The 72089-nt window shown below is 37.2% G+C and overlaps 1 pseudogene; it reads right to left on the bottom strand.

Moving 5' to 3' along the window:
• Positions 1-20006: 20006 nt before the first annotated feature.
• On the bottom strand, positions 20007-20133 carry LOC123461386 (annotated as a pseudogene).
• Between the last annotated feature and the right edge of the window lie 51956 nt (positions 20134-72089).

Genomic DNA, 72089 nt, shown 5'->3' on the forward strand with positions numbered 1-72089 from the left:
ACTTTCATCTGGCCAGAAAGAGTAATTGAGTTTTGCCTGAAGGACATATGTATCATAAAACTCATCATGTTTTTTTCATTGAATGGTGAAATGTAACAAATCTTAATGAGTTTTGTCTAAAAAATTCTCAAAAAGTCTGCCATAAAATAATCCAGAATTACCAATTTTCAAATAAATACTGTGTTGAGAGTTAGTTTTGACTAGGGTGTTTAGTAAGAGGCTAAGTCTGAGAGTGGCACTGCTTTATGAACTGACTAGTATGAGCTCTAAATGGGGACGTTAGAAGGAAATGCAGCTCTTTTCCAATAATAAAAATAGTTCATCATTTGTCAACTTTTCTCTTTTCCTGGATTGCAGAGTCAACACAATCTAATTTGTGCCATTTCTTTTTTTTTATTTGTGAAACAACTTCATTCACACATCACACAAGTCACTTCTTTACAGCATATGACCCAATAATCTCTAGCATGATAGCAGAGTGCTCAACCATTATCACAACCCTTTCTAGGGCATTGCCATCTCATAAAAAATAAACCATAGTTATTATCAGTTATTCCCCATCATTTTGCCCAGACACTGATTGGTCCTTTCCCTTGTTTACTGTGTTTGACGTATTTATTGCCTACAATTTTAACTTCTGTCACATAAGCCTATCCTGTTTTACATAAAGTCATTTCTCACATTAACTTGGCCATGATTGTAATAGTTGCTTTTCTAGTCATTGTGAAAAAAATGCCTAACTGAAGCAATCTAATGGGTGAAGGATTTATTCTGCTAAGTGACTCAGGAGATACAGTCTATTGTGGCAGGGAAGCCATGAAGGTGGAAAACAGCTTGCAGAATTTATTCATTGTATATTTTCTAATTAAAAGTGAGTATTATTTGACACTGAATGAATTTTAACAATTCCAAACATTTTCAATTGTTGGGCTGGAGAGGTGGCTTAGTGGTTAAAGTACTTGCCTATGAAGCCTAAGGACCCAAGTTCGATTCTCCATGTCCCACATAAGCCAGATACACAAGGTGGCTTATGCATCTGGAGGTTATTTGCAGTGGCTAGAGGCCCTGGTGTGTCCATTCTCTCTTTCCAACTCTCTCTCTCTGCCTCTCTCTCTTTCTTACACTCCCTCTTTCTCTCTGTCTCTATTAAATGAGTGAAAATAGAAAGATTTTCTCCAGGTGTGGTGCCACATACCTTTAATCCCAGCACTTGGGAAGCAGAGGTAGGAGGATTGCCATGAGTTCAAGTCCATCCTGAGACTCCATAGTAAATTCCAGGTCAGCCTGGCCTAGAGTGAGACCCTATCTCAAAAAAAAAAAAAAAATTCAATTGTTGAATATTGAAAAATATCCACATATAAGTATTAGACATTTCTTCCTGTAAATTAAAACAATAATGCTAATTATGGTTCTAACATTAGGAAAATAAGTCTCTTGGAAAAAACTAGATTTTGCTTCAATCCATTAAAATAATAGAAAATAATTTAAATTAAATATATTAATAAATGTTTTACTAAAGTAAACAAATTATGCCAAGGTAGAATTTCAATGTTTTACAAGTTGATATGCATGCAGACAAAAATGAACTGAATTTGAGCAAAAGTAAGTTTATTAGACTTAATGGTTTTCTTCCTGGAAAACAGATAAATTAAATTAGGTAACCTAAATATATTTAAAAAGTAACTCAAATAAGTAGTTAAATAACAGTATCATAAAAAATATGGAGCATGGGGGCTGGAGAGATGGCTTAGCGGTTAAGTGCTTGCCTGTGAAGCCTAAGGACCCCGGTTCAAGGCTTGATTCCCCAGAACCCACGTTAGCCAGATGCACAAGGGGGCGCATGTGTCTGGAGTTCGTTTGCAGTGGTTGGAGTCCCTGGCGCACCCATTCTCTCACTCTCTCTCTCTATCTGTCTTTCTCTCTTTCTCTATCTGCCTTTCTCTCTCTGTCTGTCACTCTCAAATAAACAAAAATGAACAACAACAAATTTTTTTAAAAAAAAATACAGAGCATGGAAATGGTCCAGCAACAGTTAACAACACAACAATGAACAATATACAATGGAATTATATTCAGCCATATAGAAAATTGAAGTTTTGAAATTTACAGGAAAATGGATAGATTTGGAATCATATTAAATGAAGTGACTCAAACTCAGAAAAATCAATATCTCATGTTCTTTCTGATTCATAGGTCTTCGCTTGTAATTATCTCTAAGTGTGCATATGTAGGGGAACAAATGTTGATCAAAGTATAAACAGAATAAAGACAAAAAGTGAAGATCAAGAAATGAGCTGGAAGGAGAGGTGGACAGGGAATAGAATACTTATGACATGCAAATAGAACAACAACAAAAAAGAAGAACAACAAAAATTCTGAGAAGAGGTACTTGGAGGAGTTGGGAAAGGGGAGTATGTAGGAAGAGATAGGAATCAGTAACAACAAATAGTTTCCCAAAAGCCATCAATTAAAAAAAAAATTAATTGAAACAGAACTAAGTTTTCACAAATAAAAAAAGAAAGAAAAAAAGAAAAGAAAGAAAGAAAGAAAGAAAGAAAGAAAGAAAGAAAGAAAGAAAGAAGAAAGGAGCAGGGATATTGGAGTTTAGCATGTGTTTCACATTAAATTTAATGTTAAATTTTCACGCTTCTGGATTTCAATTATTACAAAAGAGATGAATTTGTTAAAAGTGGAATTGAGGATATTATTCGTGAATGTAGGGAATATGGTGCCTTTTAGCTAGCAAGATATGTAAGCTATGATTTAGAGAAAACAGTGTGATATAGGTCATAAGTGGGGAACATTGTATGACTCTTTAAAAAGACACATAAATAATATATAATGATATATAAATACAGTATATAGTCAAGCATAAAAGTTAAATGAGAGATTTTGAAACCTTTTATATTCACATGTAAAATTCAAAAAATTATCATAAACCTTAGAGATAACAAATAATATCCAATTTCAATAATAAACACTATTGTGATTGCATATAGAGCTAACAGTTTATATCTCAGATTTGCAAACATGTGTGCATGTTCCTTTTTATTTTTTATTACAGGTATCAATCCAGAGCCAATTTCATGCATCATTTAAAGGCAAAGCCATCTGGGCTCCTCCTACCTCCCCAGTCTGGGTCCCCTGCACAGTGTACTGGCAGGCTCTGTGGCCTGGAGTGAGGAGGCCAGACCCCAGTTTCCTGGCTCCTCCTACCTCCATGGTCTGGGTTCCTTATGCCTGTGTGCCAGCAGGTTCTGTGGTATGGAGTGAGTAGGCCAGACCCCTCCTTCCTCGGTCCTCTTAGTTCCCTGGTCCAAGTTCCCTGAGCCCATCTGTATGCTGGAGGGTGCTGTGCAGAGTGAGTAGGACCGTTCTCTGTTCCCTGGCTTCTCCCAGTCCCCTGGTCCTGGTAGGTCACATTGTGCCTTGCTTGGGGTGCTCTGGTCCCTGTGTGAACTGTGGAATCAGAGCTTTTACTCTGATATCCTGCCTGGCCACTGGGTACCAACATCCCTTTTCACCTGAGTTAGAAAGTGCATGGGACAAAGGACAAAAACATGCTTCTTCCTCAATAAAATAAAATGTCTTCCTAAAATGGGCAGACAACAATGCATAAAAACCAACAAAAGTCAGAAAACTGAGAGAATTCTACCAAGCATGACTTGTCCTACAATGGAAACCTCCAGTGACATCATTGAGAAATCAACAGAAAATCATTCCCAAAATGAAAACAGAACAACCAAAGAGACTTAATCAAAAAAATCACTGAAATGGAAGCAAACCATCAAAGAACCGACAATTATATCAAGGAAATTGAACAGAATCATCTCCTAGAGTGTTCGTTCAGCTTTTGACAGTAGGTTTAAGTTGATTGAAGAAAATGTTAGAACCCTCCAAAGAGATATGAATAAATTGAAAGTAAGTCAAGAAATGGAAGGTCTTAACAACCAGTTGATTAAGCTTAATGAAGATTTGATCAAATTCAAGAATGAACTCCAGGAAGCATCAAGAAAATCAGAATCTGAATTGAAATCATACCTCAAAAAAGAAATGGACGCAATGCAAAAATAACACAACATAAAACAAAAATCAAATAGAAATTACAAAAACCTCTCTACAACTCCTCACCAACAGTGTTACTCATGTGGAAGACAGAAACTGTGACATGGAAGACAAAACAGAAGAAATGGATCAGGAGGCCAAAAATTTTGCTAAATTCAAAAAATCAAGTGAACAGACTATGAAGGAACTGTACGGCACCTTTAAATGACCAAACATCTGGAACATGGGTGTACCGGAAGGAGAGGTGATCCAGGCCAGAAGCACAGAGAATATATTCAGCAAAATTATTGAAGAAAATTTTCCGAATCTCTCAAAAGAGATATCCATCCAGATACAAGAAGCCCACAGAGCACCAAATAGACAGAACCAAACAAAAAACTCTCCAAGACACATCATAGTTAAAACTCTTAACACAGAAAACAAAGAGAGAGGGTTAAAAGCAGCAAGAGAGAAACAATTCACAACATGCAATGTATTCCCATCAGAATTACATTAGATTTCTCAATGGAAAACTGTAAAGACAGAAGGGCCTAGAATGGAACACTTCAAAGTCTGAAAAACTATGCCTTCCAACCCAAGCTACTCTATCTAGCAAAAGTATCCCTCATAATAGATGGTGAAAGAAAAACTTTCTATGAAAAAACTTAACTCTATGATCATATGAACACAAAGCCAAACCTTGAGGGAATACTCTACACAGAACAGTCAAACAACCAGTCTCAAGAGCCAACAACAAGAAGATCACAATAACCAAAATAGACCAGGCTCAAAATAGTACAAAACATCAGAAATCCTGAAACCCCATAAAACACCTCATCATGGCATAGATTAATTCAAACCTCAAAGTAATAACCTTAAATATTAATGGTCTTAACTTACCCATCAAAAGACACAGGTTATCAGGGTAGATCAAAATACTGGACTCTTATATGGCTTAGCGGTTAAGTGCTTGCCTGTGAAGCCTAAGGACCCCGGTTCGAGGCTCAGTTCCCCAGGTCCCACATTAGCCAGTTGCACAAGGGGGCGCACGCTTCTGGAGTTCGTTTACAGAGGCTGGAAGCCCTGGCACGCCCATTCTCTCTCTCTCTCCTTCTATCTGTCTTTCTCTCTGTGTCTGTCGCTCTCAAATAAATAAATAAATAAATAATTAAAAAAAAAAAACTGGACTCTTGTATCTGCTGTCTTCAAGAAACCCACCTCACCACTAAAGATAGACACATCCTCAGGGTGTAAGGTTGGAAAATGATATCCCAAGCAAGAGGAAATAAAAAAAGAAGTGGGTGTTGCTATTTTAATACCTGATAAAATAGACTTCAAACCAAAAATAATAAAAAAGAACAAAGAAGGCTACTTCTTACTCATTAAGGGAATAATTCAACATGAGAACATACAATCATATATATATATATATGCACCAAACACATGTGCATCACATGTTATAAAACAAAATCTACTCAACAATAAAACACCAACACCATCATAGTTTGAGACTTCCATGCTCCACTATCATCAATAGACAGATTATTCAAGCAGAAAATCAACAGGGAAATAATAGAGCTCAACAACATCATAGATCAACTGGACCTAACAGATATCTGTAGAACTTTCCACCCCAACTCTACAGAATGTACATTCTTCCCAGAAGCCCATGGAACCTTCTCCAATATTGACCATATATTAGGCCATAAAACGTGCCTTCATAAAGTCGGGAAAATTGAAGTTATTTCTTGCATCATGTTGGATCACAATGCTTTAAAGCCAGAAATTAACAAGAGATATATCAAGAACTCCACCAGATTCTAGAGACTAAACAGCACACTTTTAAACAATGAATGAGTCATGGAAGATATAAAAGTGAAATTGTAAAATTCCTAGAATTGAATGATAATGAAAACAAACCTACCAAAACTTATTGGACACAATGAAGGCAGTCATGAGGGGAAAATTCATAGCCCTAAATGCCTTCATTACAAAGACAGAGATATCCAAAATTAATAAGCTAACTGCCCACCAAAAGCCACTGGAAAAGCAAGAAGAAAACCACCCAAAGCACTACAGATGTAATGAAATAATCAAGATCAAAGCAGAAATTCATGAATTGGAAATTAAGAAAACAAAAGTAAAAATCAATGAAACAAAGAGCTGATTCTTTGAAAAAATAAGCAAGATTGACAAATTCTTGGCCAAACTTAGCAAGTAAAAAAGAGAGGTCTCAAATTAATAAAATCAGAAAATTAAAAAAGAGAGATCACAACAAACATGAATGAAATTGGAAGAATCATCATGGCATACTTCCAAAACCTCTACTCCACAAAATTAAATAATCTGCAAGAATTGGATGAATTCTTAGGCACATATCACTGACCAAAACTAAACTCAGAGTAGGTTAATCTCCTAACCAAACCTATTACATCCATGGAGATTGAAAAGTAATCAAAAACCACCCCATAAAGAAAATTCCAGGACCAGGTGGCTTCTCAGCTGAATTTTATCAAGCCTTCATTGAGGAACAAAACTCAATTTTTCTCAAACTGTTCCACATAACCAGAGACCAGGGAATCCTCCCCAACTCCTTTTATGAAGCTAGCATCACCATAATACCAAAACCAGACAAAGGTGCAACAAAACTACAGGCCTATATCCCATATTAATATAGGCACAAAGATTCTGAACGAAATCTTTGCAAGCCGAATTCAACAACACATCAAAAGCATTATCCACCTTGATTAAGTAGGCTTCATCCCAAGGATGCAGAGATGGTTTAACAAATGGAAATTGGTCAGCGTAATACATCACATAAATAAACAATCATAAGAACCACATGATAATTTCAATTGATGTGCAGAAGGCATTTGGCAAAATACAGCACTACTTCATGATCAAAATACTGGAACCAATAGCCAGGGAGGGTTTATATCCCAACCCAATAAAGGCTATATGTAAAGGTCCTAAAGCCCAAATAATATTTAATGGGAAAAGACAGAAGGAATTTCCACTAAGATTAGGAACAAGGCAGGAGCGCCCACCCTCACTACTTCTCTTCACCAGAGTACTAGAAGTACTAGCCCAAACAATAATACAGGAGAAAGAAAAAAAAAAAGGAATCAGATTGGAAAGGAAGAAGCTACGTTAGCCCCTATTTGCAGATGAGATAATCCTATATATAAGTGACCCAAAAATCTCCATCTCAAAACTTCTAAAAGTGATAAGTTTCTTCAGCAAAGTGGCAGCATACAAACATCAATGCACAAAAATCAATAGCTTTTATATATGCAAAGGACATATATACAGAAAAAGAAATCAGTGAGGCTGTCCCATTTTCAATACCAATAAAAAAAATTGAATACCTTGGAATAACACTAACCGAGGATATGAAAGACCTATATCATGAAAACATAAAAACACAGAAGAAATAAATAAATAGAGGAGGACATGAGAAGATGGAATGCCCTCCCATGCTCCTGGATCTGTAGATTTACTATTATGAAAATGGCAGTTCTAACAAATGTAATATATGGATTTAATGCAATACTATTAAAAGTGCCAGGATCATTCCTCACAGAGATTGAACAAATGATCTCAAAATTCAAATGTAAAGGCAGAAGGCTCAGATATTCAAATATATCCTCAGGAAAAACAAAAACAAAAAAAAAAACAAACAACAACAAAAAAGCCCACCTCTGGCAGTATCCCCATATCCTATCTAAAGCTATTATAAAGCAATAGTGACAAAAACAGGATAGTACTGGAATATAAACAGAAACATAAACCAATAGAACAGAACTGAAGACCCAGACCTTAGATCAAGTAACTACAGCTGTTTGATCTTTGACAAAGGTGCCAATATGTAGACTGGAGAAAAGATAGCATCTTCAACAGTGTTGGACAAATTGGATGACAATATGTACAAAAATGAAATTAGACACACTCATTTCTCTATACACAAAAATCAAGTCCAAATGGATTAAAGGCCTCAGTATAAGACCTGAAACTCTTAAACTACTGGAAAAAAAAAAAAAAAGATATGAGGCACTCTCCTTGATATAGCACTGGGGAAATACTTCCTGAACAAAACCCTAGTAGCCCAGGAAATTAAATAACCACTCAACCAATGGGATGTCATGAAGTTAAAAGCTTTTGCACAGACAAGCATACTCTAAGCAGAGCCAATAGATTACCCACTGAATGAGAGAAAATCTTTGCCAGCTATACCACTGACCGAAGCCTAATATCTAGAATCTACAAAGACCTAAAAAATCTAAACAATAAAGTAAAAAACAAACAACCCACTCCCAAGGTGGGACAGAGAACTAAATATGGAGTTCTCAAAGGAAGAATTACTAATTACTAATACTAATTACTAATGGCTAACATACACTTAAGAAAATGTTTAACATTACTAACCATTAAGGAAATGCAAATTTAATCAACTATGAGATTCCACCTTACCCCAGTAAGGATATCAAACATTAAAAAAGTCAAATGAAAACAATGTTGGTGAGGCTGTGGAGAAATAGGAACACTCATTCACTGTTGGTGGGAATGTAAGCTGGTACAACCACTGTGGAAATCAATATGGAGACTTATGAAAAAGATGAATATAGAGTTATAGCAGACCCTGTTATTACCTTACTGGGAACTTACCCTAAAAGCTCTACATCTCAGTTCAGAGATATTTGCTCATTCATGTTCACAGCTGCTCAATTCATAATAGCTAAAAACTCGAATCAACCCAGGTGCACATCATTGGATGAATGGATAACCAAGATGTGGTATATCTAGATGATGGAATTCTACTCAGCAGTAAGAAAAAAACATGACAGGATAAAATTTGAAGAAAAATGCTCAAATTTGGAACAGATAATTTTATGTGAATTCACACAGCCACAGAAAGACAATCATCACATGGTCTCACTCATCTGAGATTCCTAACCTGGATCAGCCTGAGTGGCTGACATACCTGAATAGCATGTCCAGGTTTGGACAACAGGGAGGGTAGGGCTTGTGGGAAGGGGAAGGGTGGGGAGGAGGCACAAACTGAACCCAAATTGAACTGGTATCATAGAATTCTATATCCTGGAAGTCAGACTAAATGGTGAAACCCTTAAGAGGACCTTAGGGAAGCACCTGAATTGAAAGGCCCTGGAGAGGGTAAGATGAAAATTAACCTTAAGTTTTTCCTAATTCTCTTTCTTCTCTGTCTTTTTCTTTTCTCTTTTCCCTTGGTGCTGGCCTGTAATTCCCTATACCAGGATGTGGTTTATATTCACAATGAGCTATTGATCAAAGACATCTAGTAGATCTCCCAAAACAAACAAGACAGACTTCTGTTAGAGCACTTGATTACCCACCAGAGGTTAATGGTAAGACCCTTATGCTGAATACACCACATGGAGAGAACTGCTGGGAATCTGGAAGAAACAAGTCCCCTTATATATATATATGAATGTGAGAAACAGAATCACATCCAGATAATGATCCTGCTTTTCATTGGCAAGCTCCCACTAACTTGGGCTATAAGGGGGTCTACACCCTTTAAATTCTCTCTAAATTAATAATGGTTAGCCCATTTAAATGGTGCTGACTCTCCATTGGAGAATCTGCTTTTCTTTTTCAGACTGGAGCTACACCTGAGGAGATAAATGACACAGTGCACTCTACCCATGCCCTAGCTGAAACCACAGAGGAATTGGGGAAATGATCAAAAGTGCTGCTTTCTTAGTGAATCTTATATCAGCACGAGGGTGATGGACAAAGATAATGAGAACACTCAACATCTACCAAACCAGAGATCCAGAGGCTCCTAAATGCCCATCATTGAAGTATACTTACAATGGTCCCAGCATGGGTCATGGAATTTTGCAGAAGAGGGGGTGGAAAGATTGTTAGAGGCACAAGTTGGGACATTCTGCACAGAGTCATTACCTCCCCTTCCATAATGCATGACCCACAAACCCCATGGGGTTGACATGCATCCCCACTGATGAAGGCCTCTTTAGAAAAGGGATAGTGAGGAGGGAAAGGATAGTACCAATGTGTGTTGTTTACAAACTAAATATGTCCATATCTAATAAAAATTTAAAAAAAAAACATATATGAATTGCCTTGATCCCAGTTTTTAAAAAAAGCAAAACCGAAACAAAGTCTTGCTTTCATAGCTTCTACTCTAGTAAGGTGAATGGGTGTGTGTACGTCTTGAACTACTGACAAGAGTTGGGATGACAAATGAACTTGAGGTATGAGGGTGCCATGACAGATTGATTTTCCCTTGGGATTGACATCTAAGTAGTGAACTTGAATAAAGAATAGGTTTGACAAATACCAGCATTAGGGTAGGTTCATTAGCATGAGAAAATCCCAATGGGAGGCCTCTGAGACAAGTGTGTGTTTCATGGAACATACATACATAAATAAATAAATAAATAAATAAATAAATAAATAAATAAATAAATAAATTGGCATGCAAGATTGAGTAGCTTGGGTGAGAAAAATATCTGATATAGGTTTGAGATAACACAGGACCTTAGAAATTGTGTCAAGAAGTTTGTCTTTCATTCAGCATATGGTGGGTAGCCTCTCAAATATTTTAAGAATGCTATGAGGTAATATAATTTATGTTTCAAAGTCATTGCTAAGCAGGCTGTTGGTGAATTGCATTGGTGAACAAGAAGAGAAGGATGAATTAAAAAAGAAGTACTTCAAACAAAGATAATGGAGGTTAGGACTGTTTTTAACTGAACACACATCCTTCAAGAACCAGAGCATATGATTCTGAAATAAGAAACTAAGAAAAAAGTATTTGTTGAATTTATAAGTGACCACATTACATAAGTTTTATGAAATATCACAGAAATTGATCAAATTAATATTAAAACTGTGATATTAAAGTCATTAAAAAAGAGGCAGCATGTAAATTAAACCAAATGAATATATACATACTGGGCAATGATCAAAAGGTAAATTGGAATATTCTTTCCAGCTGGTCACGGGAGAACATGGCAGGAATCTCAGATGGTGAAGGTAAGAGGATTATTGTGAGTTCAAGGATAGCCTGGGACTACAAAGTCAATTTCAGGACAGCCTGGGCTAGAGTGAGATCCTATCTTGCCACAAACAACCAAAGAAAAACAAAATAAAACAAAGAAAGAAAGGAATGAAAAGAGGGAAAGAATGAAAGATGCAATTCTTGTTATTCTTGTTCACATCCTGTCTTGGAATGATGTACAATTTTAATTCACTACAGTGGAAGAGTTATGATAGTTGAATGTGAAAAAAATATAACCCCATAGAATCATGTTTGAATGTTTGATATCCAGCTATTGATGATTTTGGTGAGTTGTAAAAATTTTAAGAAGTGATGCCAGGTTGGATAAGTGGGACACTAAGGGAAAGCCTTTGAAAGTTCTAGGCCAGGCTTAATGGCATCAAGGTTCTGCTTCTGAGTCAGTTTCTGAGTTGTGCCCAGATATTCTCTGGTGCTGCTTTCATGGATGCAAACTCCTGCTACCACCATGCCTTAACTATCATAATGGATTCTACCCTAAGAACTCTGAGGCAAAATACACTTCTAAGTGGCTTCTGTCCAGTATAGGGGGTTATAACCAGTTGGTGTAGCAAATATAGACTGACTCTCAAGTCACATGTCTATATCCCTGGGGAGGTTAACTAGAGGACAGAATTCTGTGCTTCCAGATTGATTCAGAACGCAAGCGGGAAATGATGAAAAGATTTCTGCACAAAGGGAAACTATTAGCCTGTATGGTAAGGGTATTTCAATTCCTTGGTCAATTCTCAAGTATCCTTGTGACTCAAGGTTCTCAGGTCAAGAACACCTGGCAAGTGGAACTAACCAAGAAAAGATGTAAACAAGTGTATTTCTTTGGAAACAGTGTTACAAATTTTAGTTTTACCAATTTAGAGCAGTTTGGTAATCTTAGAGAAACCACAAGAAAAGTCCCACTGAAGTAACAAAGGCAATTATAATGGGACCAAAGCCTTTGACCGCAGATGAAGGACTAAACCAGTGTGGATTTGTCCTAATATGATCTACATTATCAGTACTTTAAATGTTCATTGGAATATTTTTTTAATTCTTTTATTCATTCATATGGGAGCAGAGAGAGTGAGGTGGAGCTATGGGCATACCTCAGTCTCCAGCCACTGCAAACAAACTCTAGATATATGCACCACTTTATGCATCTTGCCTTATTTGGGTACTGGAGAGTTGAACTTGGGTCCTTAAGTTTTGTAGGCAAGAAACTTAACCACTAATTAAACTCTCCAGCCCTGAAATAAATTTATAAAACTCAGTACCTTTCAGAGTCACAATTCACTCTGAATTCATGTCAGTCACAATGTCCAGCATACCACATTAAATTACTATCCATGTGAAAAAAAGAAAGTCTGAAGTAATTAAAAAAAAATCTTACTGCATTTTGGTGATATCATTATGTAAAGATATACTAAAATATTTGTGAACTCTATGAGAAATGAATTTGTTTAACTCAATATTTCTCAAATTTATCTCATGATGGAAAATTTTGTCATGAAAATATAAGGCTCTTCAAATAAGATTATTCTTAGAACAATGCATTTACCCAATGTAATGTATAATAGTCATCCAAATTAGATATTTTGGATCTAATTAAAGGTGTACACTTGAAGGCTTTCCAAAAACATTTGAAAATACATCAAGTTTTCAGCCTAATATTTCCCAGAAATATCATGTATAATCATTGCTGACCTTAAGCCTTGTGCTTTGTATATATTTAAGTTTTCAATCATCAACTTCTGATCTGCTTATGCAACAAAAAATTAATCTAACACTACCAAAAGGTTAAACACCATCTAGCACTGCATGTAATAATATACCAGTAAATATGAATAAAATTCAAATCTAGATGAAGTGATGCTTAATTTCTAGTCACAAGATTCTTAAGAGTTCCTGATTGCTCTGTTTTGCATCTTTAGGTTTCATTTCATTATTATTTTTTCCAGCTCCAGTCTGTGGAAGATATTACATTCTTTAGAAACTTATAAACTTTTTTTTTGTAAATTTTTTGGAGCATTCAGATAAGATTATGACTATTAATTCTTCTGGGTACCTGTCTAATTTAACCTACAAAATTATAAACAAACACTAATAAGTAATCAAAGACAAAATATCACTCGTTGAAAGGCAGAAAGTTTGCTTTTCTCACTCCTTCTCATTGAGAAAGGAAGTATCAGAGAAGTCACGATTGACTCAAAATTTCCAAAGTTCCCTGTTACAGTAAGTTTCTTCTTGCTGGCAGAAAGCACTCAACCAAAAGCAACTGATGAGAGGAAAGGGCTTATGTTGGCTTACAAACTCAAGGGGAAGCTCCACGATGGCAGGGGAAAACGTGTGTGAGCAGAGGCTGGACATTGCCTTATGGCCATTTCAGGTAGACATTAGCAGCAGGAGAATGTGCCAAACACTGGCAAGGAGCTGGCTATGTATGACACCCATAAGCCCGTCCCCAACAATTCACTGCCATTTTTGCTATTTGTTTGGTCAGCAAATTTTTATGAATTCCTTTTTTGAAAGGAATATTTATAAATGTCCTGCTCTTTCTATCAGCTGAATATGCTTATCCTCAATCTACCTGCTTAGACTTAAAATAGAGGCCTTTGTATCACCATGATATGCAAACTTGGCTAGGAATATTAATTAGCCTTTTTATTCATGGCAGAAATCTTTTAATATGAAGATTCTAAAGATGAAGCTAGTCATAAATTATGTGGATTGATGGGCATGACTTGTGAAAATAAACAGCTTGAAAGGGAAGAACTCAAAGAAATGTGCAAATATTAACATATTCCTAATTCATATCCTAGAGAAAGTTTGAGGTACAACTTAATTAAATGAAAAAGAATACTGTCATGAAAAGTATTATGAAAAGAGAAGAAACAATTCTAAAATTGTTCATCTCTGAAAGTAGCACAATAGTCCCCTGTTAATACATGGAGCATTCATGCAAGACCAATAGATGCTAGAAAAAATGTAGTCTCCTTAACCTCCAATGTAGAGTGCTTCTCCTACACACCCACACACACTTATCACGCATTGTGGCTGTACCTTTTCTAAACTTGGGTGTGATGAAAAATTAATATACATTTCTTTGCCTTTCATAATTTCACAAATTGAAGTCCTTTTTATCATAGATATTACTAGGTTCATATGTGATTTTCTTTCCTTCCTTAAGTGATAACTTTTTCTTTTTCATGGTAAAGGAGACAGTATTTGATTCACTTTGTCATAATTAAATTGCCAACATCAACATTCTTTCACTTTGTCACCATTATGAGATAAACTAAAGGTTACTTAGCATAAATGAGATAATGTGATGGTAGATCAGATGATTCATATAAGTTTGAAGTAAGCACGAGACATTGTAACACACCTTTAATCCCAGCTCTGGGTGTAAGGGATGAGGATATTTGTGAGTTCAAGACCAGCCTGGGGCTACAGAGTGAGTTTCAGGTGAGCCTAGGCTAAAGTGAAGACCTACCTCAAAACAATAAAACAAAACAACAACAACAACAAAAACACTAACCAAGCAAACAGAAACAACAAGGGAAAAACAAACACCAAATCAAAAACCTTCTAAGTGACTAAGGTGTAGATAGTGTACACAGAATGAGTGTGATGTGCTTGTTAAAGAGATGGTTCATAGGACTGGGTGAATGGTCAGCAGTTGAGTGCTTGCTGCATAAGTATGAAGGCCTGAGAGGGCCAAATACTACCAGAATTCATTCCCCTAACCCTCATGCAAACAGCTGGATGTGGCCACAGGTGTCTGAACCCCAGCCCTGCTGGAGATGCTGAGGTAGAGATGGAAGGATCTCTAGGACTTGCTGACCAAAGAAAGAGCAAAAATGGCAGCTTTGGGTTGAGTGAAAGACTTTGTTTCAAGAAAACAGATAGGTGGAAAGAGGCCTCCAGTTGTGTACACACAGCATGTGCTTCTGCACACATGCATGCATATATTAGACATATAGCATATCAAACACACACACACACACACACACACACACTGTTATCTAACTTTTAATTCATAGGACACAAGGCCGACTGAAAAGCAATTAAAGACATCACAAGGAGGCAATGAAGCAAATCCTGAAAGTGCCTCTCTAGGAAGCAAATGATATCATCCCTCCACAAGTCAGAAACAAAATAAAGGAAATCAATGAAAATAAATTTAAAAGATGCTTTCTAAAATTTGATTCAGATAAAATATAAAATTTAACTTAATTATATCTGGGAAACATTGAAGAGTTTTATATTAGAATATATTTTTGTATGCTACTTTGGTGATGTGATAATAGTGAGTTGTTTACTGTTATGAGATGTTTACTAGGGTGGCATGAACCTTAGTATTCACCCCAGATAGGGAATCAATGACAGACCAAAGAAACGATCCCACCGAAGTCCAACTTGGTGAAATGAGAAGTTTGTTGAGGCTACTTATAAAACTATGGGTGAGGGGGTCCCTTAAAGGAGTGTGGATGACTCAAAGGACTCGCCCACTCCAGCATGGGTGATGACTCATGAAAGCTGCACCTTTGGAGCTCCCTCCATAAAGTGCAGGCAGTTCAACAGGCTAGAGAGAGTCCTTTTCTCAGTATTTGTTTACTGCTTTTGTTGGTATCCCTCTGGGGAGGAGCCTTGAGCACGCTGTAAGTTTTGCTTTCTTCCTGATTCAAAATGAGGATCCCTCCAGGACGGCATATTTCAACTTGGAGAAAATTACTCCAGCTAGGTATGAAAATGTACTAACACTTTCAGGGATGAATTAGAAGTATTTAGGACTAACATATAGTCAGGCTACTAAAATACTGATTAAAATATACAGACATTTCACAATAACAAAAACATAAGCAAACATAATGAAATTACAAGAGTAAAATCCTGACATTCGTTATTGCATGTTCATCATTGTTGCTGCTTTTTCAGTCTCTATTGTCAGGTCTTAGACACTGACCCAGGCGCCACTAAAGAAGAAAGGGTGTCACACAGAAACGTTTGGGACACCGTTGTGCGTGAACATACCCCAACCTCAGAGGCAGTAAGAGGTGCATAAATAAGTACACCAAAATCAAAGAGAGTTTATGCGTTTGGAATAGTTATAAAAAATGAGAAAAAGAAGAAGATTGAGTTTTTATTTAAATAAACACACATGTTATAACAGGTGAAATTGGAGCAGGATTTAAAAAAGCAAGTGACCCATTTAAAAAAATGGTGGGGGGACTTTATGAACATATGGCAAATGGTTGCATTCTCTTTTGTCCCCTCTTACTGGCCCCCCATTCCACTGAGAGGAGATAGTGGTAACCACAGTGGGATGCGGGTAACCAAGGCGGGGCATAATGTCAACAGTTGGCTCCTGTGTGGAGGACAGTTCTCCAGAGGGAAGCATTTGCCTTTTGGCTAAATGGAGAGGTTATGCCTATCAAAAAGTCTCCTAAATGTATATGTTTTCCCCTTTAATCACGGCTGTTCTTGGTCTTGGGGAGATAAACCAACTTTTGCAAGTGATTCCATCTGGGTAAAAAGGGGTAAGTGTGCTGCTTCCAAATGAGAAGCTATGCTTATGCATCTACTATTCCGGTGTGTGTTTACTTGTAGAATCAAGAGGATGCTTGTTGGCACTCATGGGAAATTGCAATGTCTGGAGGTCACATAGAAATTTCTATCCTGGTGAGAAAAAGTCTAGAGTTCCTGTATTTTGGATGAGAAAAATCTCCAAGATGAAAAGAAAGTTTCTCTGCAAGGATGAAATGAGGCAGTAAGGGAGGAAATTGACAAGATAACTCTAAACAGAACTGTGGTTTTCCTCTGAATATTTCTTTATTGTCTTTCTTTTTTTGTAGTTCTAAGAACGTTTCTTTTTTATAGGGTACCCTCAAAGAAAAAAAAAAAGAGTTTCAAGAAATCCACTTTCCACTCCATATGCAATCATTTAAGTAACATTGAAAAAATGTTTGTGTGTGTCTGTGTAATATTGGTAGGATTGTGGGTTCCTCCCTTGCCTGTAATCAGAGCTGTGACTAGAAGTATTTATATGTAACCCATCTAATGCAGTATTTCCACATCCTCTGCAACATCAGGGGAAGGTTTCCCACCTGGTTGGGACAGCTTTGCCTGGGTTTCACCCTTTTGTCCAAGATTGACAGCCACTTTTCCACCAAATTAGTATAACCCGTCCAACCAATTGAGGCTTGCTTGGATCTGCATGAACCCTTGGACACAGTCTTTTGAAGCCAAGAGTGTTCTGGATCCCAGTGCCCTAAAACACTCCTACCCTTGAACTACTAGACCGGCTCCTGCATCTAGACATACTCCTGCTAACCAAAGACATGTCCCTGCCTCTGAGACCCAGATATTCTCCTATTTCTTTCCTTTCCCCAGCTCTGTGTTATAGGTTTATGTAGTCATGCTTGTACTTTATTTGGTAATTTTGTGTGTGTGTGTGTGTTATGTGTGATGTGTTTGAGTATTCCTGTGTGTGAGTTCAGGCATTCACATACCACTGCATACCTGTGAACATCCCATTTTACTCCTTGCCTCCCACCTGGTCTGAGGCAGGGTCTCTTGATGCCCATCACTACATATATCACTGTAATTGGTCTGTGAAGTTCTAGAGATTCTCTTCTTTTAAATTTTTATTTATGTATTTGAGAGTGACAGAGAGAGAAAGAGGGAGACAGAGAGAGAATGGGCGCGCCAGGGCCTCCAGCCACTGCAAACGAACTCCAGACGCGTGTGCCCCCTTGTACATCTGGCTAACGTGGGTCCTGGGGAATCAAGCCTCAAACTGGGGTCCTTAGGCTTCACAGGCAAGCACTTAACCACTAAGCCATCTCTCTAGCCCCTGGAGAGATACTCTTATCTCCACCTCCCACCTCACTGTAGGTGCACGTGGATTACAGAAGTAATTTACCACATCCAGCTTTACATGGGTTCTGGGATCTGACATTAGGTCATTGCACTTTCACAGCAAATACTTCTTCATACAGCCATTTCCTCAGCCCCCTGCTTGTTATCTTTCATAGATGCTAGGAATCTAATTCAGGCTCTTATCCAATAAGCCATCTCCTAAGCCCAATAGAAAAGAATCCTGCTTTAAAATAATATTATGTTTTCTGCTAAAATGAGCTAGATAAGCCTGGAACTAAGAGAACAGAAAAGGAAGATGTGTGAGGCTCTTCACTAATGAGTGGGAATTGAGGGATTTGTGAATCAGAAAAACAAAACATGGGTGTTACACTGAGCTCTGCTTAGTTATAAGCTTTCTTCATACACACCTAGTATCTGGAGATAACCTGCATTTGAAAGTTCTACACTTGTCAGTCAAAAGGAAAGAAGCCTGGGTCCCTAACCTATTCAGATGAAAATTGTCTGAGTTGTAAAATCTACACATCAGTAAAGCCTCATTTGCAGCTTCTTTCCAAGAGATTTTGAGTTCAGGCTGGCCACATGCTTTGGTGGCTGATCTGATCCAGGAAAGCTTAATAGTGCTGGAACTGATCTATATATGCAAAGATTGCAAGGAATTTGGAATTGGAATATATCCATAGTCCTGTCCAATGTCTAGAATACCTAAACAAGAAGTAAATGGGATTATTCCTCAGATGTTTCCATTTGACAAGTACTACTGTGAAGAAAGAGGTACAAAGGAGTTGAAAGCAAAATGTTCAGGAAGAATTTTCTTAAGTCATTGAAATAAATGTTCCAAGAGGGGGAAAAAGACTAAGCATCTGACATTTCCGGAGATAACAACTCACTCCTCTTCCTTCTCCTTATCTTAGCTCTTATAAGAAAGCTGAACACCACACAGTGAGTAGAGATGTTGCAAACTTTCTGTCCTAAAGAGCAGTGGCTAAAATAAACCAAACAAAAAAATAAAATAAAATAAAAAAGGATAAAGAAGATTTAGCATACTAATGAATTTATTTAGGATTTAACAGAGCATTACTTCACATCTGAAACTGGGTATCAAAATCATGATTGCTGGGTGTTGCAGTCCGGTTCACATGGCTGGTAGAAATCATCCAACCAAGAGTAGTTTCTGGGAAAAAGAGGTTTATTTTGGCTTACAGGCTCGAGGGGAAGCTTCATGATGGCAGGGGAAAACAATGACATGAACAGAGGGTGGGCATCACCCCCTAGCCAACATAAGATGGACCATAGCAACAGGAGAGTGTGCCAAACACTGGCATGGGGAAACTGGCTATAAAGCCCATAATCCTGCCCCCAACAATACACTCCCTCCAGGAGGCATTATTTCCCAAATATCCATCAGCTGGGAACCTAGCATTTAGAACACCTAAGTTTATGGGGGACACCTGAATCAAACCACCACACTGGGGGATTTTAATCTATGAATAGCATCAAATTATCCCTATGGAATGAAATGGTAAAGACTAATAGTGAACAAATATAAGATTGTTTCATTTATCAAGAATGATTGCTTTTTTTTTTTTTTTGAGGATATATTGTTAAAAATAATTTCTGGTTTTCCCCAAAACTACTGTTCTCAGGACAAGAAAGGTTAAATGGGGACAATACAGCCACCCCAAGTGCACGCTAAGAGGAATAAGAGAATCTCCTACCCCACATGAATTTATGTTTTCAGATTGTACCTGCTGGCCCTCTGAAGTAAATTGAGATCTTGATGAAGCTAAGATCATAATTTTGCCTTGCAAACTTGCAACAAAGCTGCTGAATGAAGAAATTGAACTAATGTCCTGATAACCTTTTATGTCCCACCAACTCACAGGACTTTAGAAGTGAGGTGCACTAAGTACCAAGCATTAGATTAACACAACCAATGAGACCCTGAAGCTAGTGAGGCAGCCTACCACAGCTATTAACTGAATAATTGACTTCTTTTTCTATTATTTTTATTATTTTTTCATAATATTCTACCAAATCTTAAGACAAAGGACAATGGACAGTAAGAAAGAGATCCACCCCAGTATTTGTGATCTGGTGTTGTCCTCCTTACTGGGTGTACTCACAATGATCAGCTTTTCCTAGACCTCAAAAATCTTCTGAATGAGACAGAGTAGATCAAATTTGAACATGAACTGAACTGAAATCTGTTTAGTAATTCAATGCAGATGGGAAAATAATTTTATTATAGACCTTCCATTATTTTAGATTTTGATGCTTCTTATCTTTAACTCCAAAATAATTTTAAATTGGGGAGCTTTTTATCTTACATAGGAGTTTGATGTGAAATTAAAGTTCAAGCTATCTCTGCATAGTTTTTTTATATTGTAATCTTTTCTTGGAATTAAAAATATAATTGAAAAATTTACATCAATAAAGTATTTCTGCATGTACAGAATGAGGGAGGGAAAGATTCTGAGTGGACATGAATTGTTTTTGTTGGTCAGGGTATTACCAGATAGAGATGATATAATAATTTAGTTTTAACTTTTCATAATCCATTTGGTATTTTGAACAGTAAGCTAGAGTGAGAATGATGCTGGAGGGGGCTTTGACATCCTCTCTGTAAGACACTCCAAAGAGTAACTAGAATGAATGCCTGTGGAGGGTGAAGAGGGAAACTTAGGGCAACTGGGAAAGGGAAAAAGATGGAGAGAAAGGGGAAGAGACAGATCCAGAGTACAATTTATTTATTGCTTTGATTTTGACCGTGAAATATAAGAGCTAAGGAAGATTAGAGGGTCCCTATATTCCCAGCTATATGTGACATATGGGTGGGAAATGGTTTTACATACTTTTGGAATTGCATTCAAATTTGGAACTTCAAGTACCTGAAGTGACAGAAGTAGATGTATATATTTCAGTCTAAATATAGGAGGGAGTCTCATAACTATGGGGAAACCAATATTTAAGTATGGGTGAATGATTTTTATCCAAGAAGACAAGGAATATTACTGTAATGAAATATTATTTTCCTCATGTCTTGAAAAATTTTCATTACAGAATTCTTCCCTCAGTGTCAGTACAGAACAGTGTAATCTTTCTAACTTAATTGTACCTAATTAGTTAAGTATGAAAAGCTACTCCAAAGAGGTTCTCTGATTTCATGCTATGAGTAAGATTATTATTGTTCTCTCAACCCAGGAGAGCATTTCTTCAGGTTTCCAAAAAGAATGTAAATCAGCCCAACTGTATATTGTTTGACTTGATCTGATCTCTGATTAATTTATCATCCAGCTCCTTGCACCCACCTCCTGGAGAACAGGGCATGGCTCCTAGTCATATCACTGGACCTCCCCTGTTTTGTAATTGACAGTCTCACTATTTAATCTGCCTCTCCCACACACATGAGTCACAACAGTCACATCAGTTAGGTTACTGCAAATGTTTACTTCATATTACAATATATGAGTGCTGATCTCAAGTACATGAGCATTTCTAGTCTTTGGAGAAAGAAAGTTATATTATTATCTTTGGGTATATGTATATCTATCTATCTATCTATCTATATAATTTATTTTGAGAAAAGTAAATGAAGTTATTCAAGATCACATAGCTACTCAGTAGAAAAATGGCTGTGAACCCAGTTTGATGGCCCACAAATGTGTTACATCTTTTCTATTTGTACAAAAGGACAAAGGTCCAAAGCTTCACATTCTCTGAACCACCCCAATACTTCTGAAAACTGAAAAAAGTATTTCTTAAATTTGTGCAATTCCCCAAAATTGAAAAAAAAAAAAAAAGAACTTAATGACACTCTGTGAATCTTTTCTGTACCGCAAGTCGAATCTTTCTAATGTCAGTACACATGGTTAGTGAAGCATGGAAAGCCACTCCAAATGGGTTCTCCACTTCCATGCTATGGGTGTGGTTATTCATCTAGAGTGAAAACTTCTTGAGTTGTCTTGTATTGTGGTGAATTAGTAAAGGATGGGTTGGAAAAGAAGCCTCAGAACTTAAATTTAACATGGAGAAAACATTATAAAGCAGATCTTAGTAAGCCACAGGCAATCTCAGCCTCAGAAGTTATATAAACTGTTAATAATATGCTTAATACATGATAAGGCTGCCTCTACTGGTCATATAACCTTTTTTTTTTTAAAGTAATCTTTTTTTTATTTTTATTTATTTATTTGAGAGCGACAGACACAGAGAGAAAGACAGATAGAGGAAGAGAGAGAGAGAATGGGCGCACCAGGGCTTCCAGCCTCTGCAAACGAACTCCAGACGCGTGCGCCCCCTTGTGCATCTGGCTAACGTGGGACCTGGGGAACCGAGCCTCGAACCGGGGTCCTTAGGCTTCACAGGCAAGCGCTTAACTGCTAAGCCATCTCTCCAGCCCTCATATAACCTTTTAAATGTCAAAACTCTGAGGTGAATTTTACTTAAATGACAGTTGCAACTCCATAAAAATCACAAGATTAAAACAGAATGATCTGTAATTTTATTCAAACATTCCATGGAAAAAAGAAATTATCAAAACACAAAAGAGCCAAAGTTTACCATACAACAACATAAGAAAATTGTGTCACTTCCCTGGCTTCCTGCTGCCTTATCACACTTTCTTTCTATTGCACTATGACTTGGTATAGTGCTTTTTACTCTGCCTTATTCTTTCCTCTCTTTCTCCACCTTCTCTTGGGTCCTTCTCTGCCCCTTCACACACACACAGTCACAATTGAAAACTTATAGAACTGAAGAAGTATAAATCAAAAGTATATGGAAGTGTTGGGTGAGAGTGTGACCCAAAACTCCAAAACTAAGGATGAAAAGACAGATGGAACTCCAGGCATTGTAAGCCAATTTCAAATATGATTTTAGCTTTTTGAGAAACTTCCACACTGACTTCAGTAGTGGCTATACCAGTTTATACTCCCACCAACTGTGAATAAGGATTCCTTTTAAATCACATTTTCAGCAGCATTTTTTATTGTCATTCTGAGTGTGATGAGAAGGAATTTTATTTTATTATTTTTTTTCTTTTTTGGGGTTTTCTTTGAGAAGGAATTTTAAAATGGCTTTAATTTGCATTTTCCTTATGGCTAAGAGTATTGAACATTTTTTTTAAACCTTTGTTCACCATTTGTATTTCTTCTTTTGAGACCTGTCCATTTTTTCACCCATTTACTGACTGGCAGTTTTGCTTATTTGGTATTTAATTTTTGTAATTCTTATTCATTCTGGATATCAACTTCTTACCTGAGGGTTAGTTGGGAACTGTTTTCTCCCATTCTGTATCCTTTCCATTTATTCTGCTCATAGGGTTCATTTGCTGTGCAGAAATCTAATTTTATGTAGTCTTGTTTGTTGATTCATGGGACCATTTCTTGTACTGTTAGAGTCCTGTTCAGAAAGTTCTTACCTTTACTTATATAACTTCTCATGTACTGCCTAACTTTTCCTTTGGCATTTTTAGCATTTCTGGTTTTACAGAAAAGTCTCTGATCCATTTTGATTCTATCATTATTCAAGGTGAGAGATGTGTATTTCATTCTTCTACAGACAGATACTAATTTTGCTGACACCATTTGTTAATAGGCTATCTATGATGCTGCTACGTCACTTTTGGGTATTTACCCAGGGGACTCTGTTTTGTGCTTCAGAGATACTTGCACAGTCATGTTCATCACTGCTGTATTCAAAACAGCAAGGAAATGTAATGAACCCACATGTTAATAATGGATGACTCAGTGAAAATGTGGCACATATGCACAATAGAATTTATTAACCTGTAAAGAAAAATGGAATGATAAAATTTGTAACAAAATGGATAGAACTGAAAAAGGGTATATTAAATGAGGACCCAGACCCAGAAAGACAAAAACTGCATGTTTTCTCTAATATGTGAATCTTTAGTTTAATATTGTTACATATATAGTTAGGAATATGAGTAATTCTAGGCTATAAGATTAGGTAGAAAAACACGAAAGAGAAGCAAAAGGTATTAGGCAATGGTGTGATGGACCAAAGAACTCTTGTAACCTGAAAGCAGAATTGACATGATAGAAGGAGAGGACATGGCAGTGGGGGAGGAGACAAAATGCTTTGAAAAAAATTACATAAATAAGTTTATTCTTTGTATACTAATAAAAAGTTTAATTAAAAATGTATAATTTTAAAAAAAGAGTATGAATTTTAAGGAGATGGTTCAAGCTTAAACGAGTTGGCTCCACAAGTCTGCCATCTGAGATTGATCATGAGTACCTGTGTAAATTGAGAAATCAGTGCCAATAAGTATAGGATTGCAATGTCTGTATGGCAATGAGAAGTGGAGTCAGGAGACTCCTGAAACTCAGGGGCCAGACAGAGGCTGGTCTACCATTTATTTCCAGGAAGCAGGCACTGGTTCTTGGGGGAATTGTAACAGCAGAATTGCTTGTACTACAGGACAACAAGTAACAACTAATTGATACCAGATTATTTCAGGAGGTCAGGGGGCTGGAGAGATGGCTCAGTCATTACAGTGCTTGCCAGCAAACCCTATCAACTGGAGATCAATTCCCTGGTACCCATGTAAAGCCAGATGGACAAGTTAGTGTATGTGATTAGAGTTTGTTTATAGCAGCTGAAGGTCCTGGTGTGCCTATTTTTTTCCTCTCTCTCTCTCCTTAAAAATAAATAAAGTATTTTTAAAGTGAAGGTCTGATGTCACAGATGGAAGGAAAAGAAACTTTCCAGCTTTGGTCCTGCTATAGATAGGAGGTCCAGTGTGGCTGCCATGGGTGAGAAGGGTAAGAAAACCAAACTCAGGCACAAGCCTATTGTAGACAGCTCCACAATGCTACAATGAACATCCAACCAGACAGTATTATGGGACAAAGGAATTTATTTCAAGCTGACAGATGCAGGAGAAGTTCCATCAATGGCAGAAAAAGCTGGCTTCTATTCATAAATCCAAGCAGAGAAAGAATCTACAGCAAGCAAACACCAGTACCAACACACACACACACACACACACACACACACACCAACGTCAGCAAACAGGGATCCTAGTTCCAACTCAAACTGCTCTTCACACCTTTGGGCTGGAATTACATCTGCCCACAAATACACCCTTGAGCTGGATCCCAAGAGCCTTCCCTACTCCCCAGTTATATCTCCTCTAGCCAGGTGGTTAGAGACACAAGTTTAACGTTTAATAAAACACCTAAGTCTATGGGGAATGTATACTCACATTCAAGCCACCACAGAGCCCCTGCCTAAGGCCTGATGTAGAATTGAGAAGAATAGCAGTTCTTACCCTGAGCCTGACACTGACAGAACTAGCACCAGTCTACCACTGTGGAATGAGCCAAAACTTCACACACACACACACACACACACACACACACACACACACACTTCTAGGATATAGATAAGCAAACTTGTGAAAGCCCAGGGTGGTGTAAGAACACAGAACAACGTGCCAGCACCTCTGGTTCCCAAATACTACTGGTAATGGCAGGCCTCCACTACATGAAGTCTAACCCTATGAAAACAAGAGAAACACTGAATCCCAAGCCTTACTCAGCTTTCCACTGGACTGCCTCAATCTTCCACAGTATTAACCTGAATGAAGAGGTATATTCATTTCTCGGTGTAACGTTCTTATTATAGTTTCTATAGTTCCTTCTATACCACCTGGCATTAAATTACTAATCATGTGATTAACCAAAAAGCAATTATTCAAGGCTAGGCAATAAAATCAGCAACAAATCTTTACTCAGAAATTAACTAAATGGCCAAGCATGGTGGCACACGCCTTTAATCCCAGCACTCAAGATGTGGAGGTAGGAGGAGCCCCATGAGTTTGAGACCAGCCTGAGATTACATAGTAAATTCTCAACCAATTTGGGCTAGAATGAGTGCATACCTTAAGAAACCAATAAACAAACAAAAAAGAAAAATAAGGAAAGAAAGAAAAAGAAATGAATTGAATGTTAGATCTACTAAATAAGGACTTCTAAATATACCTGATTGCTATTGTTAAGACTCATATGGTGGGAAACTTTCACAGAAAGATAAGCTATGAAATTTTAGTAGAAAGGTAGAAATTACCTAGCAAAATAATAAGTTTAGATTTTAAAAATATATAAGAGATAAGTTGCTCTGAAAATAGAATTAGTACATTCTTTAAAAAATCAATAGAAATTATCTACAATTAAAAGAAAAGAAAAGGAGTGGCATTGTGCATAATTGGGATATTCTGGAGCTACAAGGAATTATCAAAGAGTACAACACATGTATGACTGGTCTAGAAAAAAAAGAAAATTACTGAATAAATAATTGAACTTCAGAAGTTCAGAGAACTTTAAGCAGAATGGCTTCATCTAGATCTTTTCTCCCTTCCTCCCTCTCCTCTCCCTCTCTTTCTCTCTTCTCTCTAACTCTTGTATATTAGTTATCTTTTTCCTCATTTTCTTAGTGGGCACTGACCTGTAATTCCCAGTACCAGCATGGGGCTATCATCCACAGATCAGAGAGACCTACAAGGTTTCCTAAAAGACAGACAGATTTCTACCAAAGTACTTGATGACCCACCAAAGGTTAGTGGTAAGACCCTAATGCTGAAGACACCATATGCATTTGACACATAAAATGGAATGGCATGACTGGAAGCTAGAAGAGAGTCAGTCCCCAGACAGTCAGTGTGTCTAGTGCCAGAAGGTGCTACATGGGCAACTGGGGGAAAATGACCAGTATCTGTCCAAACAACTCATGGTCTACCTACTTAGCAGCAAATAACCTGTTGTAATGCCCACACAAGTGCAATAATGGCACATAGCCATGGTGGGGAACCAGCTGCTCTTGATTTGACTAACTGATCCCCTCACTGGTATGGGACCCATAGCTGGAGCTGGGAAACAAGTCAGAACCTTATCCAAACATTAGGCCACTCTCCAATGTCAAGCTACCATCAATCATGGGCTACAAGAGGGCCTACACCTATTAAATGCTGTATAAAAAATGTAAGGGTTATCTCATTTATCCTGGTGCTAACTTACTCTCCGTTGGAGAATCTGCTACTCTTTTTCAGATAGATGTAGGTCCTAAGGAGAGAGCCACCCCATCATACCCCAGAAGGGCACTGGCTGAAACTAAGAAAAATTGGCAAAACAAGCAAGGGTGCTGTTTTCCTGATGAAGCAGATACCAACACAAGGGGGAAGGAGACTAACACAGAGAAAAATCAACTCCTACCAAATCAGAGAGCCAGAGCCTCAGAGGCCCCCAATGCCTCATCACTGAAGCAGACCAAAAATGAACCCAACATGGCTCAGGGAAATTTTGTGGAAGAGGGGGAGGAAAGAATGTCAGTGTCACATGTTGAGTCATGATATGCAGAAATTTATCTTACCCATAACAGTGGGCTAAATCCACAATGCATGACCCATATACCTCAACAAGGAGGGGCCAATGGGGAGGGGGTAGGTCATGGATGAGCCTAATAATGGTACCAAACTGACTGTATTTGCTGAATACAAAGCTAGTTAATAAAAAAATTAAAAAAAGAAAGACTCAAATTTAACTTTTGTCAAATAGACTTGCAAATTACATTATAAATTCATCCATAGATTGGAACATCTTAAATATAGGAATTATGTCGTTTTGTTTCCTCAAACACCTGGAAAAAAAGGAGAGATGTACTGAATAAATCAAAATTCTAAATAAAAAAATAAAGAAAAAAATAAACTAATACATGTCTCATCAAATTATAAAAATAGTTGAAGAGAAAATTTAAAGGCAGCCAGAGGATAAAAGAACTTTCATATATAAAGCAAAGATAAGAATATTAATAAACACTTTGGGTTCTTTCTGTGGATTCACAAGATGACGATTGAACATCATATGTGTACTTAAAAGAAGGGAACAAATTCTTCTGTACATAGGAAAATAGTTTTCAAAAATGGCAAAATAGAAATTTTCTCATAATCAAAGCTGTGTCTTTTTGTTACTAGCAAATGCTCTCAGCTAGAAATGTTGAGGAGGGTGTTTCTGTGAGAAGTATAATAGAAACAGGTATTTGATGTACACAAAAAGAAAATGACCTAAAGTAGTAAAATTTATTCTCAATTTAAGATGTAATTTCCTCATAGATAATGAGGCAAGAATGTATTATCAGAACTATAATTCTGAAGGAAATAAAAATAAAAAAAGAAATCATGCATCACAAAGGTGGGAAGAAAAGAAATAGTAGTGTTTCTTGAAATTTTCATGCTACACAAACAAAAATAATGTTACTATTTCAATTTAGAGTAGAATAAGCTGAATAAGTATATTACAAACCCTAGGTAAACATTAAAAAATTGTTTCTCAAATATAGTAAGTCAGTCAGTAGTAGAGTTAATATTTATTATAAAACAATCTAGTAGAACCCAATGATAGATTATTCAAACAGGTATCACAATAGTGGCTGTAAACCTAGTGTGTTCATGATTGTGTTCCATGCATTGATCTGGATTCTCCACTCAGAAGACAGAGACTCTCACATTATATAGAAAATTAATGCCCAGCTCTTCACTGTCTATAGGCAATTTACATAACTGAAATATAAATGTACAAATGGGGGATGGAAATATAGCTCAATGATTAACAAAGCTTGCCACACGTTCATGAGTGCTGGCCCGAAAATTTGAGCATGAGCTCTGCAAGTTTGAAGAATTTAGTTCAAGTCCCCAGAGCCCATGTAAAGTTGGATGTGATAGCTCAGGCCTATAATCCCAGTGTGTGTGTGTGGCAAAGAGGAGGAAACAACAAGACAATCTTGATCCAGAAGCACATGGGCCAAGGTGCAAGCCAAGGACAGACTAAGGTGGTTTCTGATCTTCACATACTCACAGTGGCATGTGTGCACCCATGAATAAACACTTATACACACATGTCATACACACAGAGAGATTATTTTCAAAGCCAAACATAGCCACATACATTATAACCCCTCTGTTATGAAAATGGCAGTAATTCATGATGAAGTAGTGATCTTTTTGTATTCATCCAACAATATACTTTTATACAATAATGGAAATGGTAAATCCTTATATTTGCATACTATACAAAAAGATTCTGTCAGTAATTGATACAAATTGTTGATAGAAAATCTTAAAGACTATTAACCTGAAAAACACTACTGGGAATTTGACCTAATTTCCATTTACAAGGCTATCTATCAGCAAGTGAACAAATAATGCAAACAGATGAGCCCATCTCTTCCTCATCTTTCCAGGACAAACTGGCTATGTTTATTCTAAAATTTATATGGAAAATCTGACAATCTTGAATGAGTGAAATAACATTCAAAGAGTAAAGGGAAGTTGGAAAACTTATGCTAAAGCCAAGGATATAATCATCAGTGTGTGAAATTATTGTGAAATTACCCATCAATGGCACAGAACAGGATGAAAAAATAGATGCACACATATATGATTAATTTTTGACAGAGGAACAAGTAATTGAATGGAAAAAAGATTATTTTATAATCAAAGAAGCTGGGAGAATTTTGACAATATATTTAATGTAGTAACTTACCATTGAATCATGTCTCCTTCCAGATTAAAAGCAGCTTGAAACAGGTTATAGATCTAAACATAAGAATGAAAATTACAAAGCTACTAGAAGTTGAGAGAAATATTGTAAAATAGGAAAAAATATTCATATATAAAATGTATTAATCATGGAGAAATAGATAAATTGAGTTTCATCAAAAATGTTAGTGTGCTTTTCCAAACACCAGAGTGTAAAGACAAGCTAAATTCTGGGCCAGAATACCAGCAAGAACTGTGAGTTAGGAAGAGCTTATAGGCAACATACAAAAATAGCTCATATAACTCAAGTATAACATTTAAATTATCCCATAAACATGTAACAGGTTAAGAAATGAATAAATTTAAGATTAAGGCAAGTGGAAAGCAAGCACATTTATGAATCTTTTGCAGGGTAAATACTCCACTGTCACTCCTTTTCTGTGCAGGTGTGTGTGTATGTATGTGTATGTCCATGTGTACATGTGTGTGTAGGCATGTGTGCATAAATGTGCATATTGTGGGGAGGCCAAAAGACAACTGCTGGTGTCATTCTCAGGTATACCATCCACCTCCCTTAGGCTAGACTAGCTGGCCTTACAAGTCCCAAAGATACTCCTGTCTCTGCCTACAGAGTTCTGGGTGTGTCACCAAGTGCCACTTGGCCTAGCTTTTTACATGGATACTGGGAGTCAAACTTCCTTCATGATACTTCCATAGCAAGTGCTTTACCAATTTAGCTACTATCAGAACCTTCTTCTCCAGCTCGATTTTCAGTTAGTTATTTAAGGTACTTTTCCCTTGCCTGGAAAATCATTATTTACCAGAGAAACGCAAAATAAACCTAAAGTGAGGTATGTACCTCTTAAAAAGGCTACACTGAAAAATGAGACACTATACACTATATAAGCAACACCACCTCCCCCACCCTCATAGAATTCACGTGATTCCACTTATGTGGCATTGTGAAAAAGAAAAGTATAGAGATGATATCAGGTTGCTTAGGATCAAAGGTACAGGATAAAATATTGATAAAAAGTGACAATGATGCTTTATAGTGAAGTAAACAATCTGAATCTTAATTGTTCTAATTATGCAACTACATATGCTTATCAAACACTTTGAACTGAACACCTGTCTTAGAAAGTATGAATGTGTGAAAGTTATACCTTGATACATATGACATGTGACTCTTGACATTTGTCTCTCTTAGGTTCTATGTTTTTTTTTTTTCTAGCTGTCTGACTCATAGCAATATAATGTTTAAAAATTGTCTTTTAATTCTACAATCCTCACAAGCAACACTATGACTTAAGTGAACAAGTTTTTCCCTATGACTGCTTAATAAGGGTAATTACAAAGACTCCTAATGAACAAGCCAAAGTAATTAAATATATTTTGCTGCTTTGAACTTATTAATCGAAGATTTTCATCCAAATTTTCATAGCTCCTTTATACTTCAGGAAAAGTCTTTAAAAGAAACATCTTGGGGTTTACTCCCAATTTCTCAATTATAGGAAACAACTAGAATTTGAAAAGCTCCTATCTCAAGGCCCACAACCAATGACTGACTGTTTTGTAAAGACGTCGTATCTACAGATTGAATCACATCATTATCACAGATAGAAAAGGCCCAGAGTTTGGCTAAACCTAACCATTTGCAGTTTTAGGCTCTTCAAAAATATAGGAGGAGAATGAGAAATTTTCAATAAAGAAAATACACAAGTCTTTCTCTGATTACTAACAACAATGAATTCCATTGACATACTAAATTGTATTTCAGGTAACATAAGTGGTTCAAAAATTGATCATTGTCTGAAAATACAAAGAGAAATGAAAATCTCGATAGAATGCAAACAGATAACTGCTTAGTTCTGGATTCATTCTCAGAGCAAATTTGCATTTGATGTTCACTGAATTGAAACCTAGCATATTCTGTGAAGGACAAAATCATTTTATCCTTAAAAGATGTTTCTCATGTAGAAAACTATTTCAAAATCTGTCTTTCAGCTAAAATAACTAGTTGTGTGCAGGGACACTGCTTTTCACCTTCACATCCTCAGTGGTCAGCATGGTGCCTGATACACAAAGCACATATGAAATTACAACAATATTTTCTATATAAACCTGTAGAAAATATGGGCTTCTAATAGTTTTGTCTAATTTATAGCTTCACATTCACCAATTTTAAGCATAAGGTGGCATTTATCTGTAAGGACATGTTGTGTCAATAAATTTCATTTGTAGATGCTCTAAAAATGTTTTCATGACTGGAGAGATGGCTTAAACAGTTAAGGCACATGCCTGAAAGCCTAAGGACACAAGTTCGACCTTCCAAGTCCCATGTAAACAAGATGCATATGGTGTCACACGCATCTGGAGTTCATTTGCAGTGGCTAGAGGCCCTAGCATGCTCATTCTCTCTTTCTCTCTTAATAATGAATAAATAAATAAATAAATATAATAAAATCTTTAAAAAAAATCTTTTCAACATAGTCAAGCTTCAGACAAGGCTATGATGGTGATTTTTATAATAGTAATAATTGCTGTATATTTTCTTCTGCTTCGTTGCTTAGAGAACTGGAAAATTTGCCCTGACTTTGCTGCTATGGAAATTCCTTTGAATTTTAGAAGTAGCAAGCCTTTCTTTCATCCACATGGGAACACTATTATGTAAATTTTGTATTATATTTGCAGTAAAGCAGATAATATTGCACAGCCATTTATTTATTCTGTCCCTTATAATGTCATTATGAGACACCACATTGCTTTTCTTTCCAAAGCTTCATGGAGCTCTGATTAGAAGAGCTACATGATTTCTCAAAGCAGATCAGTCCTCTTAGCTCTGATAACCATTTGTATTATTTTTCACATTACTAAAAGTATTCTGGTGGCTTCCTGACATGTCAATTTCAAGGGTTATAATTTCATATCACATCCAGGGTTACCTGTCTATAAACCAAAATTTACCACTTAAACTTTCCAGTGAATATATGTCAGTGGCTCCAAATTGCCTACCACTCAGTAAAAGAACTTTGTGAGCTCCTCTTAATCTAATCAGACATATTGTGACATTTCCTTCTCACTGCTCTCTGCCTTGAACATACCCCCACACATGTGCCTTTGCATTCTGCACACAGAATTATGTATTTCTTGCTCCTTTCCCTTCTGTCCATATTATCTTAGGACTTTACTGCAAAATATAAACATAACTTATTTGAAAGACTTGTTAAGTGTTTAACTTTTCTGCAATTCTAACTTTTTATTTTCCTAATTTCTAAAAGCACTTCCTAGATGACAAGACCCTATTGCTGAATACATCACATGCTTGGGTTACAGGTCAGTGAGAAGTTAATCTGGAGCTGAGATGGAAGCCTTCTTCTTATTAACTGTCTTGTCATGATGCTGGAAAGTCCTATGAAGCCTGTTTAGGGGAAAAAAAAAAGTCATCAAAGGTCTTAACCAGCTGTGGACCTGCAAGGTTTATGGATGACCAACCAGGCCAAATATGCCAACTGGTATAATGGTGGCATGTCTGTTATGGGGAAACCAACTGCTCTCTGATTACTCAGGAGGCTCATCCATGGGAACTAATTTCTACCTGGTAATAAAAATACAATCAAAACCCTAAGGCTGGGGAGGATATAAGGCCTAGGTGGGAAACTACTGTTGCTGTCTGGCTAAATGTATATATTATAACCACCAAACTGCCCTCCAATCACTTATAATTATGCCCATATATTAATGCTACTCTCACTTTTGTTTAGAGAAGTTTCTCTTTTCAGATACCGGTGACCACTGGGGTGACTCAAAACTCACCAAAGTGCTGAGAATAAATGACAGTGATGTGTTCAGTACTATTTTCGACATTTTATCACACCTTCCAAGGCTAGGGATCACTGTGGAAAAATGAGGTTGTGGAAAGAATGTAAGTGTTTAAAGAAAGAGGAGAGTACTTAAAATACTATTTTCCAGACAGAAAGTGGACTTGATATTTATGCTCTCCCAGTGGCTTATGCTACAAACACAAGAACTGAATAATAGTAGGGAAAATGATGACATGGAAAATGGAGACTAGTTGGCAAGAAAAAGGTATTCAGTAGCTGGGAGTCATGGATGGGAAAGGGAATGGTGGTGGAAAGAGATTATGATCATGATATGTTATCTACATGTATGAAGGTTGTCAATAAAATTTGTTTTCAAGGCAGTTCCATAGCTAAGCAAAGGACACAAATAGGAAAATTTTATAGAGATGGTCAAGATTAAATTCACCTCTTCTTTGGGAGCTAATGTGCACCTCCTGAAAATTATACTATTCAAGGTCAAATTATTTATAAAGAAGACAACTACTGCAAGCAATTTCTAAAGGTACAAATTTGTTACAACATGTTCTGTGTTAATTACATCTAAAAATATTCCAAACATTTTTCCTTTAGCACTTAAACATCTGCTGGCATATTCAAAGGTTCTCTTGGATTTCAAAATAAATTAAGTGATGTTTTCCTTGAAAACAGTCTAGAAGATGACAATACCCTACCATTAAGATTGCCTAAAGAATGTGAATGTCTATCAGCAAATAACTTTGAAATTGACTTGTTTTTTGGGGGGAAGCATTAATTTTATCACCTGCCATGAATATTTAGTTTCAAATGCCATGTAGATGAAAATAACGATTACCAGTAAAATAATTATTCAAGATCTAATCTTAATATCACCAATGCAACCGACTAACCAGATTCTTTTATTTGCCAGTGGATCATAACTTTTTAAAGACTTGTGTGTCTTTGAAAGGCATCATGTAACTATTGAGGTAACTTTGCCTGTATTTTTGATGAAGTGATTGAAAAGTAATTTACTAAGAGTTTAAGATATCAAACCAATATATCTTGCTGTATTCAATCATCAGAATTTATGAATTACTTATTTTTCAAATAGCTTTTCAGCATCTACTAGTGTTAGACTCTATTCTGTGAAATAAAGGATGAGAAATGATGTCAATATAGTCCTGCCTACAGAAACTCAGATTCTTGGCAGAGAAATATCTACAAAAAAGAATTATGGAGAACATGAATACTGCATTATCCAATATAACATAAAGCATTCAGAGCAACTTAAATGGTAAGAATAACCTTAATAATGGAAATAAAAACACCAAAAAAAAGTGAGCTGGGGAGTTGGCTCGGTGGATAAAGTCCTTACTGCACAGCTGTGCATACCTGTGTTCAGATCCCCAGAGTCACATAAAAGGCCAGAAGCTGTGACAGGCATCTGTAATCCCAGTGTGCCTACTGCGAGAAGGAAAGAGATGTAACTTCCCAGCTAGTTTGGAGAATGCAGCAGTGAAGAACACAAAACCTGCAAAGACCAATACCCAAAGTTGTCCTCTGACTTCCACACTTGTGCTGTGGCATGTGTATAGTCAGACTCACAAATGTGAAGACACATGACCATGCACACACACATTGTACACACACAAGAAAATAATCAAAACACTATACCATAATTTAATTTTCAAAAGTAAAAATGTCTGAATTTAATCATTATATCAGCCCATTTTATCTGTTATATGAGATTTAAAATCAATCTACCTTGAGTTTCTTCTTCTACTATCATATAAGCAGACTGCATACCTCTGTAAAGCTTCTGTGTTAGAGATGGCATTTTTAAAGCCAACATTCTTCCATGCAGTTAGAATTTCGGTAGCATTGCTTTCCTACCTTTTCACTTTTTTTTTCTGTTTCTTAAATGAAAAATGTAGTGGCTACTTTTTAAATTAGTATGGAAATCATATTTGAAATAAACTGTTTATTTCATATGATGGTTGATTTCAGTTGTTGTCTTAACAAGATTTGGAATCACCATGGAGCAAATCTGTTTGCAAAGCTGTGAGGGATTTTCTAAATGAGGTTGAGCTGAGAAGATATACCTTAACTGTGGACAGAACCAGTCCATAGGTTAGGAATGCTGGACTGTAGAAAAAGGAAAACACAAGATGAACATCACATTCAATTCTCTCTCCTTCCTGACTATACATGCAATGTGACCAACTGCCTTATGTTTCTGTTACCATGGATGGTGTTCCCTTTAACTGTGAGCATAACTTAATCCTTCCTTCCTTAAGTATTTTTTATTAGTACTTATCATAGCAATGAGAAAGTCATTTAATATATTCATTGATAATTATTCTGATGATTTATATATTTTTGCTTATATTTAAAATATTACTATTTCTTATCCCATATATATTCTCTCTTGCCATATATTGGCAAGAATAAAGTGTTTTAAATTATAAATTATTCCATCTTATCTTTTTTAGATTGTTAGTTATAATTTGTGACTATTGTTTTTAGTGATTGGCCAAGACAGAAGAATATCACACTTGTTATTGAGGTCTAACACAAGCTGGTATTACTTTGCAAAACTGCTGGGTAACTTTATAAAACAATTCCAGGACCTTGACATTTATCACATTTATGTGGCTCTAGTCATACATTTTAATTTGAATATATTTAAATTATAAAACACAATATTGGGTTTGGGTTTTCTTTTTACTTGTCAGTATTTAGTTTTGCCAATATTTTTTGCATTTTTATTGTTCCTTATTACTTTTGTCATTTCTGAGATGCTCTATGTGGTTATTTCTTAAAACTTGTACTGCTCTCTTTGATATTTATTTTAATACAGCTTTGCAAATGACACATATACTTTGTTGTTTGCCTAGAAAGGCAACAGAGGTTCCTGCTGGCCTGGAGACAGATAGATGCCTGTTAGTGTCCAACATAGCAGTGGCAGTGACCTGCTTTCAAAGGCAGAGCGTTTTGTTTGTTAAGTATCTTTCAATTTAAAGCTTTTACAGTTTATTTCTAAAGAATATTTACTTAGTGTGAAATTTGGGGTTTACAGTTGTTCAGCAAAGTAAAGTTATCATTCTATTGTCTCATGGTTTACATTGTTTCTGAGAAGTGAATCTTGAGTCCATCATGACTGCTTATATTTAATACCATATGGTTTTAAAAATATTTTTTTCTGTATATTTTTTTCCAGGATAAAGCAATTTTTTTTGCAATAATAAAACTTGAAATTCATGGTGTAGGAGATGGGGACAAAAGTAATAGTTCCTTTCACCGAATCACTATAAAGGACAGGAAGGTGAGGTGAAGACAAGTGCAGGAAAGCCAGGAAATGGAGAACAGCAGAGAGGCAAGCATCAAAACCCAGGAAAGGCTGAAGCTTCAGTGACCAGCATCATTTTCTTAGAGGGCCCTCAAGGAACTGTGATGGTTGGACTTTCATTGGAAGATGAATCAACAAATAGCCCCTTCAACTTAATCGTTTGGCTGACATTCTTAATATTTAGGAAGTAGAGCTTGGATAGTTAGATTAAAATAAAAAATCCCTGAAAATACATTAGAAAAAAACTTAGGATGAAAAAAAAATTAAGGCCAGATCATGAAGTTTCAGAGGAGCCTGCTGGCCCAGGGACAGATTCCTGTAAGTATCCAACATAGCAGTTAACCTGCTTTAGAAGGCAGAGGGGTGCTGGAGAGAGGCTCCAGTACAGGAGATTGCATGTGGAGCCTAAGGACCCATTTTGGATTCCCCTGTACCCATATTAGCCAGGTGCACAAGGTAGCACATGTGTCTGGAATTCATTTGACATGGCTAGACTCTTGACATACCCATACTCTCTTTATCTCTCCTTCTCTCTCTCCCTCTTTCTCCCTCTCTCTCCCTCTTTCTCCCTCTCTCTCCCTCTCTCCCTCTCTCTCTCTCTCCCTCTCTCTTTCCCTCTGCCTTCTTCTCTCTCATAAATAAACAATAAGTAAAAGGCAGAGGGTTTCAGGGAAATATGGGAGGAGCTGGTGGAGGTAAAGGCTCTCCCTCACTCCTCACTTGCAGTTGAATAGGGCTGTGAATTTAACAAGAACATCTCTCATCCTGGAGAATAATTCATCCTCTAATCTTCTCAAACCTGCTTTGTCTTTGCAGCATAGCAGCAAGAATGTCTTACTATATAATTGATAAACTTTCACCCAAAAATTCTTGCAACCTCATCCCCAGTACTAATTCTATCTTAAATATAACATATTCATTGTATAATACTTGACATTATACTTAATTGGAAACTGTGTGCCAAAACTCTGAGACTGAATCTTTCACTCCCAAAGACAATTAGTGATTTCAGGTTGATGGCATATAGTTTATGTTAACACACATAAGAGGAGAGAAGAAAGAAGACATTGGTGTCAAAGATGAATCTGAGTAATAGAACACAGTCAGGTAGATGTCTATACAAAGAATTTTCTCTTTGTTTTGATAATCAAAAGATGTTCAATGTAATATACCCAGATATTTAACATCTCCCTGGGTATTTCATTATAATTCTTCATTCCACAAATTTATATATTCGCTTTTGAAAACTTCTTTGCCTTTATTTCTTCAAGTAAAGCTCTAGCACTGTTTCTTTAGCTCCCTCCTTCCCTCTTTGAATATGAAATCATATGAATTTCCATGCTTAGTTTCTGCTGCTTATGTCTCAGATACTTTTTTCTGCTTTTCCATTTACTTCTCTCTGCATGCATTATTTTAGTTATTTTCCATAACTCTACCTTGTAAATAAGCATTCTCAACAGAAATGCAGGGCTGGGAATATTGCTCAGTGGTAGAACATTTACCAGATATCCATAAAACGCTTGTATTAATCCCCAACAGAGAGAGATGATAGAAAACGTGAGGGAGATTAATATAGAGAAATGTGGTGCAAACCCCATATGTGAGTTATGATCTTTATTAGCAATATTCCACAAAGTAAATTAAAAAACAAATAAAATTAAACTTAATAATATATTTCATTTACTGCAAAATATTTGTTTAATATATAATCCTTACAAACTATTAATTGAATATTTAAATTATATTTTGCATTGACTCTGAAATTGATGAATCTTCTATACTGGTAACACATCTCTTGAAATAGCCACTTAGATGAATCACAGTTACCTACAACACTAATGTCTAACATTTAAGACAGGACTGTTCTGTGACAGTAATGTCATTAAATATATCTCTTTAATTGACTTACTACTTTCAATAATTGTGCTTTAAATATGAGTTATATTTGATTCAATAACTTTGTGTCTAGTAAAATTTACATCTCGCTAATTTGTTTCTTTTTCTTTCTTTCTTTTTATGTTTTGCAGGTAGAATCTCACTCTAGCCCAAGATGACCTGGAATTCATTATGTAGTCTCACAATGATCATCCTACCTCAGCCTCATGAGTCCTGAGATTAAAGGTGTTAATCACCATGCCCAGTACAGAGAAAGAGAAAGAGAGAGAGAGGGAAAGGAAGAGAGACAGAGAGAGAGAGAGAGAGAGAGAGAGAGAGAGGAGAGGAGAGGAGAGAGAGAGAGAGGGAGGGAGGGAGAGAGAGAGAGAGAGAGAGAGAGAGAGAGAGAAAAGAAGAAGGAGAAGGAGAAGAAGAGAAAGAAGAAGGAGGAGGAGAAGGAGGAGGAGGAGGAGGACAGTGATAGACAGAGAATGATTAGACTGTGGCTTCTAGCCACTGCAAAGGAACTCCAGTTGTATGTGGTACCTTGTGCATCTGGCTCTACATGGGTACTGGGGAATTAAACTCAGGTTGTTTGTCTTTGCAAGCAAACACCTTAACCACTGAGAAAATTAATATATACTTTAAAATATTTATCTGTTAGCCTCCATCATCTGAATGGCTATTTCTACTGTTTTTGTTTTCCCTTGTAATCCATTTCTTTGGTATGTTGGCTTACTTCTCCTTGGTATATTGCCCTTGAATCACAGAAGTTTTCAAGACAAGGTCAGCTCTTATTTCCATAAACCCATAGAGCAAACAGGAGTTATGAAAGAAAGAGGGTGAGGGTATTTACCAGGGTTGTGAAAGAAGAATTTGACTATTATTTCCTTGGCATTGCAAAGCTTCCAGAGATCTTCAAAGTTTTCTATTTATTTCCCTCTGGCTTAATATTGTATTGAGCCATAAAGCTTGAAAATTGAGAAAAGCCCAAGTGAAAACATAGCTCAGAAGAGTGGGCTTACTTCAGCATGCATCTATGTCTTAGTTTGGACCCTATCACTGATTTTAAAAAAATAAGAGAGAGAAAATTTAAAAAAAAAAAGTAGAATTTCGGATATAGTAAGAAATAATTAATTCCCACTGATGGCTTCTATTTTCCATGCAAAGAATGAGCCTGGGTACTATTTGAGAGTGATTGAGGTCATTACAATGTACTTGCTCTGAAGCAGGTTATCCCAGGCATCTTATGACATACATATTGATTTTTTTCAAGGTTCTTATGGATCAAGTGTTTAGGCCCTGCAGCTAAGCCTTCAGTCAAGATCTCACAAGGCTGAAGTCAGGGTTTGACTCAGCTGGTGTTCTCCTGTGGAGAGCTGCCTGGAATAAACTTGCATATAAGTTTACACACATGATTAAATGAACTAATTTCATTATATCTGTAGATCTCATCAATACTTGATCTTCAGGGCAAGAGGAAAATATCATTGACCTATGGCCTGTGTTTAAATGGGTGTCCATGGTTACATCAGGGTCACTTAGAATAATCTCCCCTTGATTTCATGTTAAGTCAATGATTAAGCATTGTAATTGTATCTTCTAAAGCTCTTTAGCTTGGCCATATCTCACTGGTTAAAAGCAAGGTATATAGACATGGCCCACAAACCAAAGCATAAAATCATAAATTATATACAAGTTATAGAGAACTATTTTACTATTTTGGTTATCTAGACATTCTGAGTAAGTTACTCTGGAAAATTAGCTGTTTACCACCATTTGGGGACATGGTTACAGGTTCATACGTTCATATGAAGAAGGAGTATGTTCTTTACTGCAATGTGCATTTTAAATGATGCAAAACCTTTCAATTGTGAAACAGCTGGGTCATGTAGCCCTTGACTTGAGTCTAGATCAGCTTTTGACTCATTTGTTGACAGAAGAATTTGGTAAATGTTAGGGTCTTTCTGGATTGGGGCAGAGATGGCATAGGGTCTACTTTGTCTATGGCATGTACTTCACCTATGTGGAGAGTGTATGGGTGTAAATATGCTTTGGTCTCAGTTAGCATTCAGCTTTAAACATGAGACATGAGTGAAAATGACTCTATATGAATACTGTTGTTCCTTAGTCACACCAAGCCCTAATGCTAAAAGCTTCTTTTTTTATTTATGTTTTTATTAATTAGTTTTGTATTCAGCAAATACAGTCAGTTTGGTACCATTATTAGGCTCATCGATGTCCATCCCCCTCCACTTGGCTCCTCCTTGTTGAGGTATATGGGTCGTGCATTGTGGAGATAGTCTTCAGTTATGGGTAGGATAAATGTCTCAGCATATCATGACCCAACATGTGACTCTGACATTCTTCCCCCCCCCCCTTCTGCAAAATTTCCCCGAGCCATGTTGGGTTCATTTTGGTCTGCTTCAGTGATGAGGTATTGGGGACTTCTGGGGCTCTGGCTTTCTGATTTGGTAGGAGTTGATTTTTCTCTGTGTTGATCTCCTTCACCCTTTTGTTGGTATCCGGTTCATTAGGAGAGTAGCACCCTTGCTTGTTTTGCCAATTTTTCATAGTTTCAGCCAGGGCCCTTTTGAGGTATGATGGGGTGGCACTCTCCTTAGGATCTACATCTGTCTGAAAAGGAGAAGCATATTCTCCAAAGGAGAGTAAGTTGGCACCAGGACAAATGAGATAACCCTTGCTTTTTTTAATAGAGAATTTAATAGGTGTAGGCCCTCCTGTAGCCCATGATTGATGGTAGCTTGATAATGGAGAGTGGGCTTATGTTTGGATATGGTTCTGACTTGTTTCCCAGCTCCAGCTATGGGTCCTGTACCACTGAGGGGATCAGTTAGCCAAATCAAGAGCAGTTGGTTCTCCACCATGGCTGTGTGCCACTATTGCATTTATGTGGGCATCACAACAGGTCATTTGCCGCTAAGTAGGTTAGACCATGAGTTGTTTGGGCAGATATTGGTCATTTTCCCCAGTTGCCCATGTAGCACCTTCTGGCACTAGATGTGCTGACTTTCTGGGGACTGACTCTCTTACAACTTCCAGCCATGCCATTCTATTTTACATGTCAACCACATAAGATGTTGTAGCAGACAGATTCAGGTTCGCTGAGATAAACTTCTAGACCAGGCACAGTTATGGAGGAAATGATTTATTGAAGCTTACAAATCCAGGGCAAGTTCCATAATGGCAGAAGAAGCTGGCCTGCCTTCACAGGCCCAAGCAGACAGAGAGAAGCACAAACCTCAAGGTCAAAAGCCACAGCATACTTCAGGAACTCCAGCTAGGCACACTTTGCATATCTTTAGATTGAAATCTGAAACCCACCACCACACCTTAAGATCCACCCAGTGATATTGCCTTCAGCAAGTGGCTACAGATGCAAATTACAAACAAACAACTGAATATATTGGGGGTCACTTATTCTATTCACACCACCACAGGTGTATTCAGCAGTAGGGTCTTACCACTAACCTTTGGTGGATCATCAAGAACTCTGACAGAAATCTGTCTTTTAGGAAACCTTGTAGGTCTCTCTGATCAAAAGCACATTGTGGATGATAGCCACTTGCTGGTACTGGGAGTTACATGCTTCTTGCTGGTTCTTCTATAGTAGGAAGCAGAAAAAAAATTAAATCCCTTTCTGCCCTGTCATAATGCCTGTCTCGTTAACTTACAGGAATAATAGAATAGTCGCAGTAAGCTGTTAAAATGTCATTATCTAATATGCACCAATTTGAAATTACATGTTTGTCCCCAAAGCATCCAGGGGTCTTGCAGAATTAGCACTAACTTCCCCATTATGGAGATTTAGTAGGTTTCCTCAGAAAAACACAATGAAGCAATTATGGGCTGAGGGATACTAATTTTCCTAGTTGTTTTAAATTTATTCTATAATTTCATTTGGAGATGCATATAGTGAACTATAAGAGAAGATTTAACTATTTTGATTTTAGTCATTCTAAACATATTAATTTAACAGCACAGAAACAGGAAGACAGTACCACCTGACCAAGTCTAGCACAAACATGCTGCTGGTCAAGATGACAGGTGGCATGTGTAAATGTGACTAATGAATGGAAGTTATTAGAACTGCCCTCAACCTAGGCCCTGATCCCCAGCTTGGTCAAATGTATTGCTGCCTCTGATGATGGGTACAAGACAGAAGATTTGGAGATCATAGGCTGAAAAGGAGCAGAGTTTTTGAAAAAGTAATGAACTAGATATTATTTGCATAAGTACTTGTCTTAAATATAAGATACAGTGTGAGAGGGATAAGCAATATCTACGGAAGTCAAATGTAGTAGACATTGTGCTTTCAGAACTGAGAAAATTTCCAGTAAAGCGCACGAAGTAACAGAGGGGTCACTGGAATCAGATGGTCCAGAAGAAATACTGCAAAAGTTCCAAAGATAAGTAGAGTTTGAGTCAAAACAAGAATATGGTAATAAGAATACATCATATTAAATATAGATGTGGTTATGTAGGTCTCTAATATAGATACTCCAAAGGATGTGACAGAAGGATTTCAAGTTCAAAGTCAGCCTGTGAAATTTAGTGCGACTCTAACACAAAACCAGGAAAATGAGAGCTAGGAATGGATCTCAGTAGTATACTTTGCTTAGGATGTACAGTGACCTTGGTTTGACCCCAATTATAAAAAAAAGGCACATTAGGACCTTAGGAAAATCAGTTACAGCATACTTATCTTCATTAGAGAAAACAGTTGCTAAAAATATTAACATTGATAAATGATTGGTGAGTGGTGATGGCTGACATCTCTCATGGAGAGTGAGTCAGGTTCTGGTTACTTGTAGTTGCTAGAAGTCCTAGGATAAATATGGAGACACTTCAAGGTAGGACCAGAGTAATTATGATACCTTAGCTTCTTAGTTGAACCTTCATTTCAAAATATATCTTTATTAATATGATAATACTATCACTACTTTCTCTCTCTTTCTATTTTCTCTCTCTTTCTCTCTCTCTCTGTGTGTGTGTACACGTGCTCAGATGTGCATGCCCCATCACATGCAGGCAGAGGAGGTGGGCAAGTTTTAGGTATCCTCCTCTATTGCTTTTTTGTTTCCTTGGGACAGAGTATCACTGATCTTGGAGCTTCATATTATTGTTTGTTGGTTTGCTTGCTTTTAATTATTTTTGTCAGACTGACTGACCACAAGGCCTCCGTGCTTTCTCACATGTCTCTTCTTCCGCACTGGAGTTTTGGGAATGCATACCAAGATTTTAAAGTGGGTTCTGGAGATCAAATTCAGGTAGTCTCTCTGAGGCCCATGCAGACCCTTAAGCTTTTGAGGCAAGTGCTCCTACCTGCTAAGCCATTTACCCAGGCCGATAATATCATTCATGGGAGCTTTCGTATTGAATCCTTCTTTCCATTATTAACTAGTATTATGCCTCACAAGAATTGCTTGCTTTGAAATTATAATGGCTTGATTTCTACATTTCCTATTCATGGAACTAATTATAGCATGACTCGTGAAAGCAACAAATGATTTTAGCCCAATTAGAGACTCTTTGCTTTTACTTTAGGACTAATTTAATTTTCACTTACCTTTTCAAATGAAAGGTTAAGATCTTATTTATGCCAACTCATTCTCTTCCTCCCATTTGTTTATACATCCTTAATGGTTTTTTTTAGTGCCTTTCTTTTTATCCTTATCTCCTCTGGTGCTTTGGAAGGTATAAATTCTCTTTTATATCTACCACAATTTTGATTTAAGTATCTCCAAAATATTAACTAAATAATCTTTCTCATAACGTGGGTTAATATGTGAAAATTATGAATTAGTGACTTCATAATGATTTGAAAATAAATCACCAGAAATTTTTTAAAAAATTTATTTGCAAGGGAAGGGAAGGATGTAAGAGATGGAGTGAAAGAGAGATTGGGGACACCAAGACCTCTTGCTACTGCAAACAAACTCCAGATATATGAATCACGTTATGCATCTGGCTTTATGTGGGTACTGCAGAATTGAGCCTGAGCTGGCAGGCAATCATCTTTAACTGCTGAGCCATCTCCCCAGCACCCAACATCAGATATTATTGATATCAATTATAAAACATATTTTAGCTTTTATTTTTATCAATTAATTATAATGGTCATTTCTCTGCTTCCCTTATTCAATTTTTTATTAAGAAATTTGGAGTTTTTAACTTCTCTTTATTTGTTTACTTTTATTTATTTGAGAGAAAAAGGGGGGGCAGATAGATAAAAAGACAATGAGTGTGTCAGGGCCTTCAACCACTGCAAACAAACTCCAGATGCATGTACCACCTTGTGCATCTGGCTTATGTGGTTACTAGGGTATCAAACCTGGGTCCTTAGGCTTTGCAGGCAAGCACATTAACCACTAAGCCTACATGTGTGCTTTTGTAATCACTCTGAACTGTGCCACCACTCCATCACAGTCAGAGCTTCTGCCACACATACCTGGGTCCCAGGCTCTTGGCTCTATCAGTTACTTAGAGTACAATTCCAAGTTTGTTGAGGAAGAAAGAAGTAGAAGAGACTTAGGTGTTATATTCTGTGGGCCAATATATTTTTGAGAAAGTACTTTTGTTACCGTGATGCAGAAAAAAAAAATCTTCTTTGGATATAAAAGTGAAGAATGATAGTAATTTTCCTCACAATTGATATATACATATATATTTTTTTTTCTGCCAACATTTGATATTGCTGAAAACCACAGGATTTTTTTTGGCACTTCAAATATTATTCTTTTTAGATCTTCAATGTAGCTGAAAGTTTGCCTGAGTATATATTGGTACAGTTGTTTTTCCCTTTGTTAACCTTGAATATATTGTTGCATTGTGATGGACATTGTCTGGTGTTGAAAGGCAGGATGGAAAATTTTAAAGTAAACTTGGTGAAGAAATAGCTGGTTGCTACAGGTAGGGGACAGCCTGAACTGTATATTCAGGAGTAAATCAAAAATAGGCTAAAGATAGGCTGCGGGTGGCCCAAGATATGGGTTGGTTGGGTCAACCTAAACTTTATGTCCTGGGAAGAGGATAAACAAAAATACAGTTTTGAGAAAAAACAAAATAATAAAATAGTTTCCCAAGACAGCCTGACCAAGGACTTAAACTCTGGTTATGCACAAATAAGATATGTAGACATAACTGTACAAGCTTGGCAAATACCCTTGTGAACCCCCCTCCCCTTTCCCTTCCTTGCTAAAAATCCTATAAAAAGGAATACCCAATAGGGCTCAGGGTCGACTCCTCTGTCTCCTGCATGAGATATGTGTCGACCCCAGAGCTCTGGTTTCCCAAATAAAGCCTCATGCTTTTGCAGCAAGTTTGGTCTCCCATGTGTCTTTGGGTGCGTGCTATCTCAAGACTTGAGTGAAGGTCTCCCTCTGGGGGGTCTTTCAGTGTGATGTTAAGGAAATGATTCTACTGCCTTTAATTTCACTCTGGTTTTCATTTTAGAAAAGGTTCAGAATTGTGTGTTAGTTTTCCACTACAAACTTTTCAGTTAAGGTCTGTTTTATTGTATTTTTGTTTTCTTGAAAGGATGAGTGTTTATGTAGCCCAGGCCAGTCCTGAGAATCTATGTAGGAAAGACATCCTGAAATTCTGATCCTTCTGTCTCTACCTCACAAGTGCCCCACCCTCGCCATTCACTGGCTGCTGGGGTCATACTCTGCTGCATACTAGGAAGCACACAACTGAGCTACATCCTCAATGTTTTTTTTTTTTTTCCAGAACCTTACTACTCTCCCCACTTTTCATTCAGTATATTCTGAAAATAATCTCCATGCCACATGCCCACAGAATAGATTTTTTTTTTCCTTTTGCCATGTCCGATTCTGGCTTATCTGTGCTTTGATTGCATTTTAATTTCTCTGGATTCTTTCCTTGTAATCTATTTCCATTCAGTGTGACATTCAGTATCTATTCTACCTCAAATCATTTTTCTGAAAGCCAGGCTTCTTACTCATTGACTAGTATGTCCCAGTGCTGTATTCTGAGAAGGTAAATCATTGTTTAAAACTCTTATCTAACTAACTAAATCCTCAGAAGAATTGTATATCTTTAGCTCTTCTCTTTGACCTTGGTATATTCTTGGGAGGGACAAAGGCGGGTCTTTTGGGGACGACACCCAGAGCCTTGCACATACTATGTGAGCAATCTTTCTGTGACATACATTCCCAAACCTTGAGAACTATTAATGTGAGATAAGGTCTTGCTATGTAGTCCAGACTGACTTAAAACGTTATATTCCTGCATTATCACCTTAGTGCTCTGTTGGTGGAAGAGTCTAATTAGCTCTTGCAAACATTTTTTATACATCCTTAGACAACACAGAATTTGATGACCTTAGTATTTGCTAACAAATGGAATGGTGGATTTTTTTGTCCATCCCCATATTGATTTGACCGTCAAATCCATGTACCGATCTCAAGTGGAGAGGAGATTAAAATCCATTCTTCAGACTTTCAATAGTCCTCCACCCAGGAGATAACTGCACTGTATTGGTACTATCTTTCTCATTTCTCTACTAGATACATATCTCATGCTGCTGAGCATTTACAATTTCAAGAAATTACTAAAACTCTTCATGCTTTTGCCTTTGACTATTGTGCTTTTCCAGTACCCAACAAAATCTTTCAAACACTTAATTGTCTATGTGCCAAGTGATTGTTGGTGCCCTTACACAGTGGTGATCAAAATATTTGTAGAGCACATATCCCTAACCTCAGGTAACTAAAGTCACAGAGAGAGAGAAAGAGAGAGAGAAAAAATGTCAATCAGCAACTCCCTTAACCAATGTCCACTTGACACCAAACACTATTTCATATTCTGTGTACAGATTGCAAAGAAGGAGAAGCTGCTTGATTGTTTTGTTTATTGTATTTCATTATATTCAGTGTCTTATGAAAAGAAAGTATAAAAAGAGAAAGCAAAGGTTTCTGTGAGGCTGTGTCATTGTTGTAGAACTAGCAAGAATCAGCAAGAGTTAACTCACCACCCATGTGAACAGGATAAATGTTCCATACAAAACGGGCAGCAATGGCTAAGGTCTTTAAGGCAAGTTTGGATGGAAAATTATGAAGCAACTTTTTATCAAATCTGGGAAAACCAGTTCTTAAGTATTCTCGAAAAATTTATGAATTAATTTTCAAGAAATATGTTTTCATAATTATTGCTACTTCCTGATAAATTAACTTCATTCAGCCCCATGAGATTTTTAAGCCCCAGATCCTAAGCCCTTCTGTGATAGCAATTTTGGTTTCCTCACTTTTACTTATCTTGTGGGGCTTTTCCTATATGGCTGCCTCTCAGCCAGCTGCCTTTGCATCTCACCAAGCTGTCCTGTCTCAGATTGTTGTTTTATCTGATCTGTGGGCTTGTTTCATAGACTTTGCTCCATTGAATTATATTGAGAGCAAAAGCCAGAAGCTATATTAAAATGATTTGTTTCCCATTATAAATCCACAAACAATTTTTTTGCTAAATTCTCTTTAACACTATAAAAAACATTATTTAATGTTATAGAATATTTTATAAATCCAATGTCACTTTTACCAGGTTAATTCTAATATATTTAGTCAAAAAGTGATTCACCAGCACTTGGTTGGCAGAGGTAGGAGGATCCCTGTGAGTTCTGGGCCACCCTGAGACTACATAGTGAATTCCAGGTTGGCCTGGGCTAGAGTAATACCCTACCTCAAAATAAAATAAAGTGATTCAACCCAGTGGTTGTAATATGGCTTTTGGTACAGACCTCGATCCTATTCATGAGCTAGAGTCAAATAAGCAAATAAGGTGAACAGAATGGCTTTGCTGGTAAGCTTGGCTGGCACATACCGCAGCTTGCACCACAATTTTATGATGTCAAGCGTGGCAGTCAGTCTAGGCACAAGAAAGAAGTGCCTAAAATTCAAACATATTGGGCCACATCCAATCATTATAAATGAAAATAAACCAAATATACCCACATTGGAAGAAGTTTAATTCTTCTTAATCTATCACTAAAAATAGGAGTATTTAAATTTCTCTAATGGCAATTTGGAGGAAGTTGAGAATAAATATATATTTACCTTGGTTTTTTGAGGTAGGGTCTTGCCCTAGCTCAGGCCAATCTGGAATTCACTATGTAGTCTCAGGGTGGCCCAGAACTCACAGCAATCCTCCTGCCTCTGCCACCCAAGTGCTGGGATTAAAGGCATGTACCACCACACCTGGTCCATGAGAAAATATTTTACTGGAAACAATTTTTTTTTTTGATTTTTTTGAGGTAGGGTCTCACTCTAGCCCAGGCCTACCTGGAATTCACTATGTAGTCTCAGGGTGGCCTAGAACTCACAGCGATCCTCCTACCTTTGCCTCCCAAGTGCTGGGATTAAAGGCATGCGCCACCACGCCCAGCTCGGGAAAATATTTTAAATAGACTTAAGCATGGCATTTGGCAGATCAGAGAGATGTGAGAGAAAGCGAGTTGAGCATGTTCAGAGTGGGTGTGGGCTTCTCAAAGAGAAACACCCAGCTCATGGCATCTCTCATAAGTAATCTTATTTATCAGGTAAATTTAGTATTAAAAAACAAAAACCCAAAACTGCTAATCTTTAGAAAATTAATTTAAACACATATATTTGGGCTCTCACAATTTCAAATTTTATATTTATGTATTTTATGTCATATATATAATATAATCTTTATATATATAATCTATAAAACTTATAGCTTTTGAGAAAGTCTGTAGATAAATTACCTGCTTTTGCAAAATTAATGGTATAACAGTAATATGATGACCTTATAGAAGATTTGTACTAACAAAGTAAAAGAGATTTGTAAATGTTCAGTTAGAATACCCCTAATCTCACCATTTTCAGTCTTGGTGAAATCCTAACAAAAGGACACTCCTATAACAACAAGAGCTTACTCTGAGAAGTCACTTTGTAAAATTAGTTGATTGTGCTCCCAATTCTCTTCTATTTAAAAAGGAAATAGCTCTGTAAAGTATATGAATCAAATTCATTTACTAACTGGAACATAGGAATTCAGTAATTCCAGTAAAGAAATGCTATAGTGGTTTGAATTAAGTGTCCTACATAAACTCATTTGTTCTAAATGCTAGGTCTCCAGTTGGTGGCAATTTGGGAATTGAAACCTCTCTGGAAGAGGTATGTTGTTAGGGACAGACTTATTGGTGTTACAGCCAGCTTTTCCTTACAGTGTTTGGCACACTCTCCTGCTGCTTTTGCCCAGCTGATATTGGCCAGTAGGCAAAGACCACCCCTGTTCATGCCATGTTTTCCCCTGACATCATGGAGCTTCTCCTCAAGTCTGTAAGCCCAAATAAACCCTTGTTCCCATCAGCTCCTTTCCATCAGGTGTTTTGTGCCAGCAGCAAGAAAGCAACTGCAACAATGTTTATCTAAAAGTACAAGTTCCTTATCATATAATTTTAGGAATTCTAGAATAATACACTAAAAGATGAGTATAAATATGTCTTGAATGTATTTTTGGACAAATAATAATTTTCCAGGTCTTGAGTATTCAGTAAGATATAACAAGATGATGTTTTGTTTCATAATCTGAATTAGGGCTAGGGAGAGAGCTCAGTTGGTAAAGAGTTTTCCTTGCAAGCATGAGGACATGCATTTGATCCCCACAATTCATGTTAAAAAGCTAGATGTGGGAACCCATACTTATAATCTTAACACTGAGATGGCAGAGACATCCAGGGCTCCTAGGATTCACTGGTCAGCCAGTCTGGCCTAGTTAGTAAGTGCCAAGCCAGTGAGAGTTCCTGTCTTGATGAATGATGGCTGGCATTTCTAAATCATGGCACCTACAGTCTTCCTTTGGTCTCCGCAAGAATGCCTGAACATTTGCATATGTATCACAACACACAGACACACACACACATACAGACACACACACACACACACACACACACACACACACACACACACAGAGAGAGAGAGAGAAGTCTAAATTAAAAAATTGTTTCCATTTGGGTGAGCAAAATATTGCAACAACAAAAAAAGAACTAAGATCTAGATCTCTTTCACAGGATTTCAAGAAAAGGAAAAGTATAACTTCATGTGGTCACTTAGTTTGTCTCACTGGCACATGCTATATAAAATAAACTCCATTGCTACCCCAAATCACAGATCTGGGAGGGCAGAACTAAGAGAGGGCAAGGGGATTTGATCAGAGGAAAGAATCTCTCTGCATAAAAACTGTCAACCTAAGTGATGCTTTGATTCTATTTAGGCAAATTCCCTTCTGGAACACCATCAAGCCAAATCACTTCAGGAGTATTTCTCACCAAGTTGATTTTCCTTGATGAGATTCTCCTGCAGTGTGAAGGCCTCATGCTGCGACACCACCTGGGGCAGCTTCTTCTCTGTCATACTGCAGAGCTGCAGTGAGAAAGGCATGCTTGGATGACTTCTTAGGAAACCAAATCCGAGTTACTCTGGTTTCCTCTTAAGCACATGCTTGCTTGGTCCTTAAGTGGGGGGTGGAGTAAGGATAGGGGGGATATGAAGTCTGAGTTTCTGATTACTTGTATAGCTAAATAGAAGATATTCTACTTTGTTATATAAATTACCCATCTCAGTCTTGTTTTACACTAATTCTTTGGTTTAAAAAAAAAAAAGTCATGAACTCAGGGTTTGAAATTTAAGTACTCTTCTTGAATCCCAAATCCTCATTGCATAAAATTGTTAAATGCACATTACTGATACATACTTCTGTTTTCCCAAACATTATTAGTAATTGAGAATATATGCAGAGTACCAGTGTGAATACACATTTAAAAAAAATATTTAATTTAATTTATTTATTTATTTGACAGAGAAAAAGGAACACAGAGAGAGAATGGGCACTCCAGGGCTTCCAGCCACTGCAGACGAACTCCAAACACATGTGCCCATTTGTGCATTTGGCTAACATGGGTCCTGGGGAATCAAACCTGGGTCCTTTGTCTTTGCAGGCAAATGCCTTAACTGCTAAGCCATCCCTTCAGCCCTGATTGCACATTTTTTGTTGTTGTAGTTGTAGTTGTTGTATTTTTTTTTAAATGAGACAAAGAAAGCAAGTGAGAGAGAAACAGAGAGAGAGAGAGAGAGAGAGAGAGAGAGAGAGAGAGAGAGAGAGAGAAAGAAATAATTGGTGCACCAAGGCCTCCAAACTCTGTAATTGAAGTTCAGATGTGTGCGCCATCTTGTGAACAAGTGCAACCTTGCTTATGTGACTGGCTTACGTGGGTTCTGAAGAGTGAAACATGGGTCTGAAGTTTTGTAGGCAAGTGCCTTAGCCCACATTCCATCCTGCATATGTTTTGTTTATTTTTTAACATGATCCTTATACTGAAGTCTGCTTGCGTTTTGTGTCAGATGATCCAGTATTTCATGAACAGATGAAGACAAAGACCTTAGACATTTTATAAACTACCACATCATGTGATATTTTTCCAATCATATCAACAAAATGAGGGATAACAAAATCTTATATGGCCAACTTATTGTTGGTAATAGTAGTAGTGGTAGTAATGAGTAAAAAGGCAGAGAAAGCCTGTTGTGGTGATACATACCTGTATTCCCAGACACATAAGATAGAGATAAGAGAATCTCAAGTTACATGTCAGTTTATGCTACATTATAAACCTTGCCTCAAACAGACAAGCAAACAAGATTAATAAGAAAAAAAGAAGGTTTATGTGTATCATCAATCCAGACGTATCCCAAAGATCAAACCTTGACAGAACAAACATTGTACATACCTCCATAGTCACCATTGTAGACAATGGTTTACCTGCTCAGTCCTGACAGCTTGGGTTCTCTTGGGTACATTCTACCTCTGAGATGAGACCTGTAGTGTGGCCTGCAGAAAGGGAGGTGGTGACCACCAGGCTGACTGAGGATCTCACCGAGTCACCCTGTGAATGAGAGACATGAGTCATTTAATCAAGGACCTCTAAGGTTTGGCATTTGCCCCAGTTTAACTAGAAGTGGAACCAAAGTATCCTCATGTAATATGATTTCACTTATAATGTCATGCTCTTTTGCCCAGGAAAGGCCTCTGATCTGGGAATAGATAGCTAACCTCCTGGGGTTCTGAGGTTGAAGACCTTAACCCCCAGGGGATGCTAAGAGTGAGTTATAGGATATGCTGAAACATGAGAGGGTCATGTCCAGCTACAAGTCTCAGCTTCTCTCTTTAATTGTGGAAAATCTTTTTAAAAAAATTTGTATTATTTATTTATTTATTCATTGGTTTTTCAAGGTAGGGCCTCACTGTAGCCCAGGCTGATCTGGAATTCACTATGTAGTCTTAGGGTGGCCTTGAACTCATGGTGATCCTTCTACCTCTGGCTCCCAAGTGCTGGGATTAAAGGCATGTGCCACCACACCTGGCCTGTGTTTTTTTATTTTTAATGTAGGATCTCACTCTAGTCCAGGCTGACTTGTAATTCACCATGTAGTCTCAGGTTGGTCTCAAACTCACAGATATCCTCCTATCTTCTGTATGTTGAGATAAGGTATGTGCCAATCCACCTGGCTCAGCAAATCTTTTTTATCTATTTTTTTGTTTTGATTAATTAGTTTTGTACTCAATGAATACAGTCAGTTTGGTACCATTATTAGGCTCATCCATGATCTACTCCCTCCCCTTGGCCCCTTCCTTTTTGAGGTATATGGGTCATGCATTCTGGAGTTAGCCTACAGTTGTGGGTAGGATAAATGTCTCTGCAGATCATGATCTTTTTATCATTCCCCAAATTGTTTTCCTTCTGGGTGTGTTGAATATGAAAGGATTTATCTGCTTCTCAAGATTGTGGGAAGAACAGAATAAAGTGATTATATGAAAGAATTTTTTTACATAATACATTAAATCCCCCCTTGCCTGTGCCCCTCATTTTATTCTTGGTTCTTGCCTCAGTGCCTTCATTTTTTGTCTTTTTGACACTCCAAGGTTACTGTCATCCCAGAGCATCTGTGCTTGTTATTTTTGCTTGTAGCACTCTTCCCTATATATTCATGTATGTATGCATATATATATGTATGTGTATATATGTATATACATACACACACACACACACACACACACATATTCCCTTCAAATGTTTATTTATAAACTTGATGAAGAATTTTCATTTAGGAAATACTAAACATAACTAGTACTGGTAAGCACATTTATAAAAAAAATCCATTAAAAAGTAAAAATATATAATGAAAAAAGACAATCAATTATTGTTAATAAGAGGAAATTAATGACCTTGCTATCAAATTCATGATGTCCAAAGGCAGTTGTATGCTCTATTGATTGGCATTCAGTTTCTTGGCTCTATGGTGATTGTTAATATGGTTAGTATGTCAATTAATTTTGGTCCAAAACATTTCTGGGACTATTTTTTCAGATGCAAATTTCTTGTTGCAATTTCAGCACAGAGACATCCAAGACTTAGCACAGCCTACTCTGTCGAGCCCAGCATTGTACATCTATCTGCATGTCAGAAGGAGTAGCACAGACAAGGACCTGGTTTTATCTCCTCATGAAGATAAATCTCTACAGAGGTCATTTGTCAAGTGATGTGACTATTTTTTCATGGGAAGATCATGATGTTTCTGCTAGCTCATGATACAAATTTTATTACAGCTATTATTATAGAATTATTAGAATTTTATTATGTCATTATAGAATAACTAATAGTGGAATTTTAGGAGCAATTATTTCAGTGGGAGAATTCTAAGTATATTTTCCTTTCTGAAATAAAACTATGGTATTCTGAGACTTGTTTCCTGAAACAAAGGATGGCTTTCTGAGGAACAAGGAGGAATAATGGAAAATAAGCTTGATGAACACTGTTAGAGCTGATTCAGATCTTGGCAAGTCACTAGCTTGCTATGCAACCCTCAGACGTCCCTTTGTCCTTGGATATTAGTTGTAAAATTGGAAGCTTGAGATTAATAATTCTATGTTAAGTGAATTCCATATTGAGTTAGTATTCTAAATTTTACTTGTGCCTTTTATGATTGCAAAGTATATTTGTGGCAAAATATGCAAAACTGTTAAAAATATTCTGCATAAAATTTGTGTGAAGATGCAAAAAAGGCTATTTCCTTCTTTTTCTACAATTATCATAGTTTCAGTTTTTTCCACCTGTCAGTACTTAGGCATGAAGATTAATAGTCACATTATATTTGTGTGCAAGAGCTAATAGTCTCTTAATTGTTTTTAATGGGACACCGTGGATGGCCCTGTATTCTCCACATTGCAGTCTATTTTTTAGAATAAGGCCTCTGATTTACACAGCTCAGCATCAGTTGATGAAAGCGAATACACTTAAAACCATGATTCATTTTCACCCACTAATGTGTGATTATTTTTACCATATAGCTTTGGCTCAACTATATTAACATGCAGACCACAGTGATAGATTTATGTCCTTTCCAAAGGTGCAGCTTGGAACTAGGACTGGAATAAAATTTTAGTCCAAAACACTGCCTCATTTTGTAAGAAAATAAATGAAAGGCCACTATGGTGGAAACAACATACAAGTCCAGATTCAAGGTAAGGTGAGCAGACTGGCTATCATTTGTTTGTGCATTTCTAAAGTCTCCTGTTCAGTGCTCCACAGATAGGCAAATGCCGGGAAGCACAGGGGTTCTAGCTGAAGGAGCCAGACAAGGATTAAGATAATTAGGATTGTTCTAGGAAGAGAAGGGAAATGGTAAGTGCCTCATTTTCATTCCCATTTCATTTATGCAGAGAGAGTTACTGTAAATCACTTTATTGAAGTCTTGTCCCCTTATGTGGTAAGAGGAATATTGATTTCTGATACTCTCTCTCATACATGTAGAACCTACTTGTTGTATCTCTGCCAGCTCTGTGACAACCACACCCATCGCTGATCACCAAGTAGATGTATCATACAGTTCTCTGGGCTCTGTGTTGCCCACCTTGCCTATGCCCTGCATTTTTACACTGCTCCATCTTCAGTGCCTTCACTTCTGTCTCTATGATATCACAAGATCACTTCCTCCCAGAACTTCTGATCTTCTCAGCGTGTTTTGTTCTTGCAGCAGTGCTTCCTATAAGAAGAGGCTTTTGTTTGTTTGTTTGTTAGTTACCCACTTTATTCATAATTTGTGGTTACCTTCATGACTCCCTCTACTGTAAAAGTATTAGCTCCTTAAAGACCAGGAGATACTTGTTCAGAACCATATGCCAATGTCAGAGAAAAACAAAACTCATAACAGGACATTCTGTGTCTTTGTTTGTTTGTTTGTTGAGACTTGGTCTCACCATGTAACTTGTGCCAGCTTGGATTTACTATGTTGCCCAGGTTGGCTTCCAATGCCCTAACAAGCCTTCTGTCTCAGTCTCCCAAATGCTGAGATTACAGGCATATATCACAAGGCACAACAAACGATTTCATTCATTACAAAAAGTTGACTGATAAACTCTATGTTATTTTTAGTTCATATATTTCATACTTATATAGGAGACTAAATTATATAAATGCCAATGACCTTTTCTTTGTCTGTTCCCCCCAACTTTTCAAGGTGACATCTAGTTCTAAAGTTCTGTATGTGGGAAAATGTTTGTTACTATCTGTTTCTTTGTTTTATTATGGTGCTTATTCCATTTTATCAATGCCTTCATAGTAAATCCAATGGATACTATGGAGAAAGGGGAATGTTATTGGGTGAACAGTTTAAGAAGTTTATTAAGAAAAAAGTAAGAAAGAAATTTGAAAGAATACTCCAGAGAAAGATAAAGATTGGAGGGGCTGACCCCAAAGGTAGTGGGGGGATTGGGGATACCATCCCATTGACCTCTGTACTGTGGATTTTAAACAGGTTTTATAATCAGTTATTAGGTGGGCAACATGGTAGTTTGAATAGATGTCCCCCAATATATTCAGTGTTTTATTAGTTGTAGTTTGTATCTGTAGCCCTGGCTGGAGGTGGTGTTACTGGGTGGATCTTAAGGCATGGTGGTGGGTTTGAGATTTAAATCTAAAGATATGCAAAGTGTTTCTAGCTGGAGTTCCTGAAGTGTGCTGTGCTGTGTGGTTTTTGGCTTGTGCTTCTTTGGTCCTGTGAAGCAGGCCAGCTTCTTCTGTCATTATGGAACGTCCCCTGGATCTGTAAGCTTCAGCAAATCCCTTCCTCCATAACTGTGCCTGGTCAGGAAGTTCATCTCAGCGACCTGAAACTGTCTGCTATAGTGGGTGACATATTTATTCTGGTAAATTGACTGTTTTTGCCTCTTAGGTCAGGGTAGTTTAGATCTCTCACATGATTCCCTTGAAAAGCCCACAAGGGTGGTCAACCCAACAAGGTAAATGATATCATAGTGAAGCTGGGGTCTCTTGAGGATGTAAACTTTCCCTTAATGCACAAGTGAGGCAACTGGGAAATTTTCTGGCTATCTTAGTTTCTGATAGAGGGAGAGAAAGAACTGTCATTTCAAGGACATTTACTAACAATGGGGCATCCTGAGGAGCAGACACAGCCACCAAGATGTACCTGCAGTCTGCCTTGGTTCCCTCATGCATAACTCCTTACTACCAGGTCTCAGAGAGCCCAGAGAAAGAAAAGCATGAGAAAATAAAAGAGGATGAGAACATTTCTGACACAAGGCAGAGCATCAAGAAAAAGACACTGTCAAGAGGGTAGTCCTTGGTGTGAAAGGAATCACAATATGTTTTCAAGTATTCAAAGAGAGTTGAGGTGATTGCTACTTAGCTGGATGAGGCCTTGGAGGAATAGGGGAAATTTGATATTTACTGATGGTTATACACTATCACAGGTAGAAACAAAATAAAAGTTGTCCAAAGGAAAAAAAAAAAGGGGGGGCCCTATAGAATATTGAAGCTGAAAGATACAACCCACTTATTTACAAGTCATAGTGCACAGTGTAAAATGCTAAAGAAAATATATAATTCTGCACCTTAGGACTCCTGAATCTCAAAACTTTATGGTCTATGTCAGCAAAAGGAATAGAATAAATACAGTGGCTTAGGTGAATAGCTTCATATCCAAATTCTGCCCTGAATCATCATTGTTAATATGCAAATTACATAATACAAGTTAGGTTGGTCTTGGGATTTATTCTGTTCATCAAGTTATTGTATCATTAAGAGAATGTATTCAGAAGTTTGGTATAAGGGTAATGTTCTTGGCAGGATCCCAGGAACTGCTTCCAGGAGGCAGTTATATAATATGACATGAGTTAGGAAACTTGCATTGTTAAAGCATTCTTAAAGATGCAAGTCACAAAGCTAGGCAGATCCACAGACAGCCCATCAAACACTAATCATGGAGGGCTTTCCTGAGAGAGCAAAAGTAAGTTTGCTGAGCAGTGAAAAAAATATGGGTCACATTTTATCCTTTAGGCTTAAGGTTCCATTTTAAGCCTGAGAGCTAAAAGCTCCCACCGTCAAATGTTCTGTGCTGTGTATAGAAACATCTTTGTCATCCAAAGCTTACATCTTTATAACCCGTTAGAGATACCAAAACAATCATAATATTGAATGTCCACATGTGTCCTCAATGAGAGCTAATAGTTACTGAGAGTCTGTTAGATATGAACACTCTTTTTAATATTATACAATATGATCTCATTCAGTTCTATAAATGACTTCAATGGAGGGACATTATTTTCTGCACATTTTGAATGGGAACACATAAATTTAAAAGTTGAGTTACCTATTCAAGTTTACACAGTACTCTAAGGATATCTCTTCACTCTTTAGGACTTCTTAGAGTTTCTGCTTAACATTATCTTCCCATCATCCTTATATCATGATAAAAAAAAAATCAAAGTTGGTTTATTTCTAATTTGCATCCCAGAAAACAAATAGATGGATTAGAAGACAGGTTCCTTTCCCTCCACAGATAGTTATTGCAAAGCTAGAAATACACAGTTCTAAATGAATTTTTTAAAATTTTCTTTGCTATATCTACAAATCTGATTTTCTTATTTAAAAAGTCAGCTAGGTCAGTGTCACAGAATTTAGTGAGAGAAAACTAACAAAATGTAATTGTAAAATTCCAAGGAACTGTTCGAGCGTACACTCTGCTTTGCTTTCACTGGCTGGCATGCATTCTGGAAACAGATAAGCCAGAGAGGCATCCTGTGTTGGCTGGGGTGGGGGAGAGTCTGTAATACATTATGCATTGTTTCCCAGAGTGGGACTCTGACCAGCCAGCAGTGCCAGAGCCACATTTGAAATATTCATGTGCATGTGGGTGGCTACCCAGAATAAGCTGTACCCCAGCAAAGACATCCAACTTGTCATAAGGTGCACTTAGTGACTACAGCACCATCCAAAGGGGAAGCCCTCCACCCCCTCAGACCAATATTTGCTCCCTTCTGCTCAAAAAAAGCAGAGTGGGAGAGTTGGTCGCTTGCATTCTGCAAAGGAATTTCCTTTGCAGGAGGCTGGGGAAATGATAGAGTGACTGATTCACACTGGGCTTTTTGCCTACGATTCTCATAATTTTCTGTGCCTGTAAATCTGGTATGTATCTTTCCAAACAGCCTCAGTTGCAAGGACAAACTTCATGACAGCTTCTTTAACATTGCTGGAGGAAATACATGTTGTGGTTTGGTGATATATGAAGTGAAATTCACACTTACATGTAGCAACTCGACATTAAATACGGTCAAATATGACAAGATGTGATTATCTAAAAGAAATTACTATTTTATTATTTATTTATTTATTGGTTTTTCGAGGTAGGGTTTCACTCTAGTCCAGGCTGACCTGGAATTCATTATGTCTTAGGGTGGCCTCGAACTCACAGTGATCCTCCTACCTCTGACTCCAGAGTGCTGGGATTAAATGCATATACCACCATGCCCAGCAGAAATTACTATTTTAAACCATAGTGCTGTTTTGGAAGAAAAGTAAATGTAACCAAAAGTAAATGATGGATAAATTGGGTTAGTTGCTTACATATAGAGTACTTGAGCTTTTACTATGCTCAGGAGGATTTTTAAATTTTTTATTTTTTCCATTCCATTACCTTATCTTTATTAGTTTTATTACTATTATCATCATCAATATATTTGTATAGAGACATTATATGTTGGTACCCTCTTTTTCCTCATCCCTGCCCCCAAATTAATAATACTTATCCCATTTAAACTAACCTAATTTCACTCTCCGTTAAAAAAAAATCTGTTCTTCTTTTTCCAAAGGTATTGAGACCTGAGAAGATAAACTACCCTCACACTTCAGAAAATTTATTTTAAAGTTTCTAAATTTAGTATATGTGGGGAATTTGAAGAAATATTTGAAATAATGGACTTAAATATAACCTTTCAAACCAAACAAAAATTCAAGCATTGCAAAGAAGACAGGACAGAAGATTTAAAAAGATAATTGAAAGTAAGGCACAAAAATTTTACATGAGGGCTGAAGAGATGGCTTAGCAGTTAAGGCCCTTGCCTGTGAAGCCTAAGAACTCACTTTCGAATTTCCAGTTTCCATGTAGTCAGGTGCATGGGAAAGCAAGCGCACAATGTTGCACAGACATACAAAAAGGTGCACACATCTGGAGGTTGTTTGCAGCATGCTAAAGGTCCTGGCACACCCATTCTCTCTTTCTCTCTCTCAAAAAAAAAATAATTTTAAAAACACATGAAAATTTCATACAAATTAACCAAGATAGATGACAGTTGATATAATATAAGCAGGTTTGTGGTAGATTGAGTGCTATAGCAAATTCTTTACTACACTCACTTCCAGAGCTTGTATGAGGGTTCTACTGGGAAGCACAGAAACTCACGCCCTTGGCTGAGAAGGGTCCTGCTCTATTGGGAAAGCCATCCTGTTTGAAGAAGCACACCGGGGCTGGGGGTGGGCGGAGTAAGGGAGGTTAAGGGGTAAGAGGTACTTCCTAACAGACCAGATCAGCTGGATGAACTATGGCAACAGTGGAGTGACAGATGCCGCAGCCAGACTGTCCTCATACTCACTATTCTCCCTTTGAAAGGAAGTCTTTGTTGACCTTCACATCAAATCCATGCTGGCTGGGGGCGTAGTTGTGTAATGACCCAGCAGCTGCATGGAAAAGCCAGCATAGGTGCAGTGGATTAGAATTCCAGAAGAATCCTACATGACAACCACACGAGTGATTCATTCTGGGTATTCCAGCCAAGATTGCTCCCAAGTGACTGGCTATAATCAAGGGCATATGAACAGAAGATCTGCCTATTTGAGCCCAGCAAACCTCAAGATAAAAGATCATGAAGGGTTGTTATTTAATGCCACTTTTAGGGTGATTTGTTTCATTTCAATAGATAATTAAAATAGTACTAATATCTCCAGTTACCACAGTAGATTAAGAAAATCAAATGTTAAGGACATATTATAAAAATAAAAGGCATGCTTGAAATTATTTTGATATGACCCATTTTGTGCTCTACACATCTTAATGTTCCCATGTATCCACTCATCACACAGCACTGTCTATAATATAGAACTATTACTATCATTACATTTTAAAGATGAGCAAGATGAAGTTGTGTGATTTGCCCAGAATCATTCATCCCCTAGGAGTCTAAGCAATACCTCAGACTCAAGGATTCTAAGTGCAGACCTGTATGCACACTATACATCAGAAATTTGTGGATACTTGGCATGTGTTGGACCCTCCTCTAAGCTCTTGACTCTCTTTACTACACCTGACTGACTTTTTTTGAGGAAACAATGAAAGAAAAACTGTAAACACAGGAATTATACATTGTGTTAATACCAATCAAAGGAAAACTAGAACAGTTTGACAATGTCTGCTTAGATGACACAGAAAAAGATAGTATTAAAGCATGACAGGTCACCACGGACTAGTAAACATCAATAAGCCAATAAAATATATTCCTAAATGTTTAATAACCTTTAGACTCAAATACAATTTAAAGATTACACTAAAAATTTTAAGTTATCATTATAGGATAAGATTTTTACCACACTATCAACTAACCAAAGACAAAATAGTAACTCAATGGCTTTTCCAAGTAAAATTGCCAAATTAAACTTTATGTAATTCATATACATATATAAGGAATATTGCCCCTGACAGGTTAGAAATTATGTTTTCATTTCAAGATTATATTAAGGAATGTGAACATTGGTCATGTATTAAGTAATAAATTCCAAACTCATGGTAGATTTTACATAATATCTTTTGACAACAATGTAAATAAAATATGAATTAATTGTATAAACACAACTAGAAACTTCTCATATATTTGATCAGTCATAATTATGAATGTAGAAGCAAAATCCTTTAAAAAATAGCAAACTGAAACAATTAATGTACAAAGAAGTATGTTCATACAGGCGAGTTAATATAAATATTATATGAGCTTATTATGACTAATGCACACTTCCTGTTAGTTTACCTCCTTGTCTATAATGTAACACTGGTCTCTGCTCTCAGCCCATACAGAGGATCAAATGAGAAAAGATTCAGTGTAAACCACAGCAATGAGACAAGTTATTTTGTTATGCAAAATGATTACTAATCTTTCTTATACTTGCAGGCCATGTTAAATAGTTACAGACTTCTAAAGAACAGTATAACCAATGGAGGGAGCTCAGAGTGTGCTGGAAATTAAATATGAAAAGTATATAACAGAATTTCAACATTTATATGGATAATCTAAAAATAATGAAATTATTAACATTTATTCACCTATCAGGCTTCTACATGATGCTTTCCTGCAACTCATAGCATCTTCCTTATCCAAGTCTCCTTGTTTCCTTTCCAGGCAAGCACAATTCTCATTTTCTTGTCCTTAATTATTTTACATCTATATTTGTATCTTTATGATATACATAGGGTAGAGATGTTTATAATTTTATGTGTTTTGAATTTTAAAAACTATCTGTATATGTAGATGACTTCATTGGTTAAAAACATTAATATTCTGCAATTGTGAAGGCTACAGATATACTTCATCAATATGTTACTTAGTATGCTTACTGGATTCCTGTATACATGCATTGTATCTATATTCATGTTAATGATGATGAACATTTGGGTTATTTTGGCTGTTTTAAATTGCTCTTCTAAATAATGCTACTATAAATATTGTTCAATTTCTTTGTCTCTTGTATGTGACATATTTCATGTAGATTTTATACTAAGTAATGAAATAATCACATCAAAATTTACTCAATCTTAAATCAATTAACAAAATTCCAACTTCTTTCCCAAGTGTTCCTATCAACAGGGACTGTTTCTGTTATGCTACATTATTCTCAAAATTGAAGACATAATCCAACTTCCCAACAGTTCTTACCATGAAGGATTTTCAGTGGTGCTTATCAAGGTTTTACTATGCATTTCCTAGCACAGTTAAGTATATTCATACTGGTCATTAATTCTCTCTTCAGTGAAACTTTGCCTCTTCATGACTTATACACACTTTATTGGTAACATTTTCTTGTTAAACACTGGAATATGTGAAGTAATAGTTAAATACTATGCTTAAGATATGAACAGTTATGATAATGAATGCTGCTAGGCTTAGAAAAACATTATCAGGGCTAAGGAGATGACTCACACATCCAATGCGCTGTTTGCAAGGCCTTTGTGCCCAGATGCTATTCCCTAGTATCCATGTAAAGCCAGATGCAGTGTAGTGTGTCTGGAGCTTGTTTGCAGTGACAAGAGGCTCTGGTTAACCCATTCTTTCTCTCTCTCTCTCCAAATAAATAGAAATATTTTAGTGGCATTGAATTTCTTGTGTCTCTAGCATTTCCTTCCTTACCTTATTCTGCTTCTTCTATGAGATCAGGCAAGAGGACACAGGATGGCGCTAGACTCACCCTTCTCTGACAGGCACAGCTCTGCCTGCATTGGCAGCTGCTTCACTGCCAATCATTGTCTACCATTCCAAGAGTCCATTCCCTTGACATTTAGTATGGAGGTTATGCTTGAACTGCATAAGTGTCTCATTTTCTCCTGATTGTAGTTTATCTGTTGTCTGTATGCTGACAGTAGAGCTCCCAGCATACCTCTGTTTCATTGGGTCAACAGTATTGAAGAATGTTTGCATTCTCTTCATAGTTTTCCTACTATAGATGCATACATAAATACCTCCCACAAATACTGGGAAATATTGGTCCATTTATTTATATAATTTAAGTATAATTTTCATAAGGTATATATATTTTATGGATTATAAAACATGATTATTAGGATGGAGAGGTGGCTTAGTGGTTAAGGCTCCTTCCTGCAAAGCTAAGGACTCTCCAGGTCCCACATAAGCCAGACACACAAGGGGACACAAGCAGAAAAGGCTGCACATGCACACAATGTGGTGCTTGTGTCTGGATTCTGATTGCAGTGGCTGGAAGCCCTGGCATCCCAATTCTCTATCTCTCTCTCTTCTTCTCCCTTTCACTCTTGCTCATAAAATAATTGCAAATAAATGATTATTGACATATGTACATGTTGCTGAATACCACATATTTATTTTATTTTTTATCTTCCACCTTGAGATGTTTATCACGTTAGGTTTCCTGTTATTTACTACTTAATGGAAAACTATAGAGCTCTGAAATGCAGATAGTGTTGAAAAAGGAGGGGTATGTCACAAATCATTTAAAAGTTTGTGATTTATTTATTTATTTATTTATTTATTGTCAAAAGTATATGATTTAATAAAGGGTCAGGCGTTACATTATTGCTGAAATATTTCTTAATTATATAATTAATTACTGGTGTTCTACAACATTCATGACAATTTTGTTGCTATTCTTATAGATAAAAGATGAAATAACTTACTTCATGTAACCTATTAGAAGAGGCTTAAGTGTTTAAATATTCTCTACTATATGCTTGTTAATTTTATTTCTCTGTCTCTCTGATATTTTGAGATAAAGTCTTGCTGTGCATCCCATACTGGCCTCAAACTCAAGGCAATCTTTCTGCTTCAGCTTCCCAAGTACAAGCATATGCCATTATACCAATGCTGGTTTATCTCTCATACACTCAGGTGTTTTATTAAAGTTTGTAACCTGGGTCTTTAGCCACCTGGATGGAGGATTTGTTTTTGGGACATATCCTGGGGTCCAGTCCTAAGGTGTGTTTGGGGGTAGACCTGAATTACAGCCCAAAGATGTGCAGTCAGATTTGAGCTCTGAGGGTTGTGCTTGCTGCCTGTTCATGCTTGGAGCTGTTTGGTGATGCTGGCTGGTGGTTGTTTTTCTCTCTGCATAGATGTATGAAAACAGTTTTTCCACCATTAATATAACTTCTCCCTGGATCTACATGCTTGAAATAAGTGCCCTTCCTCCTATAAAGATATGTCTGCTTTGTATGTTCATGCCAGCAATGTGACATTATCTATAACACCTATCTTACTGACTTTCTTAAAAAATATACTTATAAGTATCTTTCAAATACTTGAAACATTGTAGACACTTATACAAAATGAACAGAATAGAGGACCTTGAAATAAACCTAGATAGCTCCAGGAAACTTGTTTGTAACAAAAGTGCTAAGAATGAGCACTGGAGAAATGACAGTCCTTGACACAAGTGGAATAATGGTGTGTCCATATGCATAAGCATGAAACCAGGCCCCAATTTCACACTATTTACAAACATCACTTCAAACTGGAGCAAGGAGTAATGCAGCACATGAAATTACCAGAACATGTGGAGGAAATGACTCAGGATATTGTGATGGGCAAGAACTTTTGGGAAAAGACCTCTAACACACAGGAAACAAAAGCAAATATAGAAATAAAAGGAATATATCAAGTTATGAAGCTTCTGAAGACCAAATGAAGCAGTCAGCAGAGTATAGAGGCAACACACAGAAGGGAGAGAAAATGCTCACAGAGCATACATGTGTCAGGGAGTAATGTCCAGAAAACACAAGTAACTCCAATAAACAACAGCAAAAATAAAAATCACCCAATAATTTTATAAAAGATCAGTAGAGGTAAGGCTAGAAAAATGGCTCCATGGGTAAAAGTGATGTTGCATATGAATGATGTTCTGAATATTGGGTCCCCAGAACCCACTCAAAACTGGATGTAACAGCACAAGGCTGTAATCAGTCAAATGGGAGACAGGAAAAGAGAATTCTCAGAAGTTCACAAGCTAGCTAGCCTGGCGCACTCAGTGGTGAACAATAAGAGTGACTCTGCCTCAAACAGAGTAGAGGGAAGGACACACATGAGGCTGTCCTCTGACCCCCACATCAGTGTCATGATACACACACATACATATACATACATATATATATATCCGCCATCTACACACATATCATATATATATATATATATATATATATATATATATATATATATATATATATATATATTTATGCATCAAGACAAAAGATCAGGACATGAACATTTCTCATTTTCAGACCAATGAGAGACCACATCTCAGAAAACAAATGATGGGCCGGCATGGTGGCGCACGCCTTTAATCCCAGCACTCAGGAGGCAGAGGTAAGAGGATTGCTGTGAGTTCGAGGCCACCCTGAGACTACATAGTGAATTCCAAGTCAGCCTGAGCCAGAGTGAGTCCCTACCTCAAAAAAAAAAAGAAAAAAGAAAAAGAAAAAAAAACATGGATGACACATACCTCAAAAGGGGCCCAACTGAAACTAAGGACAACTGGCGAAATAAGCAAGGGTGATGTTTTCCTGTGAACTGGATACCAGCACAAAGGGGAAGGAGATCAATGCAGAGAAAAATCAACTCCTACCAAATCAGAGAGCCAGAGCCTCAGAGGCCCCCAACACCTCAGCACTGAAGCAGACCAAAAATGAACCCAACATGGCTCAGGGAAATCTTGCGGAAGAGGGGGCGGAAAGAATGTCAGAGTTACATGTTGGGTCATGATTTTCAGAGACATTTATCATACTAATAACTGGGGGCTAACTCCACAATGCACGACCCATTTTCAATAACAAGGAGGGTCTAATGGGAGGGGGTTGATCACAGATGAGCCTAAATAATGGTACCAAACTGCCTGAATTTACTGAAAAGAAAACTAACAAATTAAATTAAAAAAAAAAAAAAAGATCAGAAAACTAGAATAGGGAAGAGTTTTCAGAGAGGGTGAGCGTTGTTTAATAACTCAAGCAGGAATTGTGAAACTTGATAAAAGTCATTGAATTCCACATAAGAAAATTATTAATGATCTTGGAATTAGCAGTTTCAAAGGCATGACAAATGCAATAACTTGATTGGAAGGATTAAGAAAAAGTACAGGAGTTGGATATTTAGCCTAGCAGAAGAGTGCTTGCCTTAGCATTGAAGAGATGTGTATAGACTAATCCTTGGGTAATTTGATAGAAAGGAGAAAAAATGTTGCAAATATTTAAATTTTAAATATATTTTATTTACTTATTTATTTGAGAGAGAGAAAGAGAGAGAATATGAATGAATGAATGGGTGCACCATGGCTTCCAGCCACAACAAATGAACTCCAGATGCATGCGCCCCCTTTTGCATCTGGCTCACATGGGTCCTGAAGAATTGAACCGGGTTCCTTTGGCTTTGCAGGCAAATGCCTTAACCACTAAGCCATTTCTCCAGCCCAGAAAAATATTAAAACCAGATATAATCTCGGCACTTTGGAGGCTATGACAGGGGTACTTCCACAATCTTGGGCTTCATGTGGGCACCAGGTCATCCAGGGCAATATAATGAGACCTTGTTTCAAATAACAAAAAAAAAAAAATAATAAATAAATATTTTGGATTGGAGAGATGTCTTGGTGGTTAAGTACCTTGCCTGCAAAGCCCAAGGATCCAGGTTCATTTCTCCAGGTCCCACGTGAGCCAGATGCCCAAGGTGGCACATGTGTCTGGAGTTTGTTTGCAGTGGCTAGAGGTGTGCCCATTCCTTTTCTCTTCCTCTCGCTGTCTCATATAAGTAAGTAAATAAATAAATAAACAAATAAATACTTATTTAACTTACCTACGTTAACCATGTAGCCAGAATCTTTATTTTTACTCACAAAATTTAAATTGTTTTTGTAAGAAAATGATCAGGAAAGCCACAGTTCTTCTAGAAAGAATGAGTAATGGGGAAATTTCTATTATCTCTACTTGATAAACTTTTGTAAAAACCAATTTGATGGCCTGCGGAGAGGGTTCAGCAGTTAAAGGTGCTTGCTTGCAAAGCCTGCCAACTCAGGTTCTAATTCCTCGTACCTATGAAAAGCTGCATGCCCAAAATGCCACATGCATCTGGAGTTTGTTTGCAGTGGCAAGAAGTCCTAGTGTGGGGCTGGAGAAATGGCTTAGCGGTTAAGCTCTTGCCTATGAAGCCTAAGGACCCAGGTTTGAGGCTTCATTCCCCAGGACCCACGTTAGCCAGATGCACAAGGAGGCGTACGCATCTGGAGTTTGTTTTCAGTGGTTGGAGGCCCTGGCGTGCCCATTCTCTCTCTATCTATCTGCCTCTTTCTCTCTCTGTCTGTCACTCTCAAATAAAAAAAAAAAAGAAAAAAAAGAAAAAAAAATGGATGACACATAAGAACTGACATCCAAAGTTGTCCTCTGCACACACACACACTCATACACCTGCAAACAGCATCATGTACACACAGACACACACACACGCACACACACACACACACACACACACACACACCACTCAAATCAGTAAGTAGTGATAAACATGAGGAGAAAGGGAGACATGTGTACACTTGGCAAGCCATTATATAAAGCACCATGGAGGCTTCTCAATATTAAAAATAGAATTTCTCTATCATTCACCAACTACCTCTATTTGGTATATCTCTGAATCAGTTATGTTCTCATTGGACAGGACAAAATACCTAACCAGGATCAATTTAAAAAAGGAAAGATATTCTTTTGGCATACAGTCCAAAAAGAGAATTCCATTATGGTGGGCAAAATGTAGCAGGATTAGGAAGCCTGTGTCAATTTTTCACACTGGCATACAGGAAGCAGATAGAGAGAACCACTTGTGGGACCTGAGTATCAGAGCTCAACCCCCAATACACAGGATACTTCCTTCAGCAAGTCTTCAGCTCCTAAAGATCCTACAACCTCACGGAACACCTGAGGATTAAGTATTAAACACAGAAGACTGTGGGGAGGGGAGGTTTATTCAAACCATGGCAATCTACAAAGTCTGTGGTTCAGTATGTCAGAGGCATAGGGACTATTCACCATAGCTCAGAAGTGGAAGCAACCTAAATTTCCATAAGCTGATGAATAAATAATCAAAGTATGGTACGTAAGCACAAAGGAATGCAAATCAATCATAGCAGTGTAAAATCTTAACTGTTACATTAATATGGATAGATCTGAAAATCATTTTATGAACTGAAAGAAGCTATACACAAAAAGTTAAGTACCATATAATTGTACACTACAGAATTTTATCATGGACTGGTGGTTAGTAGTAGAAGTTGAGGAAACCAAGGTTGGGGAAAAGTGATGTGGGAAGGTCTATCAGCTAATGCTGACCTACAGTTAGATGTGAGCAAGCACTACAGGGTATTATAAATAACGGTGATATACTGTTCATTTCAAAATAGCTAGAAAGATTCTGAATGTTAACAACATATGAAAGTGATAAACAAGGAAACAGGTATGCTCACACTGATTTCTACAGTACATATTGAACCCTGAAAGTATATACACTTTTTATTTCTTATGTATCAATTATGGCAATTATGGATTTTAAACTTAAAGAAATTCACTTCTAGGAATTCATCCAAAGGAAATCACAGGCCACGTACATAAAGACATGTGTGCACAGCAAAAACTGGAAACCAATTCATGGCTAAATAGTGGAGCTATATTTACTGTGCTGCATTAGGAAATTTAATGTATTTACCGCCAAGATCTGTGAAAGAATATGTAGCAATAAGGGAAACACTGATGCAAAGCCATAAATGGGAATGCTTAAAGTAAAGGATTAATGATGGTCTGCCATTTTCTTATTTACATTGATTCCAATGTAAAATTGGTGGCCTTTTACTTATTGTTCTTATATGTAATTTGTCTTTTTCCCTTCTAAATGCCTTCAATATTTTTCTTCATAATCTATTAAAGCAATTAAGATAGAAAGTACCATTTTATATTTAAGAAATATTTTGAGGGCTGGAGGAATGGCTTAGAGTTTAAGGTGTTTGCCTGAAAAGCCAAAGGATCCAGGTTTGATTTCCCAGGACCCATGTTAGCCAGATGCACAAGGGGCCACACATGTCTGGAACTCATCTGCAATGGCTGGAGGCCCTGGCGCACCCATTCTCTCTCGCTCGCTCGCTTTTTCCCTCCCTTTCTCTTTCTCTGTCAAATAAAAACAAAATATTAAAAATGAAATATTTTCAGAATCTTGAATCTGTAGCTAGAATGGTCATCAAATTTGGAAATGTTTAGGCATTATTTTTTTGTTTGCTCAGCTGACTCAGATTGGGCAGAAGCTCACCTATGTCTGCTCACTTACATTCCTGGGCTGCTTCGCTTAAATAGCTGCCATTACTGTCTGTGTTGCTGTCTTCAGGTGCTAATTTCTTGTGTAACATGTTATCAGATGTTAATCCCTTCTAATGTATTCTTTTATTACCAAAAGTTTCCTTAGTGTCTTTTATTAACACTCTCTATATTCTACCTGAAATTATTGAGCCTATGGGATGGAACTAAAACATCTTGACTGATGTTCTTATGGGCTAATTCTAATGTCTCTTGTTGGTACTGAGTGGGTTTTAATTAAGCTCTTCCACATCTGGTTATGAACTTTTTTCTGATATTTCTGACTAAATAAGATAATATGAATTTAACTTAGTTGGGTAGTGATTGATTTGCATTTCTATGAATACTCTTACATCGAATTATGGAATGCTATTAGAGTTACTGCTACTGGTTTTGTTTTTGTTTTTGTCTGTCTTTTTTTTTTTTTTTTTTTTTTTTGTATCAGGCCACTCTAGAGCAGGATTCAATTTAACACTGAGTTCTCTAACTTTCTGGGGCATTCTGACTTTCCAGTATGTGAGCATGCATTCAACTTGTCCTGAGTGTTGGGCACTAGTCAATGTGTTCTCTCAAGTTCATTGGCCAGTTTCCTCTCACACATGGAGGGGTTCTTTCTAGGTCTTCCAGTTGGGTAGGGGAGTAGGGCGGAGGGTGACATCCAGAAGACCTTACAAGGAGGCTGCAAAATTAACTCACGAGAAAATCCTGCTAGCAGAGGCTGGAAGCAGCTCCCACCAAGGCAACAGGAAAAGCATGGACAAGAAAGCCTGCTCTGTGCAAGGGTCTCAGAAATGTACACTGTTTAAAGGACCTAGAACAACCCAATCCTTTGTGCACCACCACCCTTGCAGCTTCTAAGCGTCTGCCCTGGCCTTCTTCTTTCTTTCTCAATAAAGAAAAAGAAGAGGGCTGGAGAGATGGCCTAGCAGTTAAGGCATTTTTCCTGCAAAGCCAAAGGACCCAAGTTCAATTCTCCAGGACCCACATAAGCCAGATGCACAAGGTGGCACATGCATCTGGAATTCGTCTGCAGTGGCTGGAGGCCCTGGCGTGCCCACTCATTCCCTCTCTCCCCCCTCTCTCACATAAATAAATAAATAAATAAATAAATAAATAAATAAATAAATAAATAAATAGAAAAAAAAAGAGAAACAAAGCACACTCTCAATAAGTCCCTTGCTTCACTTGCTGCTATGCATGTTTCTGTTGCGTTCTTACTCTGAGACACAAGAATCTGGAACCCCTCGGAAATGACTACTGAGCCCTGATCCCACAGGCGTCTCTCTATCTGAAACTCTCTCCTTGGTAACAGTTGGTCCTGTAGTCACTCGGAAGCTGAGGCTCCTGGGACTCCCCGTCTTCTCTCAGGAGCTGACTGTGGGTCTCTGCCTATTAGTTCTTAATCCCTGCTGTTGCCAGGGAAACCTCAGTGCAGCAGACTGGGTTGTCTTGGGGTTTATGTGTTTTGTTTCCCCACATCTTTCTTGTCTGATATCCAATATATGACAGTAAGTGTTGTGTTGCTACATGTTTGTGTATTTTTATTGTATTTTATAACTTATTTATGTGTATGCATATTTGTGTTTTGAATGAGAATACACTGCACATGAGTCACAGTGTGAATGGGATGCTCGGAGGACAATTTCCAGGTGGGCCCTTGCCTGTCCACCTCTTTAGAGTCAAGGTTTCTCGTGATGGAGTGTAACTCTGCTGCGCTTTGTTGTGCTCACCGCAAGCTTCTAGGACATTCTTGCGTCTCTGCCTCACACCTAGCCGTGAACATCATGGAATTACGGATGCTCACACGTGGTTTCCTCCTTTAAATTGGGAGTTCTAGCTAGAGCGATGAGTGATTTAACTACTTTGCCATCTTTCCAGCTATTTTTTTAAATGGCTGGGTAAATTAAGTCTTTATTCCTCTATATGTCCTGCTATCCCCATATGTCTTGTTATTTTGTTTACTTTTCAGCATACTTATTTAGAAGTA

The sequence above is a fragment of the Jaculus jaculus genome, chromosome 5 (assembly GCF_020740685.1).
Source record: "Jaculus jaculus isolate mJacJac1 chromosome 5, mJacJac1.mat.Y.cur, whole genome shotgun sequence".
Classification (NCBI taxonomy): Eukaryota; Metazoa; Chordata; class Mammalia; order Rodentia; family Dipodidae; genus Jaculus; species Jaculus jaculus.